Source organism: Triticum aestivum, chromosome 2B (genome assembly GCF_018294505.1).
Source record: "Triticum aestivum cultivar Chinese Spring chromosome 2B, IWGSC CS RefSeq v2.1, whole genome shotgun sequence".
NCBI lineage: Eukaryota > Viridiplantae > Streptophyta > Magnoliopsida > Poales > Poaceae > Triticum > Triticum aestivum.
The window spans coordinates 758,423,495-758,495,583 of NC_057798.1; the positions used below are offsets into that span (position 1 = coordinate 758,423,495).

Sequence of the window (72,089 nt, forward strand, 5' to 3'; positions counted from 1 at the left end):
TGAAAAACCAAAAATATGCCCACAATAACTCAATAGAAATAGCATCCAAGGGCAACATGAAGAGTGAAAATATGCAATGAGCCAATGATATAATTGGTATCATAAAAAAAGATTGTCATACGAAGTACCGGTTCCGCGAAGTCATAAATTTTGTTACATATTCAAGAAAAAATAAGCAAAAAATGACTTCTGACAATTAGATTTGTAACTTCCTGAAAAGAATGAACAAAAGAAATATATTATATTCACAACAATGATGTGTACGCCATCACAAAAAAAGAAAAACAATGGTGTGTAATAAATAATATAGAGAATAAATAGCATTAACAAAAAGTTACAGTGATTTGAGAGTCGCATTTTATAATTTGCCTTCTTGATCTCTCATCTTCATTCTGATTTGCTAATGTTTGTACCAACTCTCAATAATCCGGAGGGAATGAGTTGTTAGTGCGTGAGACCAGTAGCATGCCAACATCCTAAACAAGTTTCAAACCACACCAAATAGCATATATACAGTAGCACAAGGGCATAACCAGCACAGGGACCAATTTCGATGACAAGATCATCACAATCAAAAGACTAGTGGCCGGAAGACCACCACCACATACAGGATGACCACAACCAAACCCCAAATCATCGGCTTGATGGCCAGCACCACAATCAGCCATGACTAGATATCCAGATCATCTCAAGGCACAAGGAGAGATGGAGGAGAACAAGGACTCACCAGAACCGAGGTTGAGGTCGCCATCACCGCCACGGTTGCAGCCAAACCATTGCCATCGCACATCAGAATTCCTGGAGGCAGCTGTCGCCTGCAAATACATGTAGTTAAGCCTACAATCGACATGAGCAACTCATAAATTTTGAAATCTCAAATAATGCCATTGCATAATAGGACTATCGTTTACAATATATGGCTTTAGCCCCACTATTCAATGTTTGTACCAACTCTCAATAATCCGGAGGGAATGAGTTGTTAGTGCGTGAGACCAAGAGAAACTGAGAAAGAGATTAGCGTACCTGCCTGAGAATTGCCGACGAGGAGGGCAAGTGCCATGTGGGCAACTAACACTCGGGAGATTAAAGATTATGCGGCGGCGGCGGCCGGCCGGCGTCACCCTTGGAGATTAGGGATCGCGGGTGGAAATTGGGAATTAGGGATGAAGAGTTGGGGTGAGGAAAAGAATAGGCGAATGCAATGAGACGGAGAGGCGAACTGACGATGGCGAAGAGACGAAGAGGCATGTGTCGGTTGTTCACGACTTCGCGTATATTTACACAAATTGGAGACCAAACGTCAACGTGTACGTGTGTAAGCCTAAGCCACGTCTTAAGCATTGGGCCAAAGGTCTTGTGTGCTGGCGCTGTGTAGAGTTGTACGCCATGATAGTTTTTTTTTTTATCTTTTACTAGAATTTGAGTAAAATTTATGGATGTTATGGGCTGAGACTATGAATAATTGGAATTAGCTGCTGGGCTGGGGTCAAGTAATTTTTTAGGCTGGGGTCAGACGCAGTTTGATGGACGTAGTTAGCTTCAAATACTGGAAGGCACTGGGGTCAATTGACCCCAGCGTCCATACTAGAGCTTCGTCCCTGACCGGAACAGAGCCAACATATATCATCCTAGACAAACGCAACATCAACCATTTACCTTGATACTTTAGGGACCGACATGAGGATGCATGTAGAAGCGTTTATTGCCTGCGAATCCACAGTCAGAGAGAGAAATTGGAACCCATTCCCATCACCAACTGATAAAGAAAGCATGTAAGAAAATTGATATCGGGCCAACTTGGATCTTCGGTGATTGTCCGCCGGTATGGAGAATTTAGGAGGGTGGGTGCAGGGAGTGGCCTTGTGGATGATGGATGGAGGCGCGGAGGGATGTGGTCGCCGGAAGGTCGAAAGCGGAGAGGGTCGGGCGCGTTAGGTGGAGCCGGTGGTGCGCGACAACCGGAGGCGGCCCAATCGTGGGCGGCGAACCGATGATAGCCTCGGCCCATCTCTCGACGCAGCGAAGATAGAGAGGGCGGCACTGCCGGTGCTCGAGGCCGCCGCTCGGCACCATCTACATCGAGGGGAAAGAGAGGCGAGAAAGCGGTAGGGTGATGCGGGGCTAGGGATTACGGAGGAGGGTGGGGGTGTGCGATTTGAATGGATGGTTCTGCTCACCGTTTTCTTGTATGTGGCGGTGGAGACGGCGGCGTCCAGCCATGCAGGCGAGGCATGGGTCGAGCCGGGCACACGGCGAGGCGCAGTAGCAGAGGCGGGGGCGATTTTTTGCTACTGAGATGCACGGTGTGGGATTGATCGTTCATGTTCTCTTTTCCTTTTTAACGGGAGATGGATGCGATTTTTTCACGAGGGGAGAGATGCGATCACGTACAGATTCCATAATAAATTAATTAGGTCCCTAATGGGAATTCTTTACAATGCGTTAAGATTTACGTGTTAGTTTTCTTAATAAAGAAATGCACTGATGTAGGGATCGATTGATTCGGGTAAGGAAAGATAGATTCTGATCTTTTGTATGTTAGGAAATTAGTGGTTTGCAAGGAAAGAGTGGAGAGAAAAAGAACCAATGCGACCACGTATAGATTCCATAATAAATTAATTAGGTCCATAACGGGATTTGTTTACAATGCGTTAAGATTTACGTGTTAGTTTTCTTAATAAAGAAATGCACTGATGTAGGGCGCGATTGGTTCGGGTAAGGAAAGATAGATTCGTGATCTTTTGTATGTTAGGAAATTATTGGTTTGCAAAGAAAGAGTGGAGAGAAAAAGAACCAGTGGAGGTGGGAGGAGGACAAAAATAAACCGTACAAGGCTACCAACTGCTCCATTAGGAGTAGAGATTGTTTGTGAAAATAACGTGCGACGACGACTTAGCGAGCGAATCCCCTTAAAAAAGACATAGCGAGCAGATTCCCTTAAAACTGGTAGGAATGGATACGATTGATGACGTTGATAAATAGTGGTGAATGTTGGCCTAATTTACTATCATCATGCATGGAAACGAATCATCAAGAAAAAGAATACTTCCTATTACTACACTCATAGGAAGCTTCCTAATCTCTGCTACCAAACAGTTTCTGCCCAAACAAGGAAGGAAAGTTATGGACGTGATTCGAAAGGAAACAAACGTTATGAAGATTAATTAATTTAGATTTGATCTTTAGAGATTGATTGTGATTGATTCTTTTACATAAAGACATTACTAAATAATTTGCGTCAGTATGGAAAGTTCTGATCCGTTCAGTTTTTTTCGTTGTGTGAGAGGGTGAAGTGAAAATAAACCGATGAAGTGGGGGAGGCGACGAAAAAAATCTACGACGGTTAACCTACGAAAAAAATCGGACGAAAGTGATGGGACGAAAAAAAACCTGAAAGCGAGACTATCAACTACTCCATTAGGAGTAGAGAATCCCCATACAACAATGATACTACGGATACAGAGATAGAGATTCACAAATATCTGGAATTGTTACTAGCAGTCTGACAGTCACATAGACACACTTACTCATATTTCAAGCATAAAAGCCAAATAAATCTGACTGTAGAAATCTGCCTTGGGCGTGTTGGTGCAGGTGGTCCTCCTGTGGCCTGTCAGGATGCACCTGGAGCTGCAAGGCGACTTCCTCGGCGCCTTTGGAAGATCACCCCGCTGCGGACATGTAGTGCTCTTGTGCCCTTGGCCCCTCTGTGGACGTGTAATAATTTGCTTAAGATGTACTCCCTCCGTCTCAAAATAAGTGACTCAATTTTGTACTAACTTTGTACTGAGGGGGTATAACAGAGCAACAACAAAAAGAGAAAAAAAGACCCACACCTTTAGTGCATGGTTGCACACCATGCCGAAATGTTCAAACATCCCGCATTCACATTTGAATTCGTCAGCAAGCTCATTGACCTGGACGATGTATTCATTTTTGCACCATTTGTCCCTGGAATCTTTCTTTACATGCCTGGCTATGTATTCACGATGAGGCACAACTTTAATCAGAACATATGACCCACCTTCATATAACATCTCGCCAAAATTTTCAAACATAGCCCTCATGTAAATTTTTTATGCATGTATCTCAATAGGTAGGTTCCGAGCCAGCACAACACCGCCAACGGGCAGGGACATAGCATGTGAAGATATGTCATTTCGGATGCCATTGGGGACATAATTTATGATAAGATAAAATGCTCATGGGACAATACATAAAGTTTGTTATTATTACCAGTTTGGTCCTCTTCTCCTGACAACTCTCCTCTGAATCTCTATCAAATTGCATCTTCTCATATTGCCTAACAAAAAGGTGCTTTGAGCAAATGGTTTGCACTTTCACTCCGCTGTGTGTTGGTCATCTTGGCACAAAAAACACCTATGAAGTAAGGTTTAACCCACTTCCTCCGGGTCTCATATATTTGGGTGAGAACTGTGTTTTTTGTAGATCATGCTCATCAACCATACACACCCAAACATCCTCGAATTCTTTCTCGCTAACCATATGCTGCACCATCTTGTTGAACTCCTGTTTGTACTCACTGCCCTTGCCTAGCAGTGGCCCAAGATACTCTTTTGCTTTCTTCATCACATGACATTTGCACCATCAATCTGTTGTACCTGGCATGGCATATTCTATGGCAACGTACATTGCACGAGCTTGGTCTGAAACCAAACAGTTTATTGTCAACAGATACCAGGGGGGAAAACATTCCCGACGTGCTTACATAGAGGATCAACAATGGCAACTAAAACAGGAATATTTTTGTAATACCTGTGAGCATTGTCCATGGTTGTGGAGCTCCTATCATCTGGAAGAACTCTGTGAAAATCCACTTGAAAGTGTCGATTTTCTCATCTCTCATCAGCACACCACCAAAAATAATGCTTTCGAAGTGATTGTTGACACCAACAAAAAGACCAAACGGCATGCCATAAAGATTAGTTTTGTATGTGGTATCAAAAGTGACAGCATCGCCAAAACACTTAAACTGCTCAGTGCTTCTCCCTGTGTCCGCGTCAAAGTCTTAACTCGGCCATCTTGATCAACCTACAGATTGTATTTAAACTCAGGATCTTTAGCCAGCATTGCGTTGAACACCTCTATTGTTTCCATGGCATCATTTTCTGATTGCTCTCTGTTAAGTTTTCCACAACGAGTTTTCAGAGATCTCTTTGTGAATGGTACCTCCTTCAGAAAAACTGCCTACCACGCTGTAAACCTTGCTCGGGCTTATATTGTTTTCTCTTAGCTGTTTCACCAAGTCTCTGTTATATCTATCTATGTGCCAGTGTGATTTCCAGTGTAGCTTCTCCATACAGTTAACTAAGAGCGCATGGTTGTGCTCTGTTTTGTGTTCGCATATGTACCATCCCGCATATTCAGATCTAAGCACCCGCATCAACGCAGCGCATCCACACCTTGTGGATCGGCTGTTGGATTGCAATGGCTTGCCCTGTGTCTTTCCCAGAACAACATATGAGAACATAATACGAAAAGGTACGTGCACAGGAAGCATTTTTCTTTTCTGAATTAATGAATCACCCTCACCGCACATGCGCACATGAACTCCTGCATACATTTTGTCCATTTTGTCCGATGGACGTTCAACCTGCTCTTGGCATACCTCACGCCAAAGCCCATCTTTGAGGAGTATAGGTTGTAAAACTCATACGCTTCCTCAACTGTGTCAAAGCTAGTACCGAGTGCCAGATTAACAACAATGCCAGCCTTGTTGTCTGCGTAAGCTCGCATTGAAGCCTCAAGGGCAGGGACCCTGCTTGGGTTGGCATCCCTCTCCTCTAACGCCTTGCCAACCCTAATACTGTAGTTCTCAAAAAAGGGTGTTAACTGTATTTTCTACTGGTTCAGCCGGACGTAAACATGGTAATTCTGAAAAAGATAAAGTTGAATCATTGATTTTTTTTATTGCCTACAGTGATGACACCCTATTGAAAAATCTGTGTTTCAAGCTAGCTAAAAATTGGCTATAAAACGGCAAAAAAATCTCGTTCCCCCCGGGCGAACTCTTCCATGCGCTTGTTTTCGTTTTACAGGCAATTACAATAAGCTAGAATCATTCGGCTAACAGAAAAGAAATGACCAATGGGTGTCCGTTCGTTACCATCGAGTCCAGCAGGAGCCTTTTGAACTGGTCTTTGACGCTGCTGCTGTCCATGGGTTCAGAAGAAAGCACTTCAACGAAGTGCCCGCGAGCTTCATAGATGGAAACAACCACGGATTCGACAACATCGATTCCGCCGCCCAAAATATCACCCGCATCTAGACTAGGAACCAACCTGGAGCACACACACGATTATCACTTAGCCAGATCCATCCAACAATGAGAGAAGAACTAAAAAACAAATCGTTGCGAAATCAAGGAGCAGAATACCAGGTCAAGATAGATCTCATTTTAGAAAAAGTAAGAGCAAGAGAACTTACACGGGCAGATTGGTTCTCACCCTGATTTTGCTTCTTCAAAGAAGAACTTGAGTCCATCCATGGCGAATCGTCGCTCCGCACAGCTGCCACGGGGGAAGGGGATGAATCGTCTGACTAGGGAAGAAAAAGCAGCGCTTCTGGGGTTAAGCTAGCCTGCAGCGCCAGACGGGCCCAGAATTAATATCTAAATCATTTTTTTTTGCATGGTGTGCTACTTTTAAATCAGCCCATCATGCTCACAACGTGCTTGCGTACCCCGCACGCACCCGCGGCCCACGTACAAAGCTAGCACACGAGTGCATGGCACACATGTATTTCAACTTAACAGCTAAGCTAACGTATATGCACAAGGAAAAAGACGAGCACACGTCGGGGCGCTATACTGCACGGCCTGAGATAGCGGCCTGCAGGCAGCTCGGCCACCAAAACGCCATTCTCCATACTAGTGACACTCTGTTTGTCTATATATTTACACATGTACTAAGTTTCTGATTAATACAATTCTAGCATAAATAATAAACATTTATCATGAAATAAGAAAATAAATATTAACTTTATTATTGCCTCTAAGGCATATTTCCTTCACTAAGTGCCCAGGTGTCTTGGGCCCATCGCTCGTTGCACTCCTGCACGTTGCAAGGACGGCCGGGATCAATCCTGGCTACCTCCTTATACAAGGCAGGTGCTTACGCGGACCACATGAGCGCATGCCGCTCAACTATGACGTCTGAAAATATTCGGGAGAAAACGTACGACGCTGAGTGCCCTAACTGTTCCTGAGTGGCGGTTAGGGCGAAAAGGCCAGCGGCCAGCTCAGATCAAATATCCAATCTCGTTAAGTGTGTTATTAAGAAATTACCATGGACACCGACCAGGGACCAGGCCCACCTTTCTGCTAGGTGGTCTCAACCTGCCCTATCGCTCCACCACTCAGGGGGGCATCGGGAGAAATGTCCTTTCATCCCAAGTCCGTGAATCACTCGTGGGTAGTTTACGGCCCAATTGTATAGCAGGGCAGACAGACAAGGATGTAGGTCCATTGATGGAATACTAGAATACCTATACTAAGCATTTAGGATAATAGGTAAAAGTATCAACAACAGTAGCAATGACAGGCTATATGCGACAGTATAGGATCAATCGATAATATCGTACAGTAACACTACTCTAATGCCAGGAGTAGATGGAAAGAGTAGGTGGTATCGGAATGATCAAGGGGGTTTTGCTTGCCTGGAAGCTCTGCCGAGAAGGAGGGGTCGTCGACACCGTAGTCGTACACAATAGCAGCATCAGTCTCGATGTCTACCGGAGAGAAGAAGGGGAAGAAACAATAAAGATAAATCAAATAGATGCATCAAAATGCATAACATGACAATATGCAGTGCTACTCGTTACAGACGGAGCGGCAAAATAACCGGGAATAATTTTCCGGCTCCAGGAATTTATCAGACATACGAACTGGAGGGGAATGTTTCATGTTCATCATGCTAGAGGCATGTGACCGATCAATGGATAGCATATTCGGATTTGATAGATTTTTTTGAGCAATTTTCATATATAAATTATTCCCATCTGACTTATGGATTATTTTATATAAAAAGAATAACTTTTCTGAGCAGTTGACTGCTCATTGGGTAGTCAACGTTGGCATGTTGACTGGTCAAACTGACCAGAGGGGCTCACATTGTCATACCCACCGGTCCATCTAACTTTCTTTTTATTTAACATTTCTTTTTTCCTTTTTTTATTTCTCTAATCATTTCTTTTTTTTTCTTCATTTTAAAAAAGCAAGGATGGGCCGACATGGCGGTGGCCCAACCGGCCACCTGGTGCGGCCGGACGCACACGGGCGCACCCAGGGGCACCTGAGCGGCCATGGCACCAGCGAGGGGCACAACGGCAAGCTGCAGAGGGGGGGTGGCCAAGGTCCAGCCGGGGAGCGGGCTATGCGGGGAGCGGCACGGGTCGTGAGCGGGGCGATCCATGGCGCAGCTGCAGCGTGTCGGGGCGCGCGGTGACGCAGGCGGGGCGGTCGGCCGTGGGCCCGTGGCCGACGGAGGCAGGGCGGTCGGCCTTGGCTAGCGGAGGCGGGCGGCTGTGGAGGCGCGTGTGGGCAGCGGTCGGGCGCGAGCGGCTGCGCGGGGCAGGACCACGACGACGCGAGCAGGGGCTCGGCGACGCTGGCATGAACGCAATGGGGGCTCGGGTTTGGTCTTCCAATGGACATTTGGTCCACGAGGATTTGCTGCTGGATGCGGGCGACAGCGCGCATCGATCGTTGACGGGTATCGCGGAGGTGCACTGGTCGTTGGCAATGACCATGACCAAAGGCGGCGGCGGCATGGATTTGGACGATGACGTCGCCACGATGTGCAGACGAATGAGCTACGTGGCACAAATGCTTCATGGGGCAGTGGGGAATGGAGGAGGTGCTCACATCGATGACGAGGAGCAACTCGGGGCAGCCGGAGGTGTTCGAGGCGCGGTGAGTCGATGGCGACGTCGTGCGACTGCCGAAGAAGAAGACGAAGACAAAGGGGACGGTGTAGAGCGCTCCAGCTCGAACGGGTGGTCACAGTCAAAGCAGTCGAGTGCGGTGGAGCTCTAGGCGTAGTTAGAGCCGGCTAGGAGGGAGGTGGCCGCGTGGACGGAGGAGGATATGGCGGCGACGTCATCGGTTTTGTGCGTGAGGGCGAAGCGGCGCGAGGAGGAAGAGAGGGGGGACTAGGGTTCGTCCCGGGGTCGCGGGGGTCGGTCTTATGGTCCAAGGGAGCCGGGGGATGACCGACACGGCGCCATCGGTGGCCACGTCGGCTTGGATGGCAGCCACAATCTCTTCTCTGTAGTAAGGTAGGGGATGGCTGGCTGTGGGCTGGGCCTTGTTACTGTAGCAGTAGAACAGGTGCACGGTAGTTCCTTAGCCCTTTTCTCCTTTTCTTTTTTTATTTCTGTTTTGGATTTTCCCTCAATTTTGTATCTATTTAAGCCATCAAATGATTTTTAAAAAATAAAGAACTTGTCTATATAAATGCCCTGCAATATTTGGCACTGCCACAAAAATTTTGGGAGGCAAATGAAATGTTTGGAATTTTTCATAAATTAGAAAAGGCATTTTAATAAAGATTTGTCCCCTGTTGTAATTATTTTAGGGAACTTAAATACTTTATAAAAAGTTAATTTATCTACCATAATTGTCTATGGATTATTTGCCACATTACTAACATTTTATTTTTCATGTTTGAAGAAATAATTTATTTGACTTCATTTTAAATTTGAAAATGGCTTTGATTTTTATCAAGTGGCAATTTGGCTTAATTAAACTAGAGTACATGACACCATTAGTGTGAGGTCACCGTAGCATGACATTGGGGGTGTTACAATCTTGTTGTGATGAATTGAGTCTTTCCCTTTGAGGTTTCACTATTATCGGATTGAATATTTTGGATTTGAGAACACTTGATGTATGTCTTGCATGTGGATACCCGTGGTGACAATGGAGTTTTTTATAGATTCACTTGATATATATTTTGGCAATAAACTTGCGGACTCCCGTGGTGACATTGGGGTAATCTAGGCATACACGTTGATGCACGTTTTCGTCCTACTTTCTCCGGTAGAAACTTTGAGGTACTCTTTGAAGTTCTTTGTGTTGGATTCAATATTGGGAATCTAAAGTTGTTTGATGCATATTGAATAATCAACTCATGAATACATGTGATGGCATTGGAGTATCTAGGTGACATTAGAGTTTGTTGATGTGTATCATATGATATTATTTTAGTATGAACTCTAGGGTTGTTTATGACACTTACATAGATGGCTCAATAGATTGATCGGAAAAGATAACTTTGTGGTGGTTTCGTACCCTACAACTATTCCATCTTATGTTCTCCGCTAAATAAGAACTTTGGAGTGATTCTTTGTCGCATGTTGAGGGGTTGTTATATGATTCAATTATGTTAGCACTGTTGAGAGGTTGCACTAGTGAAAGTATGAACCTAGGCCTTGTTTTCAAGCATTGCAATATGTTTGTGCTCACTTTTGTCACTTGCTACCATGCTGTTTTTATATTTTTGGATTACAAAAACCTATATCTACTATCCATACTACACTTGTATCACCGTCTCTTCGCCGAACTAGTGCATCTATACAATTTCCATTGTATTAGGTGTGTTGGGGACACGGGAGATTTCTTGTATTTGATTGCGGGGTTGTGTGAGAGAGACCATCTTCATCCTACACCTCCCATGGATGATAAAACTTAGGTCATCCACTTGAGGGGCATTTTCTAGTATCCTACAAAACTCTGTGCTTGGAGGCCCAACAAAAGTCTACAAGAAGAAAGTTGCATAGTAGACATTAGGGTGGTCGGGGATCGGGCTCGTCCCGCACCACCAAGACCTCGTGTGGGAGCATCGTCATCGCGCTCGCGGTGCCGGAGGTCGCTACGGGCGGCTGGGGCTTCCTCGAGGCCAACACCACCAACTACTCGCGCGGGGCCGGCTTCGCGTCACTCGCCTTGCTAGAGGAGGGTGCCACGGTGGAAGACGTCAAGGTCTTCTACTCTCAGGTACGTGATTGCCTCCATATCGACTCGACTGTAACCTTGTAGCTCTCTCTGTATCTTGCGCTTCTTGTTCGTTGCCTTCTGTAACCTGTGTCAATGCATGCCTTCTTCTTTGATTGTAGGAATACGCCAAGAGTGTTGAGAAGAATGTAAGCATCAATAGCTACGCGCTCTTCGGACACCCCGATATCCTGAAGGTTGCGACGGAAGCCGCCAAGGGGTGCATCCAAGTTGTTGACCTTGTTCTCCTCGTGGTGATCAATGAATTAGCCGACTACCCTTCAGCGCATCCAGTCATGAGTCCACTACAACACGCAACGTTTGCCTTGTCGGTTCGTGGTTGCCGAGAGTAAGGAGGGGTATGTCCGGGAGCGTCCACTACTTGATGCACTTTACCACTTTAAGATGCCAGCCACCGGGTTTATCCTTGATATGGACTTGGGCGGGGTCCCCGACACCCTGAAGCCTTTCATCACCATCATCCCGTCCCCAACAGAGGTGGAGAAGGTGGCCCACTTTAGAGGTGTGGCGGAGGAGCTTGACAAGTTGACACGCATCGTTGAGTCGCGCGTTGAAGAATGGGTCAATTTCGGCAAGTCAATTGGGCCCATGGCGATGTAAAACAATTCTTTTCATACTGAACTTTTATACTTATTTTGAACTAAGTTTACCATATTACAATTTAAATAAATATAATTTTCTGTTACTCAGCAACATAACTATGTTTTCAAATAATAGTTATATATATACATTGTTATACAATTGTAATATATAGAATTGAAAATTTTGATCCTTTAATTTTTAAATTGTATGATTGTATGATGTATCAAAAATTCTGTTTCCTGTAAAAAAGCTAATTCAAATTAATTTTCTAATAATGTATAATTATATAGCATAGATACATATATTTGCATATCTATGTGTGTGTTCATATACTTTTAATATTGGTGAATAATATGGTAGATATACTAAGAAATATTTTAATATAATAGTGGTTTCTAGTGTGTATTACGCAACAATATTCATATAAATTTCTAGGGCATAGCAAATGTGACTTTCAAATTAGGTTTAGTAATAGAATTATGGAAGAACCAAAAATGTTGTTGCTTCTACATTTGCACATCACTCGGTTATTTGACATGTTCATGTGGATTCCCTTGATTTGATTTGCTGCAAATGAGATGTCCTATCTGTTTCTCAAATGTAAAATTATGCATTGGTTTAAACACTGAAATCTAGTTACCATATATTTTTATTATGATACTAAGACATCCATCATAAAGGAGACTAGCATATTTAAAGTCAGCTTCGCCAGTCAGTTTGGTTTGCCTCTGCATGGTATAAACTATTAGTATGTGGACAGGAAGCCATCCACGAGAGAGTATCTAGTGAGTGAGAGGTATAGCAAGGTTAAAAGTACATGTGCGTTGCCTAGGGAAACTGTGTATCAAAGTTCAAGCTTGTTGTATGCATGCTACTTGTGGAACAGATAACAATGGAAAATTTTGAGATTCAGAGATGATTTCTATTGGTGCAATTCACTGACTGCTGTTTGATTGTTCATATACTTAGCTATCTGATACCTTGTTGTGTTCTTTCACTGTGTTATTGATTATTGCTGCGCAACGCTGCTTCGCGCGTATCTACTGTTGCCTGCAGTCTGCATCTTGCGTTCTTTGTTGGGAGCTGCTGGCTAGTTACTCTGTTGCTTATATTTTAAAACATTCCAAATATAACTATTGTAAAAATCACTTTACATCAAAACATATGTTTGAAAAAATGTTAATCATGTATTAAAAAAATGTTTGTGCACTTTAAAAATAATGTTTATTACCATAAAATAAATGTTCAACATGTATTTAGAAAAATGTTGACCATTTATTGAAAAAAGTGTTCAAAACATGTACTAAAACAAAATCTACAACATACATATGAAAATGTTCAGCGTGTTTAAAAATAAAGCTCCATGTGTACACTAAATATGAATATGATGTATTAAAAAAAATACACATGTGTTGAACAAAAAAGAAACCGATAGAAATTGGCAAACAAACAAAGGAAAAAAAACCAATACAAATCAAAAAATAAAAATACCAAAAATAAAAGGGAACCCGAAGAAAACCAATAAAAAAATAAAAAAATGTTGAAACCCGAGATGGAAACAAAGAAAGCCGAGAAAAGAAACAAAGACGGAAGAGGAAAAACAAAGAAAGAAAGAAAAGCAAAAAAAAGTGAAAACCAAGAAAGGAACAAGGAAAAACAAGAAAAAGAAAAACCGAGTAAAACCCTTGAAAGAATGAAGATGGCCGGTGAAAAAACAAAGAAAAACAAAAAACTGAAGAAAACCATGAAGAAACAAAGAAAATGAAAAAGAGAAAAGAAAACAAAAAGAAAAAAACTGGAAAAAAAACGAACTAAACGAACGAAGAGTAGATATTGAGCGAAGGAGAAAGCCAGCGAACGGAAATGTACAAAACAAAGAAGAGCCCTGCAATACACAACAGATTGAAGTGAGTGGCATAATCAGGTGAAATGGCCGCAACTGGCAACTGCGACCAACCTAAAAAAAGAACAATTGCTTAAGACTTTAAAAAAAATCACTTAAGAATTATTTGAGGTTAGGAAAGTAAGAGAAAATGGTGGATACAAACAAGGAAGTGTTTTTCTTACATCAACTTTATTAATTAGAAATAATGGTTACAACGTCCATAAGAAGAGGTACAATATTTTTGGCTCCTCAATCCAATCCCTAGTCATGGAACATTTAGCTATTCTAGCAAGCTCATGAGCTACTTTGTTCGCTTCTCTATTACAATGTTCAAAACTAATACGAGGAAAGTCACAAGCCATCAAAAAACAAACCTCAAAAATTGCAGCCGCCGCTCCTGCAGAATGTCCTCCGTTCTTGATTATGTCAATGACTTTCATGTTATCAGAATTGACAATGAGACGATTGCAACCCGCCTTTTGTGCCAACAATACAAACAAGGAAGTGTTTCGTTATCTGGGATAAATTAGTCTCTCTCTGATGGTTGGAATGGCTCATTTCAACTTGCGCACTGTCTCACTAGTTCCTCACTATTGCCAAACTAGACATCTAACATTGGAAGTGATTTCAGGGAAGGACAACCCCAGATAGCTAAATTTTCCAGAGAACCCTCGGAAGCATAAGAATTTATAAAAAAAACAATTTTACATGGCACTGCTTTGATGTAGATGTGGTCATGGAAACTAGTAGAGACATAGTAATTTGTTTTAAAGTTTCTGCTGACACCCGATCTTGTTGCAAATCGGTCGCTCCCTCGAGGTGACACCGGAGGCGAACTGACCTAGCCACTGTCGCCACCTATACCCACGTCTCCTTGCCCTCGCCGCCGCCAGAGGAAGCAGGAGGGAAAGCCCCTTCCGAGGACAGCGGCGGCGGTGCGAGTCTCGGCCCACAGGTAGCGATAGAGGAGCTCCTCTGCTGCGCTGGTGAGTGGCGTGGGTGGCGAGGCGGGGCGAGCTGCGACGCGTCGAGCTACGGGCTAGAGCACGCGGTGGTTGCGCGGGATGGTCTGGACGGCGCCGCGCTAGAGCGAGTTCTAGCCGGTTCTGAGGAGGGCCATTGTCGAGCGGGCTCGTGGTCGATGCCGCAGCAGAGGAGAATGGTCAGGCAGGAGTGAGCTTTTCGGCAGCGTCCGGGTTGTAGGCGGGTCTGTGCGCCGGCAACCGTGGGCTTGATGGGCTCTGGAGGCGGTGTGTGGTAGATCGGGCCCCGGCTTCCTGATCTGTTGGTGGTTACGATGGAGATCTAGGCCCAGATGTCCGGGTTTGAAGGTGGTTATGGCGGACGTTGGGCATGTGGGGCCAGTGGCCGCCGGACGTTTGACTGCAGTGGTGGTTTGGCCCGGGTAGGTGGCTGGTGGTGCATCATCGGGTGAAGACCTTGTTGTCGTTCTTTGGGCCGGGGCAGGCGACGGCGCCGCCTGCGGGCGCTGCTTCCTTCTGTGGCATTGGTCATGGTAGTAGGCTCTTCTCCGGCATGTCTGTGGGATTGCCTCGGCTGCTTGTTGCTATGAGGTTGAAGTTGCGGTGTGAGGCCCCAGTGGCGTAGGATGACAGGCGATAGGTGGTCCGTTCGATGATCTTCCGTGACGCCAGCATTATTTAGTTCTTTGTAGTTCTCCGTCGGAGCTGAATTGTCTTGTTGTGTGTGGATGGCGATCTGCTGATCTGCTTGTCGTTTTCTTTTGTTTCCTTGATCTTCGGATCCTCAACATGTTGTTCTTCCGCTGCTTTCTGCTAAATCTAATTGAAGCTAGCATTTTGCTGGATCTTTCCAAAAATAAAGATCTTGTTGCAGATCAAGATGGGAAATTTGAGAAGCAATCTATATAATGTAGCACATGTGAGAGTCGGGAAAAGCAAGAATGCATAGCAAAGCTGGCAAGAGTAAACTCAAACTCAAACTGACAACTGAAACAATCTAATCTGAAATGGTTTGCAGAAAGCGGCTAAACAACAAATAACAATGTAAACCAGCAGGCAGGCAAGGAGAAGTTCAGAGACAACAAAGCATCGCAGACAACCACGGAATATCATACTCGAGTTTAAGATGATGATAATGCTATTAGTATATACTGTACTAGGCATTGCCATTGCCATTGGTTAAGGGGCACATCGCTCGTCCGAGTCCTGCACCTCCTCCTCCGTCTTGGCCTGGACGGTGAAGGCCGCCTCCTCCTCCTCCTCAGGTTCCTCCTCCGCCCTTCCTCTTGGAGCCACACCCTGCCTTGACGATGAACGACGCCTCCTCTGCCTTGGCCGCCTCCTTCTCCACGCTGGCCTTGACGGTGAACGCCTCCGCTTCCTCCTTCTCCGCCTGGGTCGCGGTGAAGGGTAAACCCTCGTAGCCGGTGGCCATCGGCACGGAGAATTGCATCTTTTCGACAAACATCGCCGGGTCTGGTCCGCCACTCGCCGGGTTTGGTGGATTGGGGATTTCTCTCGCTGGAACGAACGGGAGGAGACGGAGGCCCAGTTCTTTTGCCAGGATCTGGGGATTCTCCCAGAATCCGACCCCTACCTAGCTTCTCCCAGAATCTTTGAGCCCCATTTGTTTTACAATCCTATCTAGTTAGGGTCTAATTAGATAGGATTGTAAAACAAATGGGGCTCAAAGATTCCGGGAGAAGCTGGGTAGGGGTCGGATTCTGGGAGAATCCCCAGATTTTGGCAAAAGAACTGGGCCGGAGGCGGCTGGCGTATATATGTCCAGGCCAGCCGCGTCTCCGGACCGGCCTCTTCCAGACTCTCTCATTGGGCTGGGCTGGGATGGGCCCCCGTCACTTCTTTCTTTCCGCTAGTAGCGTTTTGCCAGCGGTTTTCTTGGCTAGTCGGTGTTTTTCGCTCGATTTTCTTATTTGGAAAATAAATTATTTAAATATATTGCAGAAAAAAATGTTCACAAATTTGGAAATTTTCCTAAATGTTTAAAAGTGTTGTGAATTTTCATAATCAAGAATGTGGAAAACAATTAGGTACTACAAAATTCGAAATGTTAGTGATTTTCCTAAGTTTAAGAATTTTTAAAATGTGCCTGAACTTATAAAATGCTCATGAATTGAAAAATTGTTCCCGAATTGTAAAAAATTCATAAAATTTTAAAAGTACTGCTATTTGCCAAAAAATGTTCATGAAATTTAAGTAATAATTGTAAAAATGTTCATGTATCTAAAATATGGTGAAATTTTTGAAGTAAGTTTGTGGATTCAAAAAATGATCATGGATATGAAAAAATGATCATGAATTCTAAAATCTGTTCCTGAATTAAGAAAACATGAATATGAAAAAAATATTCATGAATTTGGAAAATATTCTTGAATATGCAAAATGTTTGCAAATTCAAAAGGTGTTTTCAAACGAATTTCAATAAATATTCATGACATCAAAAAGAAAAAAGCAAAATATATAATTTAAATATTGGGATAAAACTTATAAAGCCGTAAAATTTCAGAAAAAGAAATTGATGATAGGAAGGTCTAGAACTAAACTGTCTCAAAACCGATGGGAAACCAGTGGGAGAAAGAATAGTGGGTCGGCCTACGAGCGCCCAGGAGGGTCTACATGTGGTCACTATCCAGCGACCAACACACAAAATTGGAAATCCCATCGACTCTCTCTACAAGGACTTTTCGACAAAAACACTACATTACTTATCAATATGGATCAGAGGGAGTACCACAACTTGCAAACTTGGGCTATCAACTGTAAAAAAAAACACTTGGTCTCCACCACTAAGTGCGACAATCAACTTCTTTCCAGTGCCACCATCTCCTTCGGATGCTAAGGTTGAGGAGTCGTTTTTGCGACTGATCCATGGCGGTGCTTCATTGATACAGTGCTACACACGATGGATCCAAGATGTTCTAGGCTATTGTTGGCGCAGCGCTCACTCAAGATATGAGCATGAGAACTAAACCCAATGCGAGATGGTGGATTCGTGTGATGATGGAGCACACTATGATGGGAGGAGTTCATAAAGGCTACGGTCAATCTGGATAACGCAAGGAAATCTATGTGGAGGATCTTACTCCTTTTTCAACGCATTAATTTTTGAGCAATTCTCTGGAAGGGATAAAAGGAGGTTAGGCAGGTAGAGACGGGATATCGTGATAGTTTCGAAGTGGGTGTGGTGTCATGAAGATCAATGTGCATGTTGGGTACACATTTCCCGCCTACATTCGCCTCTCGCTTAGTTTCTCACCACAGATGATTCATTCGAAAGACTCGTGTGTATTGCGATAAGCCATTTGGCAACATTGATATTTGTCAATATGAGAACATTTTCATTTGTCAATCTGGTAACTGAACATTACAAGCATTCGCTAATTTGGTAACTGAAATTCACCACACATGAACAACAAAACTTAAATTCACTAAATATTGATTTAATTCATAGCATAAAGTGGTTGTTCTCTATACAACAGTTCAACCATACAAATGAAATGAACAAAGTAGCCACTAATTTTGTCAACTACACACTGAAATAGTGAAATAGCTAGTTGGACTATATAAATAGTTAATTCCAAGTACAAACGTTTCAACTATATACGAATGAACTGAATAAAATTACCACTAAATACTGCAGATGAACTAAAGGGCTTAAACCATTAGCAATCTCCTCTGTCGTGCGCGCTTAGTTAGAGGCAGAGGAGGAGGAGGTGGTGATGGATGCGTCTCTAGCGACTGTCGCAGTTGCATGTGCTGCCTTAGCAGCTTGGCTTCCTCATACATCCTCACCCACTCCTGCTGGCCTTCCTCGAAGATTTTCGTCTTCCGCGGCATGGTTGCCACTGCTACTTCGACAATGGTGATGGTTTCCGCAATCACCTGACGCTCCTCCTTCTTCTGGTCATGCAGGAAGGTGAGGTAGCACTCTAGATCGCCACCGCCATCGTTTTATGTGTTAGATGCATGTGATTTGTTAGCTAGCTTCACGCATGGAGGAGAACATGTTGGTGTCTATGATCAACTAATGTGCTCAAGGCAGGCCAGACATCAGGGTGGGGTCAAGATTTTAGCATGGAGGCGAAGAAGCAATGACCGAGCAACAAACTCAAGTCTCATATATAGCGACGATATCAAATTGCAATGACGTATATTTCACAATCCAAAAGAAAATGATAATTTTGCTAACTTTCATAAAACTAGGCCACTAAACCAATAAAAAGTCAACAATATCTTCTCGAAGCATAAGAAAAATGGAAATAAAACAAACAAGTTTGAGTTAAATGTCTTGGCATGTGGTTGCTATTAAATCGTATGTTCATATATGAACCAATATATAATTTGTAGAAGCGGGTCTAACAAAAAATCGTATGTTCATATATTGAATACAACTTGACATTTGGACCTAGATGTGATCTCACAGGCCGTGAGATTTAAAATACAAAATATGGATTTGAAACCGACTGACAGGCAACTCCTGTTTCACCAAGATGAACTAGTGATACAAATTCAACATCCTCGAGACGGCAACGAACAGGAAAAGCTTTCGTGCGCTGGCTGATGGAAAATGCAACAACGCCCTAGTGCACACAGCGGTGGCGATCAAATCTCAGAAGTCAACATTCTAAAGAAAACCCAGAAGTTGATTTGTCTAGGGCCAAAACATCCCCTTCAAGAACAAGAGGTGCAACAAAAAAAATTGACACGTCACACGAACATCTAACATGACACACACGATCGTACATCTCGGACATTACATTTTCCCCCTTTGCCCTGCAGGATGCAACATGAATCTAAAACCCTACCCAGAAACGTCAATTGCCACAACGCAACGGGAGAAGAGAGCGGAATCAAGAATCTCCAGTCTGGGGCTTTCCATTGTTTTCTTGCACTCCTCGATCATGCTTTTCTAGGGTTTCTATTGACACGGAATATCAGGAGACCTGATGAGTGATCGCGAGAAACACGGACAAACGTCGATACCCTTATAGGCAAATTGTCCGCGGGGGGGGGGGGGGGGGGGGGGGGGGGGGGTAGTGGCTCGGGCAACGCTTTCTCTCGCATGCTGTGAGATGAAACAACCGCTCGTCTCTGGCGCTTAATAAATCGGCCGACCCACGCCCTATTCTGCAGGGTTTTTTGTTTTTTTATTTTTATTTTAAATTCTGCAATCGAAAGAAAATACTTAAAAACCTTCATTGCGCGTTTAAAAAATGTTCATGCAGTCTAAAAATAAAAATGGTTGCGCAACTTTTAGAAAATGTTGATACCATTAAAAAAGTGTTCATGACATTTCAAAAATTCTGGCATGTTTCAAAAAAATTGTTCATGATATTTTACAAAAAAAACTTTGTACTGTTTATGGAATGAACGTGACAATTAAAAAATCGCATGTTTCATAAAAATGCTGGTGACATTTTTAGAAAATGTTTATACAATGTAAAAATAAATGGTTGTGTAATTTAGAAAAATGTTCTTACTATTCCAAATATCTATAAGACTTTCATGCAATAAAAATTGTATTGTAAAATAATGAATTTTCAAATTGTATCTGATTTTTTTCAACATTATTCAAAAACACATGTTCAAACAAGCATTAAAAAATGTTTTATACCATAAAAAAGTTCAAATTTTATTTGATTTTTAGTATCTATTCAAGAACAAATGTTCAAACATATATTAAAATGGTCGACATGTATGAAAAATGATACACGTGTATACCAAAATGTAAAATGTGTATTGAGAAATCAACATGTATCTAGAGAAATGAAAAAAGTAAACAACCAATAGAGAAATGTGTAAAACAACAGAAAAAAAAACCCGCATGGAAGGTCTAAACCAGTTTATAGAACCTTCCAAAACCATTCAAAATGGACCAGCCCACGAAAGCGAGCGTGCCCCAGTGCCTGGGGCGTGGAGGAGCTACGTCTCACAATAAGTGAGACATAGCTCCCGCATAGCTGCTAGGGGGTTGTCGAGTGACTCGTACCAAGTTGATAGATATTCTTTTAGGGGTATCAAGTTGATAGATGGATTGGGTCTCACGAGTTGCGGAGAGCAAACAGGAGACCAGGCCCAATTCGAGAGAGCGATGAGAACCAGTTCGTTCGAAATCACTAGTTAAGAGTTACCCTTGCAGAGGTCACAAAGTGGGAGTTTTCACTTTTTCATAGATTCGTCTATGCAAAATGTTTTATCTCTTCAACCGTGTGTTCAAATACCAAACCAATTTCATCTTTGGATTCTACCGAGATCTTGGAAACTAAATCCCATGCTAATAAGTTTTGACGGAAAAAAACACTTTGAAGCAAAAAAATAACAAAATAAAAAAGAAATCCGAAAATTAAAATAGGCAACCGAAAAGGTCAAAAAACGAAGGAAAAAACCGGAGGTGGAGCATGGTTGTAGTTTTCACTTTTTTAGGGGAAAGCACAGGATGTGGATTTCCTTTTTTTCAGGAGGAGCGCGGGTTGTGCTTCTCACGGAAGCGAAGCTGTATTTTTCTTCTTTTCAAGTAGAAGCAAAATTCTGCTTCTCGCGAAAATAAATTTGTGCTTATAGATTTGCTTCTCGTGGAAGCACAACATGTGCTTCTGACGGACGCAAATTTGTGCTTTCACGAGAAACACACGCGTGTTTGTCGTATTTGCACATACTCCCTCCGCCCAATAATATAAGGGCGTCTTGTTTTACAGGACGGATGGAGTAATTTTTCCGGGAAGCGGAGATGTGTGTTGGAAAAAAAATCACCAAAACCCAGGGAAAATGCCAAAAGCCGAAATAAAAACATCTAAAACCAAAAACGTGCGCAGAAAAATGAAATTACTTGGCGAGCTGTGTGCCGAATAGGACTAGCCTTGCTCGCCTTAGCCTCCACCCTTGTCGGGCAGGAAGAATCCCCTTGACCCACTTGTATTCTCAGCCATCCGATCTATGAAGAACGGTCCAGGTCTTGCACTACGGTACACAAGAGACATAGAAAAGAAACAGTGATATGTTGCCTCCAGGTCATTCCTTCTTCCATTTTCACTACAAGTGCCACTGCCCCGTCATGACTTGCCTTGTGCACGTCAGTGGATTCATCTTGGACATGTTGGTGAAAAACTGAAAATGAAATGGAGGCAGGAAGCCATCCACGAGAGAGAGTGTGCCGAAGGTATGACAGGGTTAAAAGTACATGTGTGTTGCCTTGGGCCACCGTGATATCAAAGTTCAAGCTTCCTTTACGCATGATACTGGTGGTGGGACAGAGAACAGAGCAAAATTTTGAGATTCCGAGATGATTTCTGTTGGTGTGATTCACTGACTGCTGTTTGATCCACCGGTCCGTATACGGAGTGGGTATCAGATAGCTCAGTATATGTGTCATTTCAGTGTGCTGTTGACTATTGCTGCGCGATGCTGCTCCCCATGTATCTACTGCTGCCTGCACTCCGTATCTTGCGTTCTTCGTCAAGGTTTTCTGGATGGTCACTCTGTTGCATGCTAAATCTGAACCGGGAAAACCAGCCAGGACACATTTTCAGATCTGGAAGTTGGAACGGACTAAAATAAATGATGCATGCGTTCTCATTTCTGAAGCACGGATGTCGAACAATTGTTTTTAATTTTTTTTTGAAACGAAACCTGACCAAATTGGTCTAGCAAAAGGCTCCCTTGTACAGCAAACGTAGATCCCACACGATTACAAGCATGGATCGCGTGGTGTTGACATACTCGTACTCCATCTGTTTCTATGTGTTGCTACGTGTCATTAAAAGGACGAAGGGTTAGGCCACCTGCTTAGAAAATGGTCAAAAGATCTCTCTAAAAAAAGGTCAAAAGAAGTTAGTGTCTTGCGGCTGTTGCACGATTCACAACTAAAAGGAGAGCCAAAATATGATAAGAAGGATCGGTACGTGTCGGAGAATCTTAAGCGACCGTACTAAGTCATTTGCAAGATTTAAAATGAGACAATATCTTGAATTTTAAAACATAAGACAATGTGCATTAGTAAGTTGTTTGCATAAGGCTATGGATCATATATGAGGAACGGCTTATCGCGCGCGTTGATATTTAAGCATGTAGCTCTATTTTGCCATGATACGTAACTTAGATAATTGGTTGTGAAGAGAAATTAAAACCAAGATCATGATTTTGAGATGGAGTTGCACTTTTGTGTTTATTATTTGTCTTCTATAAGAATGTTGCTCTCATGTTAAAGTAGTAGTGTATTTGCTTATTTGTGTTAGGTCTCACATGTGAATAAAGTATAACTATTTATATGTCTCTTGGAAGGTTTTGGAGAGGAGTGCATTTGTTTATTGCGAAGGTTGTTGGCCTGTGTGTGAACTCATCATCAACTCCAACCTTTATAAGTAGGAAAGATATAAGGTGTTTTGTGAGTTCATGACAGATAAATTTGAACTGATAGAACATCTTATATTTAGGAACAGAGTGAGTATTGTTTTACCTAGTTGGTATTGGCAATTTACTTCATCGTGGGAAATCTGAATTAGAGGGAGGAGATTAGAACCACATTGGCTTCTAATTATGAGGACTAGAGGAACTAAACCTAGCTTTAATTATTCAACTAGGATCAACTAGAACTAGAATTAGAAGAACTAGAGAAGGCTCAAAAACATGTGTCTCGAAGGATGGAATCCTCTAGTATATATAGGTGAAGGGGAAGAGGAGTGGCGCCACAAGGGGAGGGAAAGTCCCCTTTGGCCGGCCAAGGGAGGAGTTGGACTCCTCCCCCACTCCAATCCCCCCACCCCACCCACCCACAAGGGGCGCGCCAACTCCACTTGGCCCTTGGTGGCCCAAGTTGTCTTCACCACTAGGCCTTTTAAGACCCGTTAATATCTAATTATTTATAAAAGCCCTCTGACAATTACTATGGCCTTGTATATATAATTTAATAGCCCTAGAAAGATTTTTCATCTATATATTAATTATTGCTAATACCCGGTATTACCTGATACTCTCTGAAACCCTTTCGGTGACCTAGAAACGCTTCTGGATCCTCTCTGAACTATTCTGAATATTAATGAAATAATTCCACAGATATATTCTCATTGAAGGAAATATGCCCTAGAGGCAATAATAAAGTTATTATTTATTTCCTTATAATCATGATAAATGTTTATTATTCATGCTAGAATTGTATTTACCGGAAACATAATACATGTGTGAATACATAGACAAACAAAGTGTCACTAGTATGCCTCTACTTGACTAGCTCGTTAATCAAAGATGGTTATGTTTCCTAACCATGAACAATGAGTTGTTATTTGATTAACGAGGTCACATCATTAGTAGAATGATCTGATTGACATGACCCATTCCATTAGCTTAGCACCCGATCGTTTAGTATGTTGCTATTGCTTTCTTCATGACTTATACATGTTCCTATGACTATGAGATTATGCAACTCCCGTTTACCGGAGGAACACTTTGGGTACTACCAAACGTCACAACGTAACTGGGTGATTATAAAGGAGTACTACAGGTGTCTCCAATGGTCGATGTTGGGTTGGCGTATTTCAAGATTAGGATTTGTCACTCCGATTGTCGGAGAGGTATCTCTGGGCCCTCTCGGTAATACACATCACATAAGCCTTGCAAGCATTACAACTAATATGTTAGTTGTGAGATGATGTATTACGGAACGAGTAAAGAGACTTGCCGGTAACGAGATTGAACTAGGTATTGGATACCGACGATCGAATCTCGGGCAAGTAACATACCGATGACAAAGGGAACAACGTATGTTGTTCTGCGGTCTGACCGATAAAGATCTTCGTAGAATATGTAGGAGCCAATATGGGCATCCAGGTCCCGCTATTGGTTATTTACCAGAGACGTGTCTCGGTCATGTCTACATTGTTCTCGAACCCGTAGGGTCCGCACGCTTAAGGTTACGATGACAGTTATATTATGGGTTTATGTATTTTGATGTACCGAAGGTTGTTCGGAGTCCCGGATGTGATCACGGACATGACGAGGAGTCTCGAAATGGTCGAGACGTAAAGATTGATATATTGGAAGCCTATATTTGGATATCGGAAGTGTTCCGGGTGAAATCGGGATTTTACCGGAATACCGGGAGGGTTACCGGAACCCCCCGGGAGCTATTTGGGCCATAGTGGGCCTTAGTGGAAAAGAGAAGGGGCTGCCCTAGATGGGCTGCGCCCCCCCCCTTCCCCTAGTCCTATTAGGACTAGGAGAGGTGGCCGGCCCCCTCCTCCTCTTTTCCCCTCCGAGGAATCCTAGTTGGACTAGGATTGGAGGGGGAATCCTACTCCCAGAGGGAGTAGGACTCTCCTGCGCCTCCCCCCCTTGGCCGGCCAGCCTCCCCTCCTCTCCTCCTTTATATACGGAGGCAGGGGCACCTCTAAACACACAAGTTGACACAAGTTGATCCACGTGATCTATTCCTTAGCCGTGTGCGGTGCCCCCTGCCACCATATTCCTCGATAATACTGTAGCGGAGTTTAGGCGAAGCCCTGCTGCTGTAGTTCATCAAGATTGTCACCACACCGTCGTGCTGACGAAACTCTTCCCCGACACTTTGCTGGATCGGAGTCCGGGGATCGTCATCGAGCTGAACGTGTGCTCGAACTCGGAGGTACCGTAGTTTCGGTGCTTGATCGGTTGGATCGAGAAGACGTACGACTACTTCCTCTACGTCGTGTCATCGCTTCCGCAGTCGGTCTGCGTTGGGTACGTAGACAATACTCTCCCCTCGTTGCTATGCATCACATGATCTTGTGTGTGCGTAGGAAATTTTTTGAAATTACTACGAAACCCAACAGTGGCATCCAAGCCTAGGTTATTTATGTTGATGTTATATGCACGAGTAGAACACAAGTGAGTTGTGGACGATACAAGTCATACTGCCTACCAGCATGTCATATTTTGGTTCGGCGGTATTGTTGGACGAGACGACCCGGACCAACCTTACGCGTACGCTTACGCGAGACCGGTTCCCTCGACGTGCTTTGCACAGAGATGGCTTGCGGGCGACTGTCTCTCCAACTTTAGTTGAACCAAGTATGGCTACGCCCGGTCCTTCCGAAGGTTAAAACGGAGTCTATTTGACAAACTATCGTTGTGGTTTTGATGCGTAGGTGAGATTGGTTCTTACTTAAGCCCGTAGCAGCCACGTAAAACATGCAACAACAAAGTAGAGGACGTCTAACTTGTTTTTGCAGGGCATGTTGTGATGTGATATGGTCAAAGCATGATGCTGAATTTTATTGTATGAGATGATCATGTTTTGTAACCGAGTTATCGGCAACTGGCAGGAGCCATATGGTTGTCGCTTTATTGTATGCAATGCAATCGCGATGTAATGCTTTACTTTATTACTAAACGGTAGTGATAGTCGTGGAAGCATAAGATTGGCGAGACGACAACGATGCTACGATGGAGATCAAGGTGTCGCGCCGGTGACAATGGTAATCATGACGGTGCTTCGGAGATGGAGATCACAAGCACAAGATGATGATGACCATATCATATCACTTATATTGATTGCATGTGATGTTTATCTTTTTATGCATCTTATCTTGCTTTGATTGACGGTAGCATTATAAGATGATCTCTCACTAAATTATCAAGAAGTGTTCTCCCTGAGTATGCACCGTTGCCAAAGTTCGTCGTGCCCAGACACCACGTGATGATCGGGTGTGATAAGCTCTACGTCCATCTACAACGGGTGCAAGCCAGTTTTGCACACGCAGAATACTCAGGTTAAACTTGACGAGCCTAGCATATGCAGATATGGCCTCGGAACACGGAGACCGAAAGGTCGAGCATGAATCATATAGTAGATATGATCAACATAACGATGTTCACCATTGAAAACTACTCCATCTCACGTGATGATCGGTTATGGTTTAGTTGATTTGGATCACGTGATCACTTAGATGACTAGAGAGATGTCTGTCTAAGTGGGAGTTCTTAAGTAATATGATTAAATTGAACTTAAATTTATCATGAACTTAGTCCTGGTAGTATTTTGCAAATTATGTTGTAAGATCAATAGCTTGCGTTGTTGCTTTCATATGTTTATTTTGATATGTTCCTAGAGAAAATTGTGTTGAAAATGTTAGTAGCAATGATGCGGATTTGATCCGTGATCTGAGGTTTATCCTCATTGCTGCACAGAAGAATTATGTCCTTAATGCACCGCTAGGTGACAGACCTATTGCAGGAGCAGATGCAGACGTTATGAACGTTTGGCTAGCTCAATATGATGACTACTTGATAGTTTTGTGCACCATGCTTTATGGCTTAGAATCGGGACTTCAAAGATGTTTTGAACATCATGGACCATATGAGATGTTCCAGTAATTGAAGTTAATATTTCAAGCAAATACCCGAGTTGAGAGATATGAAGTCTCCAACAAGTTCTATAGCTAAAAGATGGAGGAGAATCGCTCAACTAGTGAGCATGTGCTCAGATTGTCTGGGTACTACAATCGCTTAAATCAAGTGGGAGTTTATCTTCCAGATAAGATAGTGATTGACAGTATTCTCTAGTCACCATCACCAAGTTAGTAGAACTTCGTGATGAACTATAATATGCAAAGGGATAACGAAAACAACTCCCAAGCTCTTCGTGATGCTGAAATCAACGAAGGTAAAAATCAAGAAAAACATCAAGTGTTGATGGTTGACAAGATCACTAGTTTCAAGAAAAGGGCAGAGGGAAGAAGGGGAACTTCAAGAAGAACAGCAAGCAAGTTGCTGCTCAAGTGAAGAAGCCCAAGTCTGGTCCTAAGCCTGAGACTAAGTGCTTCTACTGCAAAGGGACTGGTCACTGGAAGTGGATCTACCCCAAGTGATTGGCGGAGAAGAAGGATGGCAAAGTGAACATAAGTATATTTGATATACATGTTATTGATGTGTACTTTACTAGTGTTTATAGCAACCCCTCAGTATTTGATACTAGTTCAGTTGCTAAGATTAGTAACTCGAAACGGGAGTTGCAGAATAAACAGAGACTAGTTAAGGGTGAAGTGATGATGTGTGTTGGAAGTGGTTCCAAGATTGATATGATCATCGTCGCACACTCCCTATACTTTCGGGATTAGTGTTGAACCTGAATAAGTGTTATTTGGTGTTTGCGTTGAGCATGAATATGATTTGATCATGTTTATTGTAATACGGTTATTCATTTAAGTAAGAGAATAAATTGTTGTTCTCTTTACATGAATGAAACCTTATATGGTTACACACCCAATGAAAATAGTTCGTTGGATCTCGATCGTAGTGATACACATAATCATAATATTGAAACCAAAAGATGCAAAGTTAATAATGATAAGTGCAACTTGTTTGTAGCACTGCCGTTTTGGTCATATTGGTGTAAAGCGCATGAAGAAACTCCATGCTGATGGGCTTTTGGAATCACTTGATTATGAATCAGTTGATGCTTGCGAACCATGCCTCATGGGCAAAATGACTAAGACTCTGTTCTTCGGAACAATGAAGCGAGCAATAGATTTGTTGGAAATCATACATACTGATGTATGTGGTCCGATGAATATTGAGGCTCGCGACAGGTATCATTATTTTCTGATCTTCACAGATGATTTGAGCAGATATGAGTATATCTACTTGATGAAACATAAGTCTGAAACATTTGAAAAGTTCAAAGAATTTCAGAATGAAGTGAAAAATCATCGTAACAAGAAAATAAAGTTTCTACGATCTGATCGTAGAGAAGAGTATTTGAGTTACGAGTTTGGCCTTCAGTTAAAACAATGTGAAATAGTTTCACTACTCATGCCACCTAGAACACCACAATGTAATGGTGTGTCCGAACGTCATAACCGTACTTTATTAGATATGGTGCGATCTATGATGTCTCTTACCGATCTACCACTGTCGTTTTGGGGTTATGCATTAGAGACAGCTGCATTCACGTTAAATAGGGCACCATCTAAATCCGTTGAGACGACACCGTGTGAACTATGGTTTGGCAAGAAACCTAAACTATCGTTTCTTAAATTTGGGGTTGCGATGCTTATATGAAAAAGTTTCATTCTGATAAGCTCAAACTCAAATCGGAGAAGTGCGTCTTCATAGGATATCCAAAGGAAACTATTGGATACACCTTCTATCACATATCCGAAGGCAAGACTTTTGTTGCTAAATTCGGAAACTTTCTAGAGAAGGAGTTTCTCTCGAAAGAAGTGAGTGGGAGGAAAGTAGAACTTGACGAGGTAACTGTACCTGCTCCCTTATTGGAAATAGTACATCACAGAAAACTGTTTCTGTGACACCTACACCAGTTAGTGAGGAAGCTAATGATGATAATCATGAAACTTCAGAACAAGATACTACTGAACCTCGTAGATCAACCAGAGTAAGATCCGCACCAGAGTGGTACGATAATCCTTTTCTGGAAGTCATGCTACTAGATCATGATGAACCTACGAACTATGAGGAAGCGATGATGAGCCCAGATTCCGATAAATGGCTTGAGGCCATGAAATCTGAGATATGATCCATGTATGAGAACAAAGTATGAACTTTGGTTGACTTGCCCGATGATCGGCAAACAATTGAGAATAAATGGATCTTCAAGAGGAAGACGGACGCTGATAGTAGTGTTACTATCTACAAAGCTAGAATTGTCGCAAAAAGGTTTTCGACAAATTCAAGGTGTTGACTACGATGAGAGTTTCTCACTCGTATCGATGCTTAAGTCTGTCCGAATCATGTTAGCAATTGCCACATTTTATGAAATCTGGAAAATAGATGTCAAAACTGCATTCCTTAATGGATTTATTTAAAAAAAAGATTGTATATGATGCAACCAGAAGGTTTTTTCAATCCTAAAGGTGCTAACAAAATGTGCAAGCTCCAGCGATCCATCTATGGACTGGTGCAAGCATCTCGGAGTTGGAATATACGCTTTGATAAGTTGATCAAAGCATATAGTTTTATATGGACTTACGATGAAGCCTGTATTTACAATGAAGTGAGTGGGAGCACTACATCCTTTCTGATTAGTATATGTGAGTGACATATTGTTGATCAGAAATGATGTAGAATTCTTCTGCAAAGCATAAAGGAGTGTTTTAAAGGAGTTCTTTAAAAGGAAAAAGACCTCAGTAAAAGCTACTTACATATTGAGCATCAAGATCTATTGAGATAGATCAAGACGCTTGATAAGATTTTCAATGAGTACATACCTTGGCAAGATTTTGAAATAGTTCAAAATGGAACAGTCAAAGAAAGAGTTCTTGCCTGTGTTGCAAAGGTGTTAAATTGAGTAATACTCAAATCCTGACCACGGCAGAAAATAGAAAAGAGAATGAAAGTCATTCCCTATGCCTCAGTCATAGGTTCTATAAAGTATGCTATGCTATGTACCAGACCTATTGTATACCTTGCTCTGAATTTGGCAAGGGAGTACAATAGTGATCTAGGAGTAGATCACTGGACATTGGTCAAAAGTTATCCTTAGTGGAATAAGGATATGTTTCTTAATTATGGAGGTGACAAAAGGTTTGTCGTAAAAGGTTACGCCGATACAAATTTTGGCACTGATCCAGATGACTCTAAGTCTTAATCTGGATACATATTGAAAGTGGGAGCAATTAGCTAGAGTAGCTCCGTGCAGAGCATTGTTGACATAGAATATTTGCAAAATACATACGGCTCTGAATATGACAGACCCCTTGACTAAACTTCTCTCACGAGCAAAACATGATCACACCTTAGTACTCTTTGGGCATTAATCACATAGCGATGTGAACTAGATTATTGACTCTAGTAAACCCTTTGGGTGTTGGTCACATGACGATGTGAACTATGGGTGTTAATCATATACATATATGATTATTAGTGTTAAATCACATGGCGATGTGAACTAGATTATTGACTCTAGTGCAAGTGGGAGACTGAAGGAAATATGCCCTAGAGGCAATAATAAAGTTATTATTTATTTCCTTATAATCATGATAAATTTTATTATTCATGCTAGAATTGTATTTACCGGAAACATAATACATGTGTGAATACATAGACAAACAAAGTGTCACTAGTATGCCTCTACTTGACTAGCTCATTAATCAAAGATGGTTATGTTTCCTAACCATGAACAATGAGTTGTTATTTGATTAACGAGGTCACATCATTAGTAGAATGATCTGATTGACATGACCCATTCCATTAGCTTAGCACCCGATCGTTTAGTATGTTGCTATTGCTTTCTTCATGACTTATACATGTTCCTATGACTATGAGATTATGCAACTCCCGTTTACCGAAGGAACACTTTGGGTACTACCAAACGTCACAACGTAACTGGGTGATTATAAAGGAGTACTACAGGTGTCTCCAATGGTCGATGTTGGGTTGGCGTATTTCGAGATTAGGATTTGTCACTCCGATTGTCGGAGAGGTATCTCTGGGCCCTCTCGGTAATACACATCACATAAGCCTTGCAAACATTACAACTAATATGTTAGTTGTGAGATGATGTATTACGGAACGAGTAAAGAGACTTGCCGGTAACGAGATTGAACTAGGTATTGGATACCGACGATCGAATCTCGGGCAAGTAACATACCGATGACAAAGGGAACAACGTATGTTGTTATGCGGTCTGACCGATAAAGATCTTCATAGAATATGTAGGAGCCAATACGGGCATCCAGGTCCCGCTTTTGGTTATTGACCAGAGACGTGTCTCGGTCATGTCTACATTGTTCTCGAACCCGTAGGGTCCGCACGCTTAAGGTTACGATGACAGTTATATTATGAGTTTATGTATTTTGATGTACCGAAGGTTTTTCGGAGTCCCGGATGTGATCACGGACATGACGAGGAGTCTCGAAATGGTCGAGACGTAAAGATTGATATATTGGAAGCCTATATTTGGATATCGGAAGTGTTCCGGGTGAAATCGGGATTTTACCGGAATACCGGGAGGGTTACCGGAACCCCCCGGGAGCTATTTGGGCCATAGTGGGCCTTAGTGGAAAAGAGAAGGGGCTGCCCTAGATGGGCTGCGCGCCCCCCCTTCCCCTAGTCCTATTAGGACTAGGAGAGGTGGCCGGCCCCCTCCTCCTCTTTTCTCCTCCGAGGAATCCTAGTTGGACTAGGATTGGAGGGGGAATCCTACTCCCAGAGGGAGTAGGACTCTCCTGCGCCTCCCCCCCTTGGCCGGCCAGCCTCCCCTCCTCTCCTCCTTTATATACGGAGGCAGGGGCACCTCTAAACACACAAGTTGACACAAGTTGATCCACGTGATCTATTCCTTAGCCGTGTGCGGTGCCCCCTGCCACCATATTCCTCGATAATACTGTAGCGGAGTTTAGGCGAAGCCCTGCTGCTGTAGTTCATCAAGATTGTCACCACGCCGTCGTGCTGACGAAACTCTTCCCCGACACTTTGCTGGATCGGAGTCCGGGGATCGTCATCGAGCTGAACGTGTGCTCGAACTCGGAGGTACCGTAGTTTCGGTGCTTGATCGGTTGGATCGAGAAGACGTACGACTACTTCCTCTACGTCGTGTCATCGCTTCCGCAGTCGGTCTGCGTTGGGTACGTAGACAATACTCTCCCCTCGTTGCTATGCATCACATGATCTTGCGTGTGCGTAGGAAATTTTTTGAAATTACTACGAAACCCAACACTCATCACTCCCGTCCTATTAACACCTAGCATATCGTGATTTCCTTAAGCTTGTGACCCTGTAGGTTCGGTAACTCATAGAAATGAATGAAACACCTTCGTTCAATGACCGACAACGGAATCGTGGACATCCATATCAATCCCTATGAGCAAATGAATGATATTCGAGTGAACCTTTGGTTATCATGTGATGTTCCCTTTGCTTTGCGATACTTCAGAGAACTCGGGATGCATCAGTATCCTTCTGAGTCATCACATGCTCACTATACCGTTGTCCTCGTTACCGGTTTTGTTCTTCCTTATCGTTATCGTGTTCCGGCATCCCCCTAACAAAGTCACCTGTGTCTGACCAGGCGATGACGGATGCCGTCACAGCGAGATGGCCTTAAGAATATCTCTCCATCGTTGGAGGAGCAAATCCCACTCTGGAGATATCTAGTCCCTTGTCAAACTTTCCGATGAACATGTAAGTTTTTGTTATGATCACCGTGTTACAGACGATGTTTCAGCAACCCTAAACCCCACCGTACGGTAGGAAGTGCGATACTTGCTCATGGTCTAAGGAGCAAAATCACACGTTAACACGTCGTGTTATTACAATTGATTATTAACTCAACTGATAACAAACAAGACCGGGTCTATTCAATATGATCGTTCTTCCAAGGTCATAATCTCAATGTTGTTTTAGGACTATCGTTTAACACTTTAACAATATCCTAAGATCTGAAAAACGTGATCACCAACAACACTTAAGCTAGTCCAAGTGGCAAGACTACGAACCTTTTTATTAACCGTATATCATTCCACACGTGCATATGAGTTTTTCACTGAATCGTGTATTCCAGGATCATAATAGTTATATTAAAATCTTTAATTGTGAATATGGAAATATAATAATACAAGTATTAATGCCTCCAGGGCTTATTTCCAACAAATTACGCATGCATCATAAGAGAGAAACAAATCACACCAGAGATTGAACCCATGCAAACCATATCGATAATACCGTGAAGATCCACAATAAGATGAAATGGATAATTCAAATAGTCTTGATCTCCAGATGAGTATTGAATATAGTTACAACTTGTTCTCGCAACTTGGAATTCCCCTTATAATAGTGAAGGGTGAGATGATGATGGAGATGAAAGGACTAGAACTAAGAAGATCTCCGGAGGTTCTTCAGATCACGTCCTTCTCTGTTCTGGATGTGGCGGCGGCGGCTAGGGTTCTCCCCCCCCCCCCCCCCGTCGGTCCCTTCATGAAAGTGTCTTTGTATAGGCGTGGTGGAGCTGTTGGCACCTCATATGACCACTTATGCGAGCGTTGGCGCTTGCATGGAAGGGCGTATTTTGCTCTGGTGCGCCTAATGACTTGCCTCTCCGCATGAAAGTTGTTCCAATTGACTTGATTCATAGTAATTCTCCTTGGTTTCCTTCCATAAATGACATTTCTTGCCAAACAATGGAAAAACAAATTTTCTTCTCTTTTGAAGTATTAACGTTAGAAATAACCGAGAAGTGGCAAAGATCCAGTGAAAACCAAATAAGAATCACTCGGAAAAAATCACAAATTCTCGAGCCATCAACTCATGATGGAGCTTCGAACTGATGTGCATATCAGGGATGTCCTTGTAATTTTCAATCGTGAGGTGCTTTGTGTTGATGTTTATCCTCTACAAAAAGCTCCTCGGTCAGTATAAATGAACAAAAAAAGAAGGGTGAATTGTTTTTTGCTGGACCTATAAAACTGATTTGTTTATGTTTTTTGAGCAAAATTTTATTTGTTCAAAGTTGCATCATTTTATTTGTTGACAAATGGCCAGCCCATTTAGCCTTTTTTTTAGGTAAGACAGCCCATTTAGCTGGTGACTCTTGGACCCTTTCTTATAGGCCAGCTAGGGCCAGGTCCAAATCACTCTTTCTGCACTAATTAATCTTGTTAATTATGCTTTGGGCTGAGGGATGGTGAGAACTTTGAGAACAGAACAATCAAATTGGGCTGGGCGGGCGTCCTCCAGGAGCGAGTACATAAGCAGATATTTCTAGGTTTGGTGTGCAGTCTCTTTCTGGTCCATCTCCCAGCCGTCTCTCACCCCCCATCTTTCTCTCTCGGCTGCATCTCGTCTCTCTCCCCCATCTTTCTCTCTCGGCCGCATCTCATCTCTCTCCCACCACACCGCGCACCACCGGGCGCCGGACACGGCCAGTATCCGTCTTGCCGCCAGTCGCCGCTAGGTCTCTCTTTCCCGCTGGCTGATCCATCCGCCGGTCGCCGACGGCATGCAGTCCCATCGGCCGGTGACCGCTGCGCGGGGCTGCTCTGTCCCGGCGGCTGCGCGAGGATAGCAATCCCTCCGGCCGGTGACCGCTGCGCGGGGCTGCTCTGTCCCGCCAGCTGCGCGAGGATAGCAGTCCCTCCGGCCGGTGACCGCCGTTGTGCCTGGCCTACGCTTATCTGCCGGCCACAGGCAGCTGGGGCTGCGCTGCCCCGCCGGCTGCCAACGCCAGCCGACCTTCAGATCCGCTGGCTAGGTTGGCTGCCAACAGCCGGCGAGAGTCCCCTCTCCTTCCTCCGGTCCGGTGCACAGGACTGCCGGTGCACAGCTAGGAGTAGCTGCTAGCGGTATCAGGCAGGTTCCCCTCATCTCTGCTCTAAATTGGCTGCTCTATCTCTCTCTACTCTGTTGCTTCGGACCACCAGCTGCCAGTCTACTCGCACTCAAGTCACTGCCCACCCACCAGCAGAGCCGTACAGTGTTGGAGTGAGTGCGGACGGACGCGACTGCGTGGCGATGGGACACCACCTCAGCACGTACGTACATGCGCCCAACATGTGTATGTGCACCATTTTCTTTTTTCTGCCATACATAACGAAACAATTTGGAAGAAGCCAGCCCAAAAAAAAAACAATTTGGAAGAAGGAAAATAATAAGGTTACGTGTCGACATGCACCGGGCTGCGCTCTAATTACCGCCTATAGTTGACTAATGCTATTAATTATTTACCTCTCCGGCCCTCTCTGGGTCTGACTCTTCTCCCTTCCTCTTGAGATGAGATCGATCAGATCTGGCTGGGAGCCTCGCTTCGCCTATCCTCCCATCCCCTACCCGTACCCTAACCCTCCAGCCACGCCGGCCGGCCGGATCCCTCTTCTGCCGCCGGCCGCTCCCTCCCTATATGCTTTGCATGTCGATCGCATCTCCGTTTCTCCCCCCTGCACGGTTGTGGTTGGATCCATCGCTTCATACAAGTTTTTGCATCCTTCCCGGTGTTTTTTATTGTGAATTCTGACCATATGCCTCTCGATCTACATGCAGGCAGAGGCCTCCTCTCATCTCCATGGATGGCGCATGCCGTTCCCTCGCGTACGTCGTCAACCGGCCGGCGGCCACGAGTATAAATTCACCCGTGCGCAACGCGACGCCGGGGAGATCCAAGGTGAGGACGCTCCCCCCATCGGCGCATGATTAGTTTACTTATTTATTTAAAAGTACAACACTCCATTCACCCTTGTTAATTTTGTTGTTGTTATTGTTGTTGTTGTTGCTGCTGCTAGCATCTACTCCCTCTGTACCAAAATACTTGTAGTTAAGGGAACTTGTACTCCCGGTTACAAGTATTTTGCTACAGAGAGGTAGTAGTAGAAATTATTCTTGTTGTCTCACTCAATTTCCGTTTGTTTCATTAATCAGTCTTTAATGTTGTTTGTTACCGTCTTCTCTCCGAAGCAAGCCGCCTTGTTCTTAGCTAGTTCTCGTTTTCCATGGCGAGCATAAAGGCACGCTGGTAACGAGCGCATCTAGATAAAAAAAATTTGGCTTGAACCAGTGTACTATTTTAGGATCTGTTATAGATTTAATCATAGTGTGCACGTGTTTTTTCTTGATAAAAATGCCACAGGGGCTAGTCCCTATTTTTTTTTTTCTTAATTAAACAAATGTATTATGACCTCCAATGTTATATTCTTGCAGCTTAATGTTTGTTGATATTTTTATTATACCCTTCTAAAATATATATATGAAACTAATCAGTGTAGTAATTGAGTTTTGTTGGCCTATAAAGTTTCGTGGTGATTTGGAACTATGAAGATTGTATAAACTCAACCGTTATAAAACACAACGCTGGTGGAGAATGAGTTATGCCTCAAGCTGGGTTCTATTACTTTCCACCGTATGTCGTCGGTGTAGTAATAGAGTTAGGGCCAGTTCTTTTGGGCCCCCTCCCCAACTTCTCCCAGAATTGTCACTATATTTTTTTTTACAATCCTATCAGTTAAGGTCTAATTAGCTAGGATTGTAAACAAAAATATATTGAGCGGCGATTCTGGGAGAAGCTGGAGAGAGGGGCGATTCTCGATTCTGGGAGAATCGACCAAAATAACTGGCCCTTATGTTGTTTCGTGTTGACCTGTTGAACCGTTTGGGAGAAATAAAAGAAATAAGTTCTATGAATTTTGTACAATTTATTTGCTACCACTTGTTATATTTGCCTTTGCCATTTTGCAAAATAATAAAAGTTGTTGTAGTCCTGTCGGCCGTTTCCTCACATCATCGGTAAACGACACCGTGTGCCGGTGCCTACAAGTCCAATAGTCGTGTATATACTGCCCCTGGAAAAAGACTTATCGTGTGTCTTATTATTCTTGCCCTAGAAATTTCTCGCTGACTATGTAACATCCCTTCACCATTAAATTCCCATCCTTTCCAGGCGGGTCACCACAATGGGGAACCATTGATCACTGGTATATTTGGAATGGGAGGGCCGGTTGAGATCCATGGTGAGAGGTAGACTATGACTCTGAGCACGAGTTATATGTCCGGGTGTTGGAGCTTAGGTCTTGAGGGTTAGAACTCGAGGTGCGAGAAGGCGCGAGGAAGGTGGAAAAGAGGGATAGGCCTCGACCCCATTATAAAGGGGGTGAATATCAAGAGTCCTCGGCATGACCGCTTGAGGCTTATCTAAAAACACATGGAGTTATACCAACGGTCGTCATGGGGTCACGCACACCCATATTAATGGAAAATCCCGTAATAAGAGGAACACAATCTCTGCTTTGGAAGGACGTGCCAGTAAAATCGCCTCGTAATACGAGTCGAGGTGGGGCAAGAAATGCCGGTTCACGTTGGACCAGACCGCGATGCAAGGGCATGACGTATGAAGATTGTCAGCAGATTAGGTTTATGCTATGTTCCCTACAATGGTATGTGAAGATCATCTTGCAGATCTGGATACAGTTTGAGTGTTCGATAACTACGTTGGAGTATTCGGAGAAGGAACCCTCCTTGCAATGCCGAAGACAAGACTGCGTGCCGGACTCATCGTCATTGAAGCCTGGTTCAGGGGCTACTGAGGGAGTCCTGGATTAGGGGGTATCCGGACAGCCGGACTGTGTACAACATCCGGACTATTGAAGCGTGAAGATACAAGACTCAAGACTTCGGCCCGTGTCCGGATAGGACTCTCCTTTGCGTGGAAGACAAGCTTGGCGATCCGGATATTGTGTTTCCTTCCTTGTAACCGACTCCATGTAAACCCTAGCCCTCTCCGGTGTCTATATAAACCAGAGAGGTTGGTCCTTAGGAGGCCGATCACAATTGCAATCATACCATCATAGGCTATCTCTTAGGGTTTAGCCTCTACGATCTCGTGGTAGATCTACTCTTGTACTACCCATATCTTCAATATTAATCAAGCAGGAAGTAGGGTTTTACCTCCATCAAGAGGGCTCGAACCTGGATTAACATCTGTGTCCCTTGCTTCCTGTTACCATCAGCCTAGATGCACAGATCGGTACCCCCTACCCGAGATCCGCCGGTTTTGACACTGACAGCGGCCACGAGGGTGGAGGGCGCGCCCCATGCCTCGTGGGCCCCCCGAAGCTCCACCTACATACTCCTTCCTCCTATATATACCTACGTACCCCCAACAGATTAGATACGGAGCCAAAAACCTAATTCCACCGCCGCAACTTTCTGTATCCATGAGATCCCATCTTGGAGCCTGTTCCGGAGCTCTGCCGGAAGGGGAATCCACCAGGGAGGGCTTCTACATCATCATCATAGCCTCTCCGATGAAGTGTGAGTAGTTTACTTCAGACCTTTGGGTCCATAGTTAGTAGCTAGATAGATTTTTCTCTCTTTTTGGATATCAATACAATGTTCTCCCCCTCTCTCGTGGAGATCTATTCGATGTAATCTTCTTTTTGCGGTGTGTTCGCTGAGACCGATGAATTGTGGGTTTATGATCAAGATTATCTATGAACAATATTTGAATCTTCTCTGAATTCTTTTATGTATGATTGGTTATCTTTGCAAGTCTCTTCGAATTATCCGTTTGGTTTGGCCAACTAGATTGGTAGTTCTTGCAATGGGAGAAGTGCTTAGCTTTGGGTTCAATCTTGCGGTGTCCTTTCCCAGTCACAGTAGGGGCTGCAAGGCACGTATTGTATTGTTGCCATTGAGGATAACAAGATGGGGTTTTTATCATATTGCATGAATTTATCCCTCTACATCATGTCATCTCGCTTAAGGCGTTACTCTGTTTTCATTAACTTAATACTCTAGATGCATGCCGGATAGCGGTCGATGAGTGGAGTAATAGTAGTAGATGCAGGCGGGAGTCGGTCTACTTGCCTCTCGGACGTGATGCCTATATACATGATCATACCTAGATACTCTCATAACTATGCTCAATTCTGTCAATTGCTCAACAGTAATTCGTTCACCCACCGTAAAATACTTATGCTCTTGAGAGAAGCCACTAGTGAAATCTATGGCCCCCGGGTCTATTCTGATCTTATTAATCTTCCTACGCTTTATTATTGCTTTGCTTTTTTACTTTGCCGTTTATTTTACTTTGCATCTTTGTACCAAAATACCAAAAATATTATCTATCATCTCTATCAGATCTCACTCTCGTAAGTGACCGTGAAGGGATTGACAACCCCTTATCGCGTTGGTTGCGAGGAGTTATTTGCTTTGTGCAGGTACGAGGGACTCACGCGTAGCCTCCTATTGATTGACACCTTGGTTCTCAAAAACTGAGGGAAATACTTACGCTACTCTGCTGCATCGTCCTCTCCTCTTCGGGGAAAACCAACGCAAGCGCAAGACATAGCAGTGGCATGCAGATCTTTGTGAAGACCCTACCACCGCTCCAGCTCAGCAGCCTGCCAGCCTACATGGCACCGCCCACCTCGCTGGCCTGGACGCGTGTAGGGGTAGGTTGAAGCGGCAGTAAAGCAAGGGGACACCTTAGAGGCGCATTAAATGCATCTTGTCCCGTAATGGCAAAGCGATAGGCTTAGCCATAGTACCCCGATGCCACCTCCTGTGTGCCACTGTGGCGATCCCCTTACCTATAAAAGGAGGCCTAAGGCATCCAGGAGAAGGATTCGGCTCTTTTGGGCAAGTTGCACCCCGTAGCTAGCTCAAGAAACACAAGAACACTCAATACATCCACCAAAGCAGGACTAGGGTATTACGCACCTTTGCAGCCCGAACCTGGGTAAACGATCCGTGTGCTTCCTATTAATCCCGCTCTTCTCACGACCCCGCGCCCCGCAACCGTAGTAGGGATTCTTGTGATCCCATAGGTGTCGTTCGCACCGACATCTTTGGCGCGCCAGGTAGGGGACGCCCAGTTGTGAGAATCTGGTCAAGCAGTTAGCCTAGTAGTTCTTCTTCATCGCCATGGCTCCCAAAAAGAAGTCAGCGACGGTGATCGGTCCGTCCGGAGCCGGATGGCTCGTGACAGTGCGGGCGAGCAGCGGGCCAGTCACGGACAGAACCCGATCCGCGGCCCGCGAGCACCAACACCGTTCTGGCAGTCAGAGCCTGGCGAGCAGCATCGTTCGCGCACAGAGCGATGAGCCACACGCCGCCAAGTACAAAGACAGAGCCGGGCCCTCCAAAAGCACCGTCGTGCCACGTGCAGGCGGCACGGCGACTTCCAAGACGCCCACACCGGCGCCCACAGTGTGCTCTTCTCAGGGCGTGCGCGACAAACGGCGTCACCACACCAGTGACCCTGGGCGCCGCCGTGGGAAGAGCCCTATGCAGCACTCAAGGGACATAGAAGGCCAACATGCGCACCGAGGCACTGACGAAGAAGGCGTGCAACCGCTGGGCCGTGATAGAGCCCCTTCTAACGTGGTTAGAAGTCGGAGCGCGTCGTGATCCACACAGGTTTCGCCGCCACCCACGCCACCCATGCCCTCGGAGGCCTTGGCGCGCGCGCAGCTGCTCCTCGACTTCCCTCCAACTGCTGAAAAGCTCGATAAATGGAGAGGCACTATCCGGAGCCTCGTTGGTGTCGCCAACAAAGACAAGACACGACCAACAGGGCCATCCGGCCGGCACTCCGTCGAGCCGCAGGACTGGTGAGAGGAGTGCTCCATCCGACGTGGTTGGCCAATCTAGTAGTGGTGTGCAAGGCGAATGGGAAGTGAGGCCATGTATTGACTACACATATATCAATAAGGCTTGTCCCAAGGACCCTTTCCCATTGCCGTGCATCGACCAAATTGTTGACTCCATGGCCGGGTGTGATCTGTTGTCATTCCTTGATGCCTACTCAGGATACCACCAGATCTTTATGACGAAACAAGACAAAGAGAAGAGAACGTTCATCACCCCATGTGGTACGTATTGTTTTATACGGATGCCTTTTGGGTTGAAGAGTGCTGGCTCGACGTTTGCAAGAGCAGTCCAGATTGGTTTTGAGCCCCAGCTACATAGAAATATGGAAGCTTATATGGATGACATAGTGGTTGTCGGTGTCAAAACCGGCGGATCTCGGGTAGGGGGTCCCGAACTGTGCGTCTGGGCGGATGGTAACATGAGACGAGGGACACGATGTTTTACCCAGGTTCGGGCCCTCTTGATGGAGGTAAAACCCTACATCCTGCTTGATTAATATTGATGATGTGTATTACAAGAGTGGATCTACCACGAGATCAAGGAGGCTAAACCCTAGAAGCTAGCCTATGGTATGATTGTTGTAATGGTTGTTCGTCCTACGGACTAAAACCCTCCGGTTTATATAGACACCGGAGAGGGCTAGGGTTACACAGAGTCGGTTACAATGGTAGGAGATCTACATATCCGTATCGCCAAGCTTGCCTTCCGCGCCAAGGAAAGTCCCATCCGGACACGGGACAAAGTCTTCAATCTTGTATCTTCATAATCTTGGAGTCCGGCCGACGATGATAGTCCGGCTGTCCGGACACCCCCTAGTCCAGGACTCCCTCAGTAGCCCCTGAACCAGGCTTCAATGACGATGAGTCCGGCGCGCATATTTGTTCGGCATTGCAAGGCGGGTTCCCCCTCCGAATAATTCATCGAAGATTGTGAACACCAGGATAGTGTCCGGCTCTGCAAAATAAATTCCACATTCCACCGTAGAGAGAATAATATGTACACAAGTTCAATCTGCTGACGTATTTTGTGGCATGACGTCACACCACTACCAAGCCTTTACTTGAATTGTTTTTTACTACACCACCTCAGCGTGTTCAACGAAGCGGTTTCCTTGGCACGTCTTGTCGAAGCAGAGATCGTGTTTCCCCTTATTCTGGGATTCTCATAAATATGGACGTGGGTAACCCAACCGCGCCATTGATGGTGGCGCTTGGGAGATAAGCGAGTTTTATCAGGCCGATGGGGACGCATAGTTTTCGTTCGCCCATATATAAGGGGATAAGGATCCACCTTTTCACCTACGCCTTCTTCCTCCTTTGCTTATCCATCTCCGCGCACTCGAGCTCCAGCGCCCAAGTCTGCGCATCTCGCCTCGACCTTCTCCGACCATGTCCGGAGCGGGAGGCAAATGGCTGGCCTCCACCGTTACGAAGGAGCACATCGCAAAACTGCGCAGCGCCGGATACCTTTCCGGCGACATCGCGCACCGGCTGCCCGACAAGGGGCAGCTCATCCCTACCCCTAGGCCCCATGAGAGGGTCGTATTCCTTCCCCACTTCCTCCATGGATTGGGCTTCCCATTGCATCCCTTTGTCCGGGGGCTCATGTACTATTACGGCCTGGATTTCCACGATCTGGCGCCAAACTTCATCCTCAGCATCTCGGCGTTTATCGTCGTGTGCGAGGCCTTCCTCTGCATCCAGCCCCACTTTGGCTTGTGGCTCAAGACCTTCAATGTCAAGCCGAAGGTGGTGAAGGGCACTCAAGCAGAGTGCGGAGGCGCCATGTTGGGCAAGATGCCCAACGTCATCTGGCTCGAAGGGGCCTTCATGGAGTCCGTCAAGGGGTGGCAATCGGGGTGGTTCTATATCACCGAGCCGCGCGACCCTACGTGGGCGGCGGCCCCCGAGTTCAGATCTGGTATCCCTACGCAGCTCACCTCCTGGAAAGAGAAGGGCTTGCTATGGGGTGATTCGGAGGAGCTGACGGGACTCCAAGCCTGTATCCAGAAGCTGGTGAGCAAGAAGCTCAGGCTTGCCAATGTGGTCCAAGTCATGCTCGTCCGCCGGATTCTCCCGTGCCAAGAACGGGCATTTAAATTGTGGGAGTTCAATCCAACACAGCACCAGGCATTGAGCGGGCTCTTCGACACAACGTATGAAGGCGCCTGGAGGGTGCTGTTCAAGGGCGCCGAAGCTCCCGCATCCGCCACCGAAGATCGCGGATTTTGCTCGCAGCGTCCAGCTGACGAGGTAAGTGATTCTACCCCTTTACGGGACACTTGTTTTTAATAGTTTGACCCTATGCGGCTTTCAATCTCCCTTTTCCTCTGACAGGACTGGATGAAGAAGGTCGAGCAGATTGTCTGCCCGGCTCCCATGCCAGAAAACCCAGTAGATGCCCGTCTAGCGGGGCTGCTGGTTCAGGTACCGCACGTGGTGCCGGAGAAGAAGGCCAAGAAGGTGGCCACGGGTACTCGAAAGAGTTCCCGTTTTCAGGTGTCCGATGGCTCAGAGGTGGACTCCTCCCCCGAAGACGACGAGGAGGAAGAGGACTCTCTCCTAGAGGAAGGAGAGAGGAAGAGGAAGGCTTCCCCAATAGGGGAGGCTGAAGGGTCCAAGAGGGGAAGGACTATTCCCCCGGACAGCTCCGCCAACGCCAACGTTGGCGACGAAGAGTGGCCCTCAAGGGCCAGGTCTCCGGCGAGATCGTAAGTATCCGGATTCCTGAGTGATTTACAATTTCTTTTTGTGTCACATAGTGTCCTTCTAATGCCGCACGTTGCCTGCAGTCCGGCCGATGATGATCTCCCCGCTTCATCGAGCGGGTCGTTGGCTCCGTCGGATGTAGATTCCATCCCGACTGCCTCCACCCCTCGCGACGCTGAGGATGCCGAGGTGGGATCCCGGGAAGGGACCCATCAGGAGGAGGCTCCGGAGGCACCAGAGGGCAGCCTCCCAGACTTTGCGCCGGACTCCACGCCGGAACCAGCAGTGGTTCCGGAGTCCGGCAGGCGGCCCCTTCGTAAGAAGGGCAAGACCATGACGCTGGCGGCCCCCGTCCAACCGGAGGCGCCGGACAATTTGTTGGAGGCGCTCAAGGGCGCTTCCATCAAGGAAGAAGACCGCACTATTATGAGTGTGGTGATTCAGAAGGTTCAGCTCGCCAAGAGCGGGCTGACCGAAGCCTGCAGTAGCCTTCTAACAGGCTTTGAGGTAAGAAGTTTAAAATATGTAATGTAATACCACATAGACAGTAGCCCCTGATGCTCGGTTTGGTGTTCGGAAAGAAAAGCCGGACTGAGGATCTAAAAAAGATATACGCAGGGTTGCTAAAAATTATGTCAATATGGGTTTGCAGGCTGTGCTACTGACCTCTGCCGCACTGACTGCGGAGGTCGGTGCTTTGAAGCAGGACCTCGAGTGGTCCGAGCAAGAGCTCGGCCGTGCCAAGAAGCAGCTCGAGGACAAAGAAGGTGAGTAACACCACTTTGAAATTTGTACCTTACAGAAAAGGATTTAGGTTGCAAAAAATAACAAGGATAACATGGGTACTGCAGGGGCCACGAACGAGGTGGCGACCCTGAAGGAGGCTGTGTCTGCGGCCGAACTCAATGCGGCCGCGGAATGGACGGAGCGAGAGAGGCAGGAGGCGCGGGTGGCGGAGGTGCGGCAAGAGCTCCAGGCTCTCATGGAAAAGCATGAGAGATTGGAGCGCGACTCGAAGACTCGAGAGTCCGAGCTTGCCTGGGCTCTCGAAAGTGCCAAGGCCACCAAGGCCGAGGCCCATAAGGCCCTCCAGGAGATTGAGATGGTGAAGAAAATAGCGGCGGGTAAGGCATTTTTCATGCAAAGCAAGCATGTTAATGTAAACTACCTGACACTTACCCAAATTCGGAGCTCTCCAGGGGCGTTTGCAGATCTGCCTCGCAGTGTGTCCGATGCCGCCGCTTTCTACCGAGCCGAGGAGGGGAGCTCAACGGAGAAGGTCTTCTGGTCTCAGTACGCTGAGGCCGGCCATCCGGTGCCCCCTAGCGACCAGCTGAAGCAGCTGGTCGAGCTCCACAAGGTAGCCGAGCAGGCCATGAAGGGCCTCATAGTCAGGCTGTGGCCTGGAGAGGCCATGCCTGGGAGCTACTTCGGCCTCGTGCGGCGGCTGGTGGATGCATGCCCCTGGGTGGAGGTCATCAAGCGCTCCGCCTGTATTGAAGGTGCTCGTCGGGCCCTTGCCCGCGCGAAGGTGCATTGGGGCAGGCTGGATGCGGAGAGGCTTATCACTGACGTGCCGCCAGCGGGCAAGGAGTATCGTACGCCTGAGATGTACTATAAGACTGTCCTGAAGGGTGCCCGCAAGATTGCGGATGAGTGCCCCAGATATGTAATTATTGAGTAAACTAGCTATGTGTTATCCTGTGCGCTGAAAACTTTGTTCATATGCGCTAAGCAACGCTTATTGATTTAAAATATTACCTTCTGTGCGGCCGTTTATAAAATCTGAGAGATGGCAAGTCGTCGGCTTCAGCCCCCATGCCACTAGTGCTGGGGTGTTCGGGATAAACTTGAGCACTCTTGTTCCCATTTTTGGGTCCATCTAGGGAGGCGCTCAACACAACGAACAAGGCAACCGGACTTATAATGCTTGAACACTCTCACTTAGCCATAGAATTCTATAATTTTAAATTTTGGTGAAGCCCCTAGTGTCGGAAGACCGAGTTCGGGGCGCTATCCACGCCTTGGCTGGACATTATCCGGTTCTTCGCTTGAAGCGGCATAAGTCTTTAGGGACTCGAAAAGACCTCTCGAACAGCGAGCAGTCTCTCGCCTTATCATGACAGTCAGTTTTAGCTTTCTCCACTCAGGCGCTCGCCCAGCTCAATCGGGGCGCAATCGCAGTGGTTCTCCCAGTGCTACCTTAGCCGACAGAACGGAACGCAAGGTACCAAAACATGGGAGCGGGGCAAACCCAACTATTGACCCAAGACATGATTCAGAGCCGATTCATATAATGCTATACGTTCGGGGTGCCGCACTTGTGAAAGTGTTTGGACTTATCACACCATAATGCGGGGAACATAAGCCCCTGGTGTCTTTGGCCGTACCAAAATATACGGGTGCAAGATGTCATTGATGAACATGTATATAAAGTAATGCAATTATAGGCAAAAAGTGTTGCATTGTTTATTCAAGGAATTCTGCTATTGGCGCAGAGCGATACAAATAGTGCTGTAAGCAAGGGATAGGACTTAATTAGACATGTATCCCTCCAGGGGTAGGCTGCGGAATGGTGTATTTAACAAAATTAATGCTCGTAATAGAGACCACCCGAGTGTTCGTCGCAGCCTTTGTTCCTCCCTGGCTATTGCATCGTGAGTTCGGCCGATCTACGGCTGGACAGGACCTCTAGTAAACGGAGTCCTGTGTAAAAAAAGAAGAAAAATAAAAAATAAAAAGAGCGACACACTTGGGAGCCCCTGGTGTGGTCGAGCCGCACTCTGGGTCTGTTGTGGTCGTGTCCCTTCCCCTATTCCCATGGTATCTCCAGAGCGTAATGATGTACGCGGAGAGCTGGTCTTACAATCATGCGAGGGCTGGAGTTGGGGCCGCATTGCTACGCATGCTCGGAACGTGCCAGGTGGTCTTGATTGATGTTGCTTCGGGCGCGTTTGGCCGTGTCCGATCGTTTAACGGCCGGACTCGAAAATTGCCTTAAAAGGCTGCTCTGTACTTCTGCCGCGAGAGCCGCTGTATGTTCCTCCGTTCGGAGGGAGCGTTCCGTATTTCCGTTGACCGTGATGACTCCACGAGGGCCTGGCATCTTGAGCTTGAGGTATGCATAATGCGGCACCGCGTTGAACTTTGCAAACACGGTTCGTCCGAGCAGAGCGTGATAGCCGCTGTGGTACGGGACTATGTCGAAGATTAACTCCTCGCTTCGGAAATTATCCGGGGATCTGAAGACCACTCCCAGTGTGACTGAGCCTCTACAATTGGCCTCAACACCTGGTATGACGCCTTTGAAGGTCGTCTTTGTAGGTTTAATCCTTGAGGGGTCTATGCCCATCTTGCACACTGTATCCTGATAAAGCAGGTTCAGGCTACTGCCGCCGTCCATCAGGACTCTTGTGAGGTGAAATCCATCGACGATTGGGTCTAAAACCAATGTGGCGAATCCGCCATGGCGGATACTGGTCGGATGGTCTCTTCGACCGAAAGTGATCGGGCAAGAGGACCATGGATTGAACTTTGGGGCGACTGGCTCCATCGCATATACGTCCCTTAGTGCACGCTTCCGCTCCCTCTTTGGTATATGGGTTGCGTATATCATGTTTACCGTCCGCACTTGTGGGGGAAGCCCTTCTGTCCTCTACTGTTCGGCGGCCGGGTCTCTTCCTCGTTGTCGCTGTGCAGCCCCTTGTTACTGTTTTCGGCAATTAACTTGCCTGCCTGCTTGAATACCCAACAATCTCTGTTGGTGTGGTTAGCTGGCTTTTCGGGGGTGCCATGTATCTGGCAAGAGCGGTCGAGTATTCGGTCCAAATTGGACGGATCCGGAGTGGTTCTTTTGAATGGCTTCTTCCGTTGACCGGGTTTAGAGCCTCGGAATCCGGCGTTGACTGCCGTATCCTCATTGTTGTCGCCGTTAATGCGGCGTTTGTTTTTGTTTCGATGCGACCTGCCATTGTGGTCCTTGGTATCCGGACTGTCAGCATTTTTGCTGAGGTTGTTGCTTCGAGCTAGCCAGCTATCCTCTCCCGCACAAAAGCGGGTCATGAGTGATGTGAGGGCTGCCATGGATTTCGGCTTTTCCTATCCTAGGTGCCGGGCTAGCCACTCGTCGCGGATGTTATGTTTGAAGGCTGCGAGGGCCTCTGCATCCGGACAGTCGACGATTTGATTTTTCTTGGTTAAGAACCGTGTCCAGAACTGTCTGGCCGATTCATCTGGCTGCTGAATTATGTGGCTTAGGTCATCGGCGTCTGGTGGTCGCACGTATGTGCCCTGGAAGTTGTCGAGGAATGCGGCTTCCAGGTCCTCCCAACACCCAATTGACTCTGCGGGCAGGCTGTTGAGCCAATGCCTAGCTGGTCCTTTAAGCTTGAGCGGGAGATATTTGATGGCGTGGAGATCCTCTCCGCGGGCCATATGGATATGAAGGAGATAATCTTCGATCCAAACCGCGGGGTCTGTTGTGCCATCGTAGGATTCAATGTTGACGGGTTTAAACCCTTCAGGGATTTGATGATCCATTACTTCGTATGTGAAGCGTAGTGGGTTTGCGGCGCCTCTGTATTGGGTAATGTCTCGACGTAGCTCAAGAGAGCGTTGTCTGCTCTGTTCGGCCCGGCCAGAGTTGCTGTATCCGGCACGACGGTATTCGTCGTGGGTCGTGGGGCGCCCACGTGATCCATAGATAGATCTGGATCGTCTTGCCTTGTCCTCCAATATATCTTGCAAGTCCGGCGCGTTCCCTCGTGGCTTCGTACTTTTTGAGCGATGCCGGGGTACGGTCTTGGTGGAGGGCCTAGGTGCCTCTCTGTCACGACCACGGGGTGGTCGGTCTGTCGTATTGTGCGCTGATGATGAAGGTATATATGCTTCCTCCTCTAGTCGGGGGAGCAACTTGCGTTTTGGGTAGCTCTTGGAGGGGCGTTCGAGTTCGTACTCTTGGGCCGCGAGGACCTCGGTCCATCTGTCGACCAGCAGGTCTTGATCAGCTTGAAGCTGTTGCTGCTTTTTCTTTAGGCTATTCGCCATGGCCATTAGCCTGCGTTTAAAACGCTCTTGTTCGACGGGATCCTCGGGCACGACAAATTCGTCGTCGTTGAGGCTTGCCTCGTCTCCGGAGGGACGCATGTAATTGTCATCCTCTAACTCCTCATCTGCCGCTCTCTCTCGAGGGCTGGCTTCCCCGTCCTCCTGTGTTGCATCGTGCTGGAGGGGGTTGTCTTCGGCACTCTCTGGGGTGTTATTATCTCCGGTGCCGGAATCTCCATTCTTGCTGTGGCGGGATTTAGAGCGGCACCGTTGATGTCGGCGCTTGGGCTGTTTCTTTAAGGAATCTGCCTCCGCAGCTTCTTCGCCATCCCCATCTTTTGGGGTGTCCACCATGTATATGTCATATGATGAGGTGGTCTTCCAGTGCCCTGTAGGCGCTGGTTCTTGATCGTCTCCGGCATCGTCGTCCATACCGTCGATGTCTTCAGAGTCGTAGTCTAGCATGTCGGTTAGATCGTCGACAGTGGCTACAAAGTGGGTGGTGGGTGGGCTTTGAATTTCTTCATCGTCCGCATCCCAACCATCCTGGTCATAGTCCGGCCAAGGCTCTCCGGATAGCGAGAGATGCTTTAGCAAATTTAGGATGTCGCCAAAGGGTGAGTGCTGAAAGATGTCCGCTGCGGTGAACTCCATGATCGGCGCCCAATCGGATTCGATTGGCAAGGGCGCGGGAGGTTCGGAGTCCGGCACCTCGGAGTCACGAGCTTTGTGAGGGACGAGGTCAGTGTTCGGCTCCATCGCCGTGGAAATTGCAGCTCCCGAGGCGGTGTCCAGCCACCCGTCCTCGATCTGCGCAATCGGCTCCGGACTATGAGTCGGAGCGGATTTGTGTGGGGCCACCAGGGCACTGTCCGGCGGCAGATCTAAATCATGCCCATCGTGACAGCGCGGCACACTCGGCTGTGGCTCGAACCCGTCGAAGATCAAGTCCCCACGGATGTCGACCGTGAAGTTTAGGCTTCCAAATCTGACCTGATGGCCAGGGGCGTAGCTTTCGATCTACTCCAGATGGCCAAGCGAATTGGCCCGCGGTGCGAAGCCGCCGAATACGAAGATCTGTCCGGGGAGAAAAGTCTCACCCTGGATGGCGTTGTTGTTGATTGAAGAAGCCATCAAGCCTATCGGTGACGACACAGAGGAACTCTCAATGAAAGCACCAATGTCGGTGTCAAAACTAGCAGATCTCGGGTAGGGGGTCCCGAACTGTGCGTCTAGGCGGATGGTAACAGGAGACGAGGGACATGATGTTTTACCCAGGTTCGGGCCCTCTTGATGGAGGTAAAACCCTACGTCCTGCTTGATTAATATTGATGATGTGTATTACAAGAGTGGATCTACCACGAGATCAAGGAGGCTAAACCCTAGAAGCTAGCCTATGGTATGATTTTTGTAATGGTTGTTCGTCCTACGGACTAAAACCCTCCGGTTTATATAGACACCGGAGAGGGCTAGGGTTACACAGAGTCGGTTACAATGGTAGGAGATCTACATATCCGTATCGCCAAGCTTGCCTTCCACACCAAGGAAAGTCCCATCCGGACACGGGACAAAGTCTTCAATCTTGTATCTTCATAATCTTGGAGTCCGGCCGACGATGATAGTCCGGCTGTCCGGACACCCCCTAGTCCAGGACTCCCTCAGTGGTCAAAACCAAGGACAGGGCAACTCTTGTACAAGATTTAGAAGAGACGTTTGCAAACCTACGCAAGATCAATCTCAAGCTGAACCCTAAGAAGTGCATCTTCGGTGTTCCGTCCGGCAAGCTTCTCGGGTTCTTTGTGTCGCAGCGTGGGATCGAGGCAAACCCAGACAAGATCAAGGCCATCGAGCAGATTGAGGCACCCAAGCGGATCAAGGATGTGCGTCGGCTCGCTGCACTACAATAAAAAGACACTTCCGTGATGATACGTGTTTGTCACAGTAGGTCACATTTTCTGTCATGCATGTACATCCATGACAAATTTATGACAGAATCAAGATAGTCATACCTGTGCTGTCGTAGAAGTGTTCATGACATTACCAAAATTATCATCACTGAAGTGTCCACTTCCATGACGATAAATCACGTGTCACAGAAGTGCTTTTGTCAAGGGTAACCGACACATGGCATCCACCGTAATGGAACGCCGTTAAGCTATCGGGTCGGGTTTTGGATCCGATAACCCGTTAACAGCCCCTACCAATGGGGATTTTCCACGTGTAAAATCATCATTGGCTGGAGGAGACACGTGTTAGCTCCGCGTTGGCACAAGTGGCACTCATCCAATGGGCGAGACGTGCCTATGATATGTTGACACGTGGACCGGCCCATCAAGTTTAAATGGGCTGGCCCAACTAAAGGCCCACAAGATTTTGCGGACCATAATGGGCTAGCCTAGCTAAAGGCCCATGAGATTTTGCGGACCATAATGGGCTGGCCCAGCTAAAGGCCCACAAGATTTTGCGGGCCATAATGGGCCGGCCCAGGTAAAGGCCCACAAGATTTTTGTGTGCCATAATGGGCCGGCCTAGGTAAAGGCCCACAAGATTCTTGTGGATCATAATGGGCCGGCCCAGCTAAAGGCCCACGAGATTTCGCCGACATTAATGGGACGGCCCAGCTGTAGGCCCACAAGATTTTGAGGACCCTAGTAGGCCGGCCCATTAACTGGCTGCCATGTTTTGGGCCAAATGCCGAACCATATTTGATCCGGTCCATTAATGGCCTGCCACGTTCCGGGCCTAATAATGGCCCATATGAGATCCGACCCATTAAAAGCCTACCACGTTCTAGGCCAAATTACGGCCCAGACCAGGTCCGGCCCTTTAAGAGGCTTTGGGCTAAATTATGGCCCATATCACAGTCAGCCCGTCAACTGGACGCTATGCTTTTGGGCCCACTTGCTAAAGGACCATTTAGTAATTCGGCCTGATATTAGTTTCGGCCTGTTAAGGGCCCATTTAACATTTCGGCGCTATATTAATTTTGGCTTAGTAAAAGCCCATCATATAGTTGGGTCTAACTATGGCCTGATTTCCATCCGGCCTGCTCGCAGCCGATATCTGATTGGGCCAAACAAGGACCGAGACAATTTTGGCCTGTTAAAAGCCCGTGATTTGATTCGCACAATCATGGTCCGGGGTCCATTTCTGGCTGCTGCCGCCCCATGAGCTGTTCGACACGTTTCAGGCCCAACGTACTTCTCAGCCTCCTAAAAGCCCATTGAGTTTTCTTGCGAAAAGAGGGCCGGGGGTTACTCGGCCTATTAAAGGCCCGAATCTACTAGTGGGCCAGTTTACTTTTGGCCTTTTAACGGACCAAGATGACGGGCCCATGATGCGGATCATACATCGTGATTGCATGACGGCCCGATTATGTACCTTAATTTTACGGTTTGGCCTGTTTACTGCGAAGACAGTATATATATACAGTAAAATAACTGCAACATCGTGAATAAGAAAAAACCTAGACTATACAATAAAGAAATTATGACATATTACATCCACTAGGCATCAAAGTTCGCCCTATGATAATAAAGCACAAGCAGACAACAGATTACATACATTGGGCATCAAAGATCGCCACCAGTGCAAATAAACATGCCGAAAAAATAATATACAAAACTGACAACACTTCAATAGAGTTCAAGAAAGGTTAGCCCTGCTCGGGAGCTGTAGCGCAAGCAGCTGAGCAAGATGATGAGCCTGCGCTTGTTCAACACTTATATCTTCCACACTCTGAAAGATAAACAAGCAGATAGATGACAGGTTTTTCCCATAAAAGTATCAGTGCTGACAATTCATCACATTTCTTACTGACGAATAAAGTGACACAATTTAAAATTGCATTAACACAATATGGTATTGTTCAGGTCAAGACATGGCAGGAAATGACATTATGAAGGAGTTGGCAGCTTCACAACACCACTGGATTACAGATCAAGAACTCATAAGTGTCAATGATTAGTGTGCTGTTAATTTATCCCATTTCAGATTGGCAAATAAAGAGACGGTTTAAATAATAGTAGAATGATATGACATTGTTCATAGTTAAGACATTACAGAATATGACATTGTGCTGTAGTGGGTAGGTTCACCACACCACTGGATTACGGATGAAGAATAGAAACATACATGCAGTGCAAAAGAAGATCACTTGCTCTGTATAGTTTAATTTACATGGTATGAAGAAGGAACTTGGTTGTACAACTGAAAACTTAAATTGAGAAGGACAAACTTTTGTTTATGAACTACATAATAAACTTTAAACATGCAATTTGATGCAAACACCAAAAATAAACAGCTGTTGCAGTCATGCCTAACCAAATATACACAACAAAGTTTGAAGGCTTGAGAAGGATAAACATACATTATTGGTGAATACATGCTCTATAAAGCCCTTGTCTATGCTGATGGGGGGGCAATTCAAGAAGTTTACCATAGAATCTTCTTCATAAGCATTGCCTTTATTCTACATTTTGTTAAGAGTAAATATAGATGTGATAATATACGAAAAAATGGAGAATATTTAAGATAAGATGAAGAGTGATGCTACATAACCAAGTAGCTATAAATGTAAGTGCAGCGATACAGGCAAAAGGTACAGTCAAGAGCAATGCACAGCTAAACTTCTTCAGTACCAACCTTATGGTAAGAGTAAATATAGATCTGATGTGTAGAAAATGGTGGGCAAAGGAAAATAAGCGGCACAGTGATGGTAGATGAACAACTACCTGTCATTATAAGTACACTGATAAAGGACAACATGTACTTACAAGAACAATGCAGAGCTAAAAAAATCATTAGCATTGGATATATTCTACACTAATGTAACCATTCATACAGATCAGATAATTTGGAGCGAAAAATTGATAAGCAAGCTATCATGCATACTGCTGTCACATAATGAACCAAGTATGTATGCAACTACAGTGATACAGGACAACAGGTACTAACAAGAGCAAAGCAGTGGGCAGCATATTTGTGATATCCTGTCGTTCTTTTCAAACCGGAATTCTTCTTTGAGCAGATTTCCTGCAAAAAAGATCCGTAAGGGACATGCGGAAAAGTAGAAGTTCAAATTGTCATGTGATTTCATAGACAATACCTCATCCTGGGAACGAGACCAGTGCATAACAAGGTTTTTCCATTCAATTTCTTCTAAATTTAGCACATGAGACTTCACCAGAAATTCGTTTATAGACTTGCCATCAAAATGTGATTTCCTCAGGTAACACCGATACTGCTGCAATGCTTCCTTGAAAAGAACAAGCAAGCTTTTCTCGTCATGACTATCCATATTGACCCTCGCCTAGTTACAACAATGTAATGTAAATCATTGATGTGTTCAATTAGCAGAAAACAGGAAAATAATAACCATGAATAATAGCACTTACACGTAAGTTGGACAGGAAGATGTGAAAATGGTGTTTGTCTTTATTATAATCTTCTCATGATGGGAATATATGCACGTAGTCCCTAACAACATTGAAAGCATTGTCTTTTAAACTGGGAATAAATGGAATGGGGTTCCAATCTGCAGGAATTGGCCGTCTCTCCGGTCGGGATAGGTCTTCGGCCAGTGGACTTGCTGTACTTTTTGCTGGAGTGGGATTTTTCTGTGGTACGGCTGGTGCTATGGCAAATGAAATCGATATACCTTTTGCTGGAGTGCAGGTCCTGTGTGGTGGGGATAGTGGTGTGGCCAGTGAAGTATGGGTACAGTCTGCTGGAGTCGGTCCTACATTTTGTGTCACTGGTTGTACAACCAATATAAGTGGGGTGCTGTCTGATTTCTCCGGCACCACCACGTTTTTCAAGGACTTTGTTGGTGCTCCTTCAGGTTCGGCAATCACCCTCTTCATTTTTGATGTATGATGCACAAGAACAACATTTGAGTTAAAAAACATGGTATGATGATAGATGGAATATGTAATGATAGTGGATGGGCATGGCATCTCGACATGTATGATGAGTAAACTAAGCAGATGGCGGTGCAACAAAGTATAAGAAATGCAAGACAACATATGCAAGATATGCGCAATCAATAAAACCTTGCCAAATTAGAACATGCACCTTGATGAGTGAACAGGACAGGCCATCTGCCTTTGACTCCTCGAGGTTAGAATAGTCATTAGGATCATATTCTGAACAAGAATCAACAGGTGGGGAGCGTATGAGTTTCATTACATCCAGAACGGCTTTTGATCATCGTGATCGCTCTTATCGTTTGTCTTAGTTTAGGTAGATGATGAAACATGTGTCTACGGTGACAATGTAAGAGACATGTGATCATTAACTTGTATCGCTATTTTGAGATGATGATGAGATCGACATCATTTGTGTTGAGACTACGTTGATATGATGAGACTATGTTGTACCACTTCGATGATGATGATGAGACATTCCTTTTTCATATAGTTCCAGTGTATGTGTATGTTGTAACTGTATAAAACCTGTAAAAATACGAATACAACAACATAAAAAAAAGAAAATACTAGCAGTAGCGTGGGGTATTGGAGTAGTAGCAGCGCTGCTTACTAGTAGCGTTGTTTTGAAGGGCCACGCTACTAGTATTAGCAGTAGCGATGGACAGAGGCACACTACTGCTAGATACATATAGCAGTAGCGCTGGTTCAAACAAGCGCTACTGCTAAAAAATAGCTGTAGCGCCATAGCAGTAGCGCGCCTGCCCGCGCTACTAATAGCCAAAAAACCAGCGCTACTGGTAAGGGTTTTCCTAGTAGTGCAAGTCCATATTATCCGGTTAGCATCCAATGCTCCATGGCTAGTGAGACCAAGCCATCGACCGTGTCATATGCTAGTCTAGTTGGTTGCGCGTCCACACAGCCCTTACAACTAGGGACCTTTTAGGACAATCATCATACAATGCATATTCCCACAAACAAGTCGCGTACTTGTTGATACACATCATTCATAATGTCCTAGGACTATCTTTACTCATAAACACATATGAAATATCATCATTCATGATTGCCTCTAGGGCATATCTCCAACAAATAAGAGCACACAACAACTAGGCAGATCGTAGTGTAGATAAAAGGGGTACACCATAACCATGATATATAAATCAGGAAAGTAGAACTGGCTGGAAAATATGGTGTTGTATTGCCGCTACTAATTGAAAGCCTATCGATCACGTATAGGCCAGCTCTATCAGCTGTTGAATGCAGATGTCCCTGCTCCCCTTCCTGACAAGGAACATACTGTACGTACTAAATACAGAATTACAAAAGAGGAACATGTTAAAGAACATAAGAGGAAGTATATTCTTGAGGTTTCGCTTCATTGCATACAATGTTGGTTGCCCACTCATGATGGATCACATCGCGCAAAGAAATGCAATTCCATGCTGTCTCTCTATATGTGGCCACATGCATTTGGAAAATCAAGTGGGAGCATTAAATGCGTGTCTGTTAAGTAATATCAGTATCATATCATAATTCGTATTTGAAGAAGTAAACTTTGGACTTATGATTGGTGTGTTGTTTAGCTTCAAGAGTGGACTGCTGTTAGTGCGACACAAAGCAGCTACAAAGATCATAGTGTAGATATAACGGGAAAACCGTAAGCATCAGGAGTAAAATTATCAAAGTGGAACTTGCTGGAATATATGTGCTAGTATTGCCGGTATGGCTAGAAAGGCTTCGGATACCAGCTCTCTTCAACCGAAGGTGCGGTACTGTTAATATCAGTGTACCTCTCAAAGGCAAGATAGATCCCCGCATTTCCTTGCTAATCTTATAGGATTCAAGTGGGCAGGCCACTACAATTCCTATTCCTATGTTTACAAAATCCTACGAATCAAAGAGGCCCGAAGAGTTCAAAGTGTCCATCACAACCGACGGCATAGACCTCTACACTGCAAATGTCCCTGCTCATCTTCACTACAAGGAACATACTGTACTACTATCATACTCCCTCCGTTCCAAAATATAAGTCTTTATAGAGATTTCTGCTATGGATCACATACAGATGTATATAGATACATTTTAGAGTGTAGATTCACTCATTTTGCTCCATAGGTAGTCCATGGTGGAGTCTATATAAGGACTTGTATTTAGGAATGGAGAGAGTACTTATTAAAGAAGAATGGAAGAGGAATATGCTAAAGAAGAGCAAGCGGATTTTGGATAATAAAATGTTCATTACGCAGTCCCAGACATGATGAACCAGAGCGCATTAAGACTGCAACTCCTTATTGTCTCTCTATATGTGGTGCATGTGCTTTTCGAAAGTAAAGTAGGAACATTAGCTGACAAATTAAACATTATCTGTTTTAGTAATATCAGCATCATATCAGATTCATATTTGAGCAAAAAGTTTGGAATTCTGAGTGGCATGTTGTTTAGCTTGATGGATTCAGGAGCAGTTCTAAGCAGCTATGATGATGGTACTGAATATAAAGGCATGTCTACATGCAAGTCGCGTGACTTTTGTCATTTGGGTCAGTCGAAAATTTCAGGTGGTTGGATGAAGATCCTACGTCTCCTAACCCTTCTTCTTCCTCGTCTCTGATTCTTCCCATACATAACACCGCACGGGTCGCCGACCGAACCACCGGCCCCGACCCCCCGCCCTGCCCTCCCCTAAACCGCCCCCACCGCCTGTGTTCCTCTGCCAACCCCACCACTGCCCCCACCCGCGTCGAGTTTTCTTCGTTCGGTGAGGCCCCACCATCGTCCCCCACAACCACCGTCCCCACCCGAGCCCCTTCCTTCACATCGGTGAACTCCGGCCAGCTCTCAAAAATCGACTGACCCAATTTTGAAATTTAGTCTACTTTCATCTAACTAGTGTGGAATATAAAAGGGGAAAACCATAAGCATTGCGAGTATAGTGTTGAGCATGCCATGGTGGATCTGAAGGTGCAAACCGGACAAAGGCAACTTCGCAACTGATACATCTCCAACGTATCTACTTTTCCAAACACTTTTGCCCTTGTTTTGGACTCTAAGTTGCATGATTTGAATGAAACTAACCCGTATTGACGTTGTTTTCAGCAGAACTGCCATGGTGTTGTTTATTGTGCAGAAAACAAATGTTCTCGAAATGACCTACAAATCCACGGAGAAAGCTTTTGGAAAATATAAAAAATATTGGCGAAAGAATCAAGGCCAGGGGGCCCACACACTATCCATGAGGGTGGGGGGCGAGCCCCCTCCCCCTGGGCGCGCCCCCTGTCTCATGGGCCCCCTGGAGCTCCACCGACCTCAACTCCAACTCCATATATTCTGTTTCGCAGAGAGAAAAACGGAAGAGAAATTTTCATCGCGTTTTACGATACGGAGCCGCCGCCAAGCCCTAATCTCTCTCGGGAGGGCTGATCTGGAGTTCGTTTGGGGCTCCGGAGAGGGGGATTCGTCGCCGTCGTCATCATCAACCATCCTCCATCACCAATTTCATGATGCTCACCGCCATGCGTGAGTAATTCCATCGTGGGCTTGCTAGACGGCGATGGGTTGGATGAGATCTACCATGTAATCAAGTTAGTTTTGTTAGGGTTTGATCCCTAGTACACTATGTTCTGAGATTGATGTTGCTATGACTTTGCTATGCTTAATGCTTGTCACTAGGGCGCGAGTGCCATGATTTCAGATCTGAACCTATTATGTTTTCATGAATATATGTGAGTTCCTGATCCTATCTTGCAAGTATATAGTCACCTATTATGTGTTATGATCCGACAACCCCGAAGTGACAATAATCGGGATACTTCTCGGTGATGACCGTAGTTTGAGGAGTTTATGTATTCACTATGTGTCAATGCTTTGGTCCGGCACTCTATTAAAAGGATGCCTTAATATCCCTTCATTTCTGTTAGGACCCCGCTGCCACGGGAGGGTAGGACAAAAGATGCCATGCAAGTTCTTTTCCATAAGCACATATGACTATATTTGGAATACATGCCTACATCACATTGATGAACTGGAGCTAGTTCTGTGTCACCCTATGTTATAGCTATTACATGAGGATTCACATCCAACATAATTATCCATCACTGATCCAATGCCTACGAGCTTTTCATATATTATGCTTTGCTTATTTACTTTTCCGTTGCTACTATTACAATCACTACAAAACCCAAAAACATTACTTTTGCTATTGTTACTGTTACTTCCATATTACTTTGCTACTAAACACTTTGCTGCAGATACTAAATTATCCAGGTGTGGTTGAATTGACAATTCAACTGCTAATAATTGAGAATATTCTTTGGCTCCCCTTGTGTCGAATCAATAAATTTGGGTTGAATACTCTACCCTCGAAAACTGTTGCGATCCCCTATACTTGTGGGTTATCAAGACTATTTTCTGGTGCCGTTGCCGGGGAGCATAGCTTTATTCTTTGAGTCACTTGGGATTTATATCTGCTGATCACTATGAAGAACTTGAAAGATGAGAAAACCAAAATTTATCCCTCAACTACGAGGGGAGGTAAGGAACTGCATCTAGCTCTGCACTAGATTCTCCTTCTATTTTGAGTAAGCTTGCGACACCTAAACCTGCTACTGCTATGAATTCTGATATGTCGCATGTTATTGATGATGCCACTTCTGCTATGCATGATACTTATGATGAAACTACTTCTATGCTTGATACTACTGTGCCATTAGGTGAATTTCTTGATGAACAACTTGCTAGGGTTAGAGAGAATGAAATTATTGAAGATAGTGATGATGAAGGTTCTCCCCCTAAGTATGAATTGCCTGCTATTCCTGAGGGTTACGTTATGGATGAAGAAACTACTAGATATTTTCTTGCTTGCAATGATAGATTAGATCTTAAGAAGTTATTAGCTAAACTTAAACAGAAAACTCTGAATGCTAGAATGAAATATGACCCTGCTTTTGCTACTTCATCTATCTTTGTTACTGATAAGGATTATGAATTCTCTGTTGATCCTGAGATAATTACTTTGGTTGAATCTGATCCTTTTTATGGCTATGAATCTGAAACTGTTGTGGCACATCTTACTAAGTTAAATGATATAGCCTCCCTGTTCACTAATGATGAGAAATCTCGCTACTATTATATCCTTAAGATATTTCCATTCTCATTAAAGGGTGATGCCAAAACTTGGTTTAATTCTCTTGATCCTGGTTGTGTGCGTAGTCCCCAGGATATGATTTATTACTTCTCTGCTAAATATTTCCTTGCTCATAAGAAACAAGCTGCTTTAAGGGAAATATATAATTTTGTGCAAATCGAAGAAGAGAGTCTCCCACAAGCTTGGGGGAGGCTTCTCCAATTACTTAATGCTTTGCCTGATCATCCTATTAAGAAAAATGAAATACTTGATATCTTTAATAATGGACTAACCGATGCTTCCAAGGACCACTTGGATAGTTGTGCTGGTTGTGTTTTCAGGGAAAGAATAGTCGACCAAGCTGAATTGCTATTAAACAATATGTTGACTAATGAAGATAATTGGACTCTCCCTGAGCCAATTCCTGAGCCAATTGAGCCAGCTCCTGAGCCTATTCCTAAACCAATTCCGAAGAAGAGGGGAGTTCTATTTCTCAGTCCCGAAGATATGCAAGAGGCAAAGAAATATATGAAAGAAAAAGGTATTAAAGCTGAAGATGTTAAGAATTTACCTCCTATTGAAGAAATACATGGTCTTAATATACCACCTGTTGAAGAAACACATTGTCTCGATAACCCGACACAGGTAGTAAAAGTAAATTCTCTCTATAGATATAATAAAGTTGAAATCCCCTCTACTAAATTTCATAGCCCATGTTTAGATGAATTTGATGACTTTATGTCTAGACAAGAAAGTTTTAATGCTTATGTTGGTAGAGAATTAAAGAATAATGCTTTCGAGATAGGATACTTGAGTGATTATATGGCTAGAGTTAAAGGTGAACTTAAACGCATTAGCAAATATGCTTCTATGGTTACCACTCATGCTGTACAAGTATTTAAAGCTCAAAATGATTTGCTTGATGAGTTAAATAATAAACATGATTTTGCTGTTAGAGTGGCTACTAGAGCTGGTAGAAGGACTCAGGAACCTTTGTATCCTGAAGGCCACCCTACGAGAATTGAGCAAGATTCTCAGAGGAATAAATTAGATGCACCTAGTCCTTCTAGAAGGAAGAAAAAGAAAAATGATAGCACTTTGCATGCTTCTAGTGAACCTGTTGTAGACACACCTGAGAATCCCAGTGATATTTCTATTTCTGATGCTGAAACACAATCAGGTGATGAACATGAACCTAGTGATAATGTTAATGATAATGTTCATGTTGATGCTCAACCTAGCAATAATAATGAAGTAGAGATTGAATGTGCTGTTGATCTTGATAACCCACAATCAAAGAATCAACGTTATGATAAGAGAGACTTTGTTGCTAGGAAGCACGGTAAAGAAAGGGAACCATGGGTTCAGAAACCCATGCCTTTTCCTCCTAAGCCATCCAAGAAAAAGGATGATGAGGATTTTGAGCGCTTTGCTGAAATGATTAGACCTATCTTCTTACGTATGCGCTTAACTGATATGCTTAAAGTAAATCCCTATGCTAAATATATGAAGGATATCATTACCAATAAAAGAAAGATATCGAAAGCTGAAATTTCCACCATGCTTGCTAATTACACTTTTAAGGGTGGAATACCTAAGAAACTAGGAGATCCAGGAATACCAACTATACCATGCTCCATTAAAAGAACTTATGTTAAAACTGCTTTATGTGATCTTGGAGCCGGTGTTAGTGTTATGCCTCTCTCTTTATATCGTAGACTTGAATTGAATAAGTTGACACCTACTGAAATATCTTTGCAAATGGCTGATAAATCAACTGCTATACCTGTCGGTATTTGTGAGGATGTGCCTGTTGTGGTTGCAAATGTCACTATCTTAACGGACTTTGTTATTCTTGATATTTCCGAGGACGATAGTATGTCGATTATCCTTGGTAGACCCTTTTTGAATACTACAGGGGCTGTTATTGATTGCAACAAAGGCAATGTCACTTTTCATGTTAATGGTAATGAGCATACGATACACTTTCCGAGGAAACAACCTCAAGTTCATAGCATCAATTCTATTGGAAAAAGTCCAAACATTATTATTGGAGGTTTTAAATTTCCTCTTCCTACTGTTAAGAAGAAATATAATATTCTTATTGTTCGGGATGTTCATATCCCCGTTGAGGTAACTTAGTGTTATTCGAAATTTCTCCGGTTCCATGTTATTCGGAATGGGTTTGTTAACAAGACTTGATCAACCTTGTTAGTGGATTCCTTTTGATGATCATGGGATGGATGAAACTAGAAGGCACAACCTTCTGTACCCTCTTCTTACTTTCTGTTGTTTAGATTAAATAAAGAAAAATAGTATTGTCTGTCTGTTTTTTGAATTATCTATGCAATAAAAAATATCCCGAAAATAAAAGTTCTCCAAATGCCCTGCCAATTTAGTATGATTTTTTATGGAATATTTGAGGATTCTTAGCACTGAGAACACAGCAGGGGGGCAAGCACCTGGCCACGTGGGTCTAGGGTGCGCCCACTCCCCTGGGTGTGCCCCCCTGTCTCGTGGGCCCACGGTAACCCCCCTCCACTTATTCCTACACCCACACACTCCATCTTCCTCCCAAAAAATTCACCATCTAGCTCAAGCACGAGTTCTAGCTCATTTTGCTGCGATTTTCGATCTCCTTGCTCAAAGCTCCATTCACAAAACTGCTTTGAGAGACCGTTCTTTGGTATGTGAATCCTCCAATGGTCCAATTAGTTTTTGTTCTAGTGCTTTACTCATTGCAAATTTTTGCTGCCTAGGTGACCCTGTTCTTGATCTTGCATGTCAAATTTATGAGGTCCCAAGTAGTTATAATGCATGATATAGGCTCTAGGCACTTGTGGCAGTAGTTGCTACCAATCTTGTTTAGTTTGATTCACTTTTATTTTGAAGTTACTAAAAATTTCAGAAATTTTTCAGAGGAAGAAATATATTTAGGAAAAATGTACCAATGTGGTTCTTCAACAAATAAAGGACCCAGGCGCCCTATGCGTGAGCAAGATGATGAACCACCAAGGGAAGCTGATGTGCGGCCTTGTGAATGGCCGTCAGAAGAATTTATGGTCAATGCAGGCATCAAGGATGAATTTGATGCATATGTGCGTAATGTCGATCTTGAGGACTTCATGCAAGATAAGTGTCCTCAGTACTACCAATTGACTGATTCATTTGTGAGAAGGTTTAAATTTACATCTTCGCGTAATTCTCAAAGTGTCCTGTTTGATATTTATGATCAATCTTATACCATGGACTTAGAAGATTTTACTACTGCTTGCAAACTTCCTCAGTGGGGTAGTGTTAATGAACCCTGTAAATCTGAATATAAAGACTTTCTAGCTAGTATCACTGTGGGAGAATCCAGGGGCATAGCATAAGCTACCATAGGGAGTATTCATTTTCCTGCTATACATTATTTTGCTCTCTTCATTGGTAGATGTATTAATGGTAAAGATGAAGCATGTCACATGTGTGTCCCTGATCTTTGTGTTCTCAAGAGTGCTGTATTAGGTAATAAAGATTACCACTTGGGGGCAATTGTTTCACGTAGGTTACATAATAATGGTTTAGTTGGAGATTTATTTGGAGGGATTTATGCGACCCGTGTTGCTAATTATCTTGGTATACCCCCACGTGAGGGTGATATGGTGTTGCCTCCCGCTTATTTAGATTATGATGCGATGGTCAGACATCGTTTTCTTTTAAGGAATGAACAATTCCTCCAGTACCGACTAATCTTTGATAGACGATGCGCTGTCCATGTTACTCTCCCTGCTCCTTCCCTTTGTGATTACCAGGTAAAACGAAGATATGTTGTAACCAGGGAGGAGGCAGCTGAACACGAGAGGAGAGCAGAGGCAGCTCGCCAACATGCCGCATCTCAGGAGGCATTGGCTGCCGCATCTCAGTATGACCCCAGTTATAACTTCGGATATCAGCCAGGCTATCCTTGGCAATAGACCAACTTAGGCTAAAAAGCCTAAGCTTGGGCGAGTACATATTTCTCACCGACTTTACATTCATGTTCACACATTATTCTAGTAGGAAGCCGTAGCCCAGCCGAGCAGGCCGCGGGCTGCCGTCCCTGAGCTCGAGCTCGCCGGCGATCCCCTCGGGTCGTCCCCGCAGCTCCAACCCTCCCAGGCCAGGGCAACCCTTCCAGGGCCTCCGCCACTCTCCGGTGGTTCCGTTTCGCCCTGTTGGAGCCCCTGGAGCCGCCCCTAGTCGTCGTCTTCATCTCTGGCGACCGCTGCTCTCTGGCTCCGCTAGAGAGGCTGTTTCCGACGCTGTCCGACCACCCCTAGCCACTCTACGGGTACGGGCAGGTGCACCATCATCTTCTCTTCCGATCCCTCCCTCTCGTTTTGGCCCAAGAGCCCTCGCCGCCGACGTACGCTCCGACGAATCCTCGCCGCTCCTTGTTTCCCTATCTCCCTCCTCCTCACCTGACGAGCGGGGCCTGCTAGTCAGCCACTCTGTACGTGCGCAAAGCGGTACGAGTGGTGGCGCCTCTGGCTTTTACGCCTTCGACGTCACCCCCCAGTATTCAAATTTCATTTAAATCCAGAGAATTTCAAACAGCCACAACTTTTTATATATAAGTCCAAATGCAATAATTCTTTTTGCATTGTGTTATTTGTCCAAAAATCTAGCAGCTCACCAAAGATGGGATTTTTCCTTGCTGTCTAGATTTTCTGGTGAATTTCAGAAGGTTTCTTGATGTTTTATTTGTGTGTTTTTATTTATTTTCAGAAGAGCAGGCTTGTCTTGAGGATCACCAGGAGGCTTGTGAACCTCATCTGCACTAAGGCAAGCCATAGCAACATTTTCATAGTGCCACTTCAATATTTGTGATTTTCCTACTTGAACAAATGATTATTCATGCATTTAAATTATTAATATGTTAATTATATTCTGTTAGATGCTTGTTATAGTAAATATGCTTGATTTACAGAAAGTTTGTAGTGAACCTAGTTGGTAACCTAACAATGATTTAGTTATGGATGATGAGAAGATAATATGGCTATGGAAATAAATAATTAGTGAGATTATTTTGCATAAGTAAAATGATAAATTTGCTAGAAAAGATTCTAGTTAATGTGAGGCTTGATCTTAACTAGAAGAGTATCATGAGTTGTTGATTGCTCAGTGAGAGCGTAGTTGACTCAGTTATTTTCGTTGATATGTGATGCATATGTTGGTGATGCATGTCATGGCATTATGATGCCGGTTACTTTCACTTTAAGTTGAACCTGATAATAACTCAACTTGAATATGTTGTTGACTGGGTCATGGTGCCGCTGAATCGAGTCTTTCCCAGTGCAACCACATTTTCCGGTATGGGACGACCTTTATTCATTTCATTGTCATTCCTTTGGTCGGTGCCTCCATCTAGGGAAGATTATGGGTGTGCTGTACCCTGGCCCGTTAAGCAGGCATAACCTTGTGAGCCCGTTGTTAAGTTTTGGTACTGGGTCCCAGAGTGGATCGTGGCCACGACGGTGGTCATTGTGTCTTTGGTAGACACGGGGCCACCCGTGACTAGCCCGATGGGGAGTGAGTCGGAGTGGCTGGAAGAGTGTCATGGCAATGGAGTGGTTTCGTCGGAATGCCGTTGGTCCAACCGAATGGGAGTGCGAGGCCATGGGTTCCGCGGTGTGGGTCCAGTGCGCTACCTCTACAGAGTGTATTAATCTATCGATAGCCGAGTCCACGGTTAAGGACATGCTCGAAAGTAGGTCACACCATGGGCCAACATTTAATGAATTTTGCACACTAAGTATGAAGTTTGCATTCTGGTGGCGGCGGAAAGGCCATCGTGTTGAGTTGGACCAGATGTGGTCGTTGTTGTGATCGCTGTAAGGATCACGGGCATTTATTGGTCATGGTTGTGATCGCCGTAAGGATCATGGGCCATTTATTGGTCGTGGTTGTGATCGCCGTAAGGATCACGGGCCATTTATTGGTCGTGGTTGTGATCTCCGTAAGAATCACGAGATTGTCTCTGTGTTGACATGTTTGTGATCCGGAAACAATCACGTTCGGTAAGCCAGTCCGAGGGACGATTATCACAAGAGCATGGTCACAACATGTTGGATATATTGTTGCATTGTTATTAATTGGTTAATTGTCATGCTATTGTTTGTCATTATGTTTATGCTTGTTGTGATCTTGCAAGTACATTCAATGTACTGACCTGGCATGTCATGCCAGATTTCAGGAAAGTCTCGTTGGAAAGGAGAGCCGTCCGAGTCTAGATCATGTCCACATCGGTGTCCCTGTGCTATGGAGTTCCGCTACGACGTTGTTCCGCTGCCGCGTAGTTGTCATGATCGAGGCCCCTTTATGTTCACTAAATAATGGACATATTGTTCAGCCGCACCATGTGTGCCACTTGGCCTCGCTATCTGTTGTAATATAAACTCTGATCCACTAGTATCAATAAAGCGATTGTTTTTTTGTGCCAAGTTGTTGTGTGTTGCCAGAAGACAAGGTCTCTAGGCTGGCAATGCATGGTAAACCGGTTGCTCTGAGCCGGGGTGCCACAACGCTTGGTATCAGAGCCGCGCTGACTGTAGGCAACGCTAGACTACGATGAGTTAACCAGACGCTAGATATGAGTTGTAGATGAGTGCCGCTAGCATTTGTAGCTGGTTGTTGCATTGCATGCACTGATTTTATTTTTATGCTAACCTGCTAATGGTTGTGAGTTTAGATGGCTCCGGTGCCGTATCCGTGCCAGTTGCAGCTGGTGCCGTACACGTCGCCGCATCTCCTTCGTAATGTGTGGCATCGGCTGTACCCCCTTGGTGACGACCCAGCCTATCGTGTGTACCGGGAGCTTCTATCTGACTCAGTATATGAGTATCACGCCGTGGTTACTCTGCGCACCAGTTCTGATTCCAGCACCTACACTCGTACCTCTCGGAGCGGTTACGCTTCTACCACTTCTCAAGCTTTACAGTTTGCTGCATTCGAGGTCCTTGTTGAGCTTCGCTACAACGAGGTTCGGATGCATAACCAGCCTGGTTTATACTACTATCCTTCTCTGCACGATAATGGTCGCGTTCGTTTGCCTATCATTGATCCGGAGTCTGATAGTGTTGCTAGCCACCTTTCTCGCTATATCACTGCTAGCTATGTTATGATCCACGAGCTGGCTCGAGAGCTGAGTCGTGCTCGTACTGCTTTAGCCTCCACTAGATAAGTCACTACTCCAGCATCTGTACGGTTTACTCCTTATATTCCCGCTAGTTCTAGTTCCCCTATTTCACCGGTTACTCCTCCGAGTAGCTCGGGCACCGTGACCGTGAGTCCGCTTAGTGCTCCTGCTGAGTGGGTTTCACTTCTCGCCACTCCCGTAGCCCCGATGCTTCACGCTACACCTGTCCCAGAGGGAGAGCCCTTGAGGCAGCATCGTCGTGTCACCTTTAACCCGGAGGTCTGAGTTAACCACGTCAGTTCAGGATCCGAGTCTGCTTCAGGAGAGGACCCCACAGCACCAGCGGAGCAGTAGAGCTTCTGAGTATCCGCAGTCGTTAGGACGGTGTACGGATGTATTCGTACGGGTCATGATGTTTCATTTCATGTATGAGGGTAGTTGAACCTGGCATGTTGTTATCTTTTATGTATGAGTCTATGTATAATTATGTTGGACCTCTATTTTATTCGCCGTATTTTCTTTGTCGTTTCGGTATTTCTCGGGCTTTTGTTGCTGGCTTCTCCCAGTTTATTTTGAATGCTTCTCATCTCGGGTGCGTTGCCTTGGGAAAAATCATAATAGGATGATGCGGGGAGACTGCAGTAGCAACGTTCGCGAGGGTTCTCCTATTCATCGTTCCGCACAACAGGCAGCCTCCACCGCCAAATCCGCCCTCCACCGAGCAAATTCTGCGTATGTTTAGGGAAAGACGGAATAATTATCTGATTGAAATATTAAGAAGTGTTCAAGATGTGGCTAGACAGAATGGAAATCAGCCCGGTCAACATTCCAAGCTATCAGATTTTCAAACCAAGCCTCCTAGTTTCAGTCAGACTATTGATCCATTGGATGCAGATGATTGGTTGAGAACTATGGACAAGAAGCTTGAGATTGCTCATACTGAAGAAGGAGATAAGGTTCCATTTGCAACTCATTGTCTTGAAGGCGCTACTGCCATATGGTGGGAAAATGAAAGAGCCATGTGGTTTGATGATGAAGAAATCACCTGGTCAAGATTCAAGGAACGATTCCGGAAATATCATATCCCTACGGGAATCATGAAGACTAAGCAGCGTGAATTCCTCACGCTCCTCCAAGGAAGTCAGTCTGTGGGTGAATATTTGCAAAAATTCAATCATCTGTCACGTTACTCCCTATATGACGTGGCCACTGAAGAAAGAAAATTGACAGATTTCTTGGTGGATTAAACCCGCAACTCAGGTGTACTCTCAGTATGTTCGATTTCCCAGACCTCCAAACCCTGGTGAACAAGGCTTTCATTGTTGAAAGAGAGCACAAGCTTGTATCGGATAATAAGTCTGCCAACAACGATCACAAGCGCAAGTTTGAGCCAAGGAAGGAAATACAACTAGTGCAGAAGGCTCGTACCTGGCAATAGACTCAGGTGGAATACAAGCCCAATTTGCAGCAGAATGTTAACAAGACCACCACCCAAGTCAAGAATGTCGTAACCAACCCAGTGCAAGAGGAGCGTCTGCGTAGCAATTCTTGCTTCAGTTTTGGGCAAACCGGACATTATGCCAAATAGTGTCCTAAGAACAACAGGACGAATGCTATATTCAGGCCACAAGTCCATTGTATGGAGGCATGTCCGATCCAGCACAACATCACGGGATACATTCATCACATCTCCGTCGATGAAGCCCAAGAGAACCCCGAAGTCGTCATTGGTATGTTCTCTGTTAATAACATACCTGCAGTGATTTTATTTGACTCTCGGGCTTCCCACTCTTTTATTTCTTGGAGTTTTGTTGCCCAAAACAAATTTCCTTGTTCGCTTTTGGGCAAGAATATGCTGGTACAAACCCCGGGATCTCTAATCAGAAGCAATCTAGTCTGCCGCAATCTGGAAGTCAATGTCAACAAAGTCTGTTTTCCAACTTCCTTGATACTTATTGAGTCTGATAAGTTGGATGTTATGTTGGGTATGAATTGGCTGACTCAGTATCAAGTATGCATAAATTGTGCAACCCGTGAAGTCACTTTGACCAACCAAGAAGGGCAGACTACAAGATTCTATGCTCGCAGAAGCATACCCTCAAAGGAAATGGTCTTCACAGTAGTGGCTGAATTGGAACTAATTCCTGTGGTCAGTGAGTTTCCTGATGTATTTCTAGAAGAACTGTTAGGCATGCCACCTGATTGAGAGCTTGAGTCTGCAATAGATCTTGTGCCCGGGACCACACCAATACACAAGAAGTATTACCGAATGTCGTCATCAAAATTAGCGGAGCTAAAGAAACAGCTTGATGAAATGCTTCATAAAGGATATATCCGTCCCAACTCTTCACCATGGGGATCACCTGCTATCTTCGTGGACAAAAAGGATGGCAGCCTCCGCATGTGTGTGGATTACTCTCAGCTGAATGATGTCACAATCAAAAATAAATATCCACGGCCAAGGATTGATGACCTGTTTTATCAGCTCAGTGGGGCTAAGGTATTCTCCAAGATTGATTTACGGACTGGATACTATCAACTCAAGATTAAAAAGGAGGATATTCCTAAGACCGCGTTCACCACTCGATACGGTCTTTATGAATATACATTTATGTCTTTTGGTCTCACCAACGCCCCTGCCTTCTTCATGCACATGATGAATAAGGTATTCATGGACTTCCTCGATAAGTTCGTGGTAGTATTCATCAACGATATACTTATTTACTCAAGAAGTGAAGAAGAGCATAAAGAACACCTCCCAGCAGTGTTACAATGACTTCGTGAACATCAGTTATACGTCAAATTCAGTAAATGTGAGTTCTGGCTCAAGCAAGTTGGATTTCTTGGACATGTGCTATCCGCCAAAGGTATAGCCGTGGACCCGAGCAAAGTAAAGGATGTAGTCGACTAGTTGCCACCCACAACCGTATCTCAGATCCGGAGTTTTCTTGGATTAGTCGGATATTACCGTTGTTTCATTGAAGGATTCTCCAAGATTGCTAAACCCATGACAGAGCCGCTCAAAAAGGACAAGAAGTTTGAATGGACTGAGGACTGTGAGAAAAGTTTCAGTGAGTTAATGAAATGGCTGACAACTACCCCGGTATTAACTCTTCCAGATATCTACCGCATTTTTGATGTGTATTGCGACGCTTCCAGGCAAGGACTTGGATGCGTACTTATGCAAGACAACAAGGTAGTAGCTTATGCCTCACGATAGCTACGACCCCACGAGGGAAATTACCCTACTCATGATTTGGAATTGGCCGTGGTGGTTCATGCTTTAAAAATTTGGAGACACTATCTCATCGGGAAAAGGTGCCAATTTTTTACTGATCACAAAAGCCTCAAGTGTATATTTACTCAGCCAGATTTAAATCTCCGTCAACGAAGATGGCTTGAGCTAGTCAAGGATTATGACCTTGGAATAAATTACCACCCGAGTAAGGCCAACGTGGTTGCCGATGCGCTCAGTCGAAAGCCCGTCAGTTTAAATGTCATATTGGAATCCTTGCCTCCTGAACTTCAAGAAGAGATTGCTCAGCTCAACCTGGTCATAGTTGAGGCTGGCCTTGCTAATATTTTGGGAGTTACCCCCACCCTTGACGAAGAGATCCGCAAGGACCAGCCAGATGACACCGATCTGAAGAAACGTGCCAAGCATATGGTGGCAAGTCAGACTTCCAATTTCTCGAAGGATCAGTTCGGTACCCTCCGTTTTCGGGGAAGGATTTGTGTGCCCAATCAAGCAAATTTAAGACAGAAGATCCTGTCAGAAGCCCACGAATCCTCGTATTCAATTCACCCCGGAGGTACGAAAATGTATGAAGACCTTCGACCAATATTCTGGTGGGATGGAATGAAGAAAGACATTGCCTATTTCGTGGCCTGTTGCAACATATGCAACAAAGTGAAGGTAGAACATCAGAAGCCAGCCGGATTTCTCCAACCGCTACCAGTGTCTCAATGGAAATGGGATGATATCTGTATGGATTTCATCACAGGACTACCTAAGACCCGACGGGGCAATGATGCAATCTGGGTCATAGTGGATACATTAATCAAGGTATCCCACTTTATCCCGATCTGAACCACATATCGAGCAGATGAGCTTGCACAACTATATGTATCCAGGATAGTCAGTCTGCATGGAGTACCCCGAACCATCACTTCTGACTGAGGTTCACTTTTTACCTCCGCTTTTTGGTCCCGTCTCCATCAAGCCTTGGGGACAGCAATGAAATACAGTACGGCTTATTATCCTCAGACTGATGGACAGACAGAGCGGGTAAATCAAATACTCGAAGGTATGCTGCGAGCTTGTGCTTTGGCCCAAGGACCAAAATGGGAAGACTATTTGCCATATGCCGAGTTCTCTTATAACAATAGCTTCCAGACCAGTTTAAAGATGTCACTGTATGAAGCTTTGCATGGCCGTAAGTGCCGCACTCCTTTAAATTGGTCTCAAACCAGGGAAAGCCGTATTTTCAGAACGGATCTCATGCTGGAAGCCGAGAAACAAGTCAAGGAAATCAGAGACAGATTGCAGTTGGCGAAATCTCGATAGAAGAGTTATTATGATGCAAAGCACCGACATATCAGTTTTGAACCCGGAGAACATGTATACCTTCGAGTCACGCCTATGAAAGGTATCAAGAGATTTCAGACTCGTAGAAAATTGGCACCCAGATTTATTATTCCATTTCCCGTTATGACACGAGTGGGTACTGTTGCATATCAGTTGGAGTTACCCCCTGAATTGTCGGACGTGCACAACGTGTTCCATGTTTCACAATTACGGCAATGCATATCGCCACCTGAGAAAAAGACCGATATGACAGAAATAGAGCTGGCAAAGGATTTAACATATGAAGAGAGGCCAGTTAAAATTTTGGAACAGATGGAAAGAGTCACTCACAATAGAGCAAGGAAGTTTTACAAAGTCTAATGGAAGCATCACACAGAGTCAGAATTAACATTGGAATCAGAAGAATTTCTAAGGTCACATTACCCAGAATGGTTTTCCCAAGCAACCGAATATCGAGGATGAGATTCATTCTAAGTGGGGGAGGTTTGTGACAGCCTGGTTTTTGCCCTCTCTTCTTTGCCTGCTTTTCAGTTGGTTTGGATTTGAGTTTGGAGTTTTTGAGTCCTTTCATTTGGACTTGACCACTTGGGTACCCCTTGACTTTCACCCAAGTGCTTCATCCCCTCTCAAACCATCACTCCATCTCTGGTTCATCTCAAAATATCATTTGTAATATTTTTCTTAAATGAAAAATATTCATTTTGCCCTTCTAAGCCCTAGCTAGCCCTTTGTGCTCCAAAGCAACCCTAATTTTTCTTGCCCCTAAAATCCTGAGAAAAATCCCAATTATTCTTTGAACCCTAGGGCACCTTTCTAAGCAAAAATATTTCATCACTCTTTGGAATATTTTGGCTACAGAAAATATTTTCATTTCTGGACAGAAATGGTAGTTTCTACAGCAACTACCATTTTACTAGCTCCATTGTAGCTAGTTTTTCTTGTGCATCTTTACCTTAGTAAGTGTTGGCTAGC

General features: G+C 44.9%; 1 protein-coding gene and 1 long non-coding RNA gene across 12 annotated transcripts; one reads left to right on the forward strand and one right to left on the reverse strand.

Annotated features, from left to right (window-relative positions):
• Window positions 1-3,609: 3,609 nt before the first annotated feature.
• LOC123042509 (uncharacterized) lies at window positions 3,610-6,575 on the reverse strand. Its single transcript, XR_006418819.1, has 3 exons — window positions 6,468-6,575; window positions 4,777-6,302; window positions 3,610-4,667 (listed from the first exon to the last, which is right to left on the reverse strand). It is a non-coding gene; the product is annotated as an uncharacterized lncRNA (long non-coding RNA).
• A 27,626-nt stretch (window positions 6,576-34,201) lies between these two features.
• On the forward strand, window positions 34,202-52,921 carry LOC123047200 (uncharacterized). Of its 11 annotated transcripts, none has more exons than XR_006422839.1 (3): window positions 34,202-34,959; window positions 35,465-35,585; window positions 52,194-52,921. XR_006422839.1 is itself a non-coding variant. In XM_044470696.1 (3 exons), exons 1-3 carry the CDS (start codon window positions 34,968-34,970, stop codon window positions 52,286-52,288), a joined length of 231 nt encoding a protein of 76 aa, XP_044326631.1. In that variant the 5' UTR covers window positions 34,775-34,967; the 3' UTR covers window positions 52,289-52,921. The 11 variants fall into 11 exon arrangements, 5 of the variants coding, with proteins under 5 accessions (XP_044326631.1, XP_044326626.1, XP_044326627.1 ...); XR_006422840.1 differs by having other exon boundaries at window positions 34,202-34,781; window positions 35,469-35,585; XR_006422836.1 differs by lacking the exon at window positions 52,194-52,921 and adding an exon at window positions 36,855-36,932.
• Window positions 52,922-72,089: the final 19,168 nt, after the last annotated feature.

What these genes read in the sequence shown, in the direction of transcription:
- LOC123047200 (XM_044470691.1), top strand. Translation starts at nt 35,198, where the DNA reads ATGAGATCGATCAGATCTGGCTGGGAGCCTCGCTTCGCCTATCCTCCC. An exon ending in CTCCCCCCTGCACGGTTGTG is followed by an intron (nt 35,375 to 35,464) that starts GTTGGATCCATC and finishes ATCTACATGCAG; the next exon opens with GCAGAGGCCTCCTCTCATCT. An exon ending in CGACGCCGGGGAGATCCAAG is followed by an intron (nt 35,586 to 52,193) that starts GTGAGGACGCTC and finishes GGTATTGTTCAG; the next exon opens with GTCAAGACATGGCAGGAAAT.